Here is a 72,089-nt window from a genome sequence, read left to right on the forward strand (position 1 = left end):
ACCGCACATGCCGTTGGTCGTGCTATGTCCACCTTGGTGGTCCAGGAGCGCCACCTCTGGCTGTGCCTTGCGGACATGCGGGATGCAGATAAAACCCGGCTTTTAAATGCCCCGGTGTTCCAGGCCGGCCTGTTCGGCGAGGCGGTGGAAGACTTCGCACAACAGGTCTCTGCCACCCAGAAACAGACTGAGGCCCTTGCCAACATCATGCCACGTTGGAAGAAACCAACACCTGCCCCGTCGACGTCGGCACCTCAGTCTGCCCCTCGCCGAGGGCGTTCTGCAGCGACGGCCGCCTCCGTTCCTCATCGGGGCCGTCCTAGGAAGTGAGGAACCGGCCGTCAGCAGCCCGCCCCGCCCGCTCAGCCTGGTGGAAAGCATAAATCTAAGCGGCCCTGAGATGGGCGACCTGGAGGTGGAGGGGATCGCTCTTCGGGAGATGGTGAACGCACCACTCCCCCCCGGAGGAGGACCGGGTGGGGAATCCTTGGTTTTCTTTAATTTCCGTTCCGGCGGCTTTTCAGCCGGCACCCACAGAACCACAAAAAGAGCGAATTCCTCTTCCTCCTCCAGGTCTTCAGAGGCAGTCGGGTGTGACGGATGGGCTCATAACCCTACGTCCTCCCTCTCCTCTCTCGCCAGCGGATGTGGGCTCATAACCCTACGTCCTCCCTCTCCTCTCTCGCCAGCGGATGTGTCGAGCGCACCGAGACATCTTCATCAGAGTCTTCCCCGCGCAGCCATCCATCAGTGTACTCAGGTGAGTGCTCATTCACACAATACACATATCAACGCAGCCCAAGAGAGCGCGTCTTCGAGCACTGCTGTTCTGCTCGCCGCGGGTACTACGATTGTGCCGTTAATTCCCCTCGCCCGGTATCTGGAAGCTTGGCAGCAACTTCCCAGTCCGTCGCGCTGGCTTTTACGCACGATCTGTCTCGGCTATGCGATACAATTCGCCCGGCGACCTCCCAAATTTACGAGCATTCGTTTCACTGTAGTGAAACCCGCAGATGCGCACGTATTACGTGCAGAGATTGCTGTCTTATTGGCGAAAGACGCGATCAAGCCGGTTCCTCCAGCCGAGATAAGGGCAGGTTTTTACAGCCCTTACTTTATTGTACCCAAGAAAAGCGGCGGGTTGCGACCGATCCTGGATCTGCGCGTTCTGAATTAAGCACTTCACAAGATGCCGTTCAAAATGCTTACGCAGAAGAGCATATTTCAATGCATTCGCCCACAGGATTGGTTTGCAGCCATCGACCTGAAGGACGCGTACTCTTATGTCTCAATACTTCCCCGACACAGGCCGTTTCTCCGCTTTGCGTTCGAGGGTCGAGCATATCAGTACAAAGTCTTACCAGTTTGTATTTTGTAACCTTACTATAGGGGGAAAATAAACGACGCGGGTCGATAAACGTCACGTGACTCAAAAGTGAAGTGTGTATTACAACTTACCAGGTGGAGGGGTCTGAAGGTCCCAGGGGTCTGCGCTTCGGGGGCCCGTACGGCGGGGCCCCCAAGCACGCGGGTGCCGAATTTCGACCCGATCGGACACCGTCCGCGAACCCGCAGTTTTAGCGGGAAACTGTCAGTGCTCCCGCGAGGCCGGGAAAAGGACTAGGTGCCCAAAATTTGGCGTGCGGTCCAGCAGAGGGCCCGCGCACGACGTCTCCGAAGAAGGCGCGCATTCGGCGTACGCCCTGCCCACAGCGCCCTCGCTGTGCCTCCCGGTGCGATCGCAAAACGTCTAGGGCTCGAAACGGATCTCAGGGGGTCATCCCGCACAAATAACAGGCAAATGGACAAATAACGGGTCCGTGGACGAGGGGGGCGTGTCTGGGGGCGTGCTGGAGCGTCGAAAGGGGTGGTACATGACATCCGGACAAATAGTGGGCAAATGGACAAATAGTGGTCCCGTGGACGGGGAGGTCTCGGGGGGGTCGTGGGGGGCACCCCCGTGTCTCAAGGGCGCCCCTGGAGGTGTCCGTACGGCCACGTCCCCCTCTGACCCCCATTACGGCCGGAAAAACGGGATCGTACATTTGCCTGTTATCTAAATGGGCTGGGGCGTCCAATAGAGGCGTACGGTCCCTCGCCCATACTATGTGTACGTTGGCAAATTATTTGAATGGACTTTTGTCCACGAACCCTCTAATAGTGCTTACTCGGGCTGCGGAGGCGGTCGGGTTGGAGTGGAGAGCTCCTCCCCCTCCCGTATCGTCCCGCCTAGTTGCATGATGAGCTGACTCGGACGTGGAAAACCCCGTTTTCCTCCCGGAACCGTCCGCATCAGCCATCACCCCTCACCTCCCTCGATGGGGGGGCCGCTAAAGGGTATGCCGGTATCCCGACAGTGGAGCGTTCGGTAGCGATGCAGTTGTGTCCTGCCGGTGTCTCCTACTGGAAGGACTGTCCTACCCTTCCCTCACAAGCCTGCAGGCATTCGTCAGCTCTGACGGAGTCTGCATACCGGGCTTGGGGGGAGGCGTCCTCAGCCATACATGCCATGGCTTTGTTGCAGGTCCATCAGGCTAAGGCTCTGAAGGACCTGCACGAGGGAGGTCACGATTCGGCGGTCTTTAAAGACCTACGTGCGGCTACGGATCTGGCGCTAAGTGCGACCAAGACCACCGCACATGCCGTTGGTCGTGCTATGTCCACCTTGGTGGTCCAGGAGCGCCACCTCTGGCTGTGCCTTGCGGACATGCGGGATGCAGATAAAACCCGGCTTTTAAATGCCCCGGTGTTCAAGGCCGGCCTGTTCGGCGAGGCGGTGGAAGACTTCGCACAACAGGTCTCTGCCACCCAGAAACAGACTGAGGCCCTTGCCAACATCATGCCACGTTGGAAGAAACCAACACCTGCCCCGTCGACGTCGGCACCTCAGTCTGCCCCTCGCCGAGGGCGTCCTGCAGCGACGGCCGCCTCCGTTCCTCATCGGGGCCGTCCTAGGAAGTGAGGAACCGGCCGTCAGCAGCCCGCCCGCTCAGCCTGGTGGAAAGCATAAATCTAAGCGGCCCTGAGATGGGCGACCTGGAGGTGGAGGGGATCGCTCTTCGGGAGATGGTGAACGCACCACTCCCCCCCGGAGGAGGACCGGGTGGGGAATCCTTGGTTTTCTTTAATTTCCGTTCCGGCGGCTTTTCAGCCGGCACCCACAGAACCACAAAAAAAAAAATGTGTCGAGCGCACCGAGACATCTTCATCAGAGTCTTCCCCGCGCAGCCATCCATCAGTGTACTCAGGTGAGTGCTCATTCACACAATACACATATCAACGCAGCCCAAGAGAGCGCGTCTTCGAGCACTGCTGTTCTGCTCGCCGCGGGTACTACGATTGTGCCGTTAATTCCCCTCGCCCGGTATCTGGAAGCTTGGCAGCAACTTCCCAGTCCGTCACGCTAGCTTTTACGCACGATCCGTCTCGGCTATGCGATACAATTCGCCCGGCGACCTCCCAAATTTACGAGCATTCGTTTCACTGTAGTGAAACCCGCAGATGCGCACGTATTACGTGCAGAGATTGCTGTCTTATTGGCGAAAGACGCGATCGAGCCGGTTCCTCCAGCCGAGATAAGGGCAGGTTTTTACAGCCCTTACTTTATTGTACCCAAGAAAAGCGGCGGGTTGCGACCGATCCTGGATCTGCGCGTTCTGAATTGAGCACTTCACAAGATGCCGTTCAAAATGCTTACGCAGAAGAGCATATTTCAATGCATTCGCCCACAGGATTGGTTTGCAGCCATCGACCTGAAGGACGCGTACTCTTATGTCTCAATACTTCCCCGACACAGGCCGTTTCTCCGCTTTGCGTTCGAGGGTCGAGCATATCAGTACAAAGTCTTACCAGTTTGTATTTGGTAACCTTACTATAGGGGGAAAATAAACGACGCGGGTCGATAAACGTCACGTGACTCAAAAGTGAAGTGTGTATTACAACTTACCAGGTTGGCCAAGGTCCTTACTGACACTCTTCCAAGCGAGGTCCTTTTTATTCCTGTCTCCTCTATAGAAATAACAACTTGTGTCATATAGCTTCGAGTGACTGCTTGAGTGAGTGACTCCGGGCGGGGCTGCCACCACAGCAGTAGGCAGGCTCCTGATTGGTTAACGCGGCGCGAAATTCCGCCAAAGTTCAAATTTTTCAACTCGGGCGTCAGCCGCAAATTCGCGTGATCCGCAAAATGCACAAAAGCATCATTCGCGCGTACCGCGCACAACGCTCAATTTACGCCTTTCGCGCGAGCTTCACGCGCGAATGAGGCGGAAACGCGTCTTCCGCTCCGCGCCGAACGCCTCTTCCGCGCCGCGGGACCTCCTGACGCGCGTCAACGCATCTTCACATTGACTTAACATTGAAATCACTCGCGCTTCACGCCCTTACCGCGGTTGGTGTAAATGCAGCTTAACACCGCTCGGTTTGCTGCGTATGAGACCGTTTCAGCATTGGCTTCACGACCGAGTCCCGAGGAGAGTGTGGCTCACCGGCTTTCACCGTGTCACGATCAAACCGAAATGCCGTTTCACTTTCACCCCGTGGTCAGATGCCTCCAACACGGGGTGGGGAGCCACGTACGGCGAGCTTGCAGCTTCAGGAGTGTGGACATCACCCCAGCTGCATTGGCACATAAATTGCCGAGAACTGTGGGCTGTATATCTTGCGCTCGTCCGCTTCAGCAGCGAGTTGAGAGGCAAAGATGTGTTAGTTCGCACAGACAACATTGGACTGTTGCGTATATCAATCGCCAAGGCGGAGTGCGCTCTCGTCACATGTCGCATCTCGCCCGCCATCTCCTCTTTTGGAGTCAGAAGAATCTGAGGTCTCTTCGTGCCATTCACATCGCGGGGTCGCTCAACGCAGCGGCAGACGCGCTTTCTCGAGCAGCGCGCCCCGGCGAATGGCGACTCCACCCTTAGTCGGTCCAGCTCATTTGGAGACGTTTCGGCAGAGCGCAGATAGATCTGTTTGCATCTCCAGAAACAACCCACTGTCGCCTATTCTATTCACTGAACGAGGGAACACTCGGCGTGGATGCATTGGCACACAGCTGGCCGAGAGGTCTTCGCAATTACGCATTTCCCCCAGTGAGCCTCATTAAGCAGACATTGTGCAAAGTCAGGGAGGACGAGGAGGAAATTATTTTAGTTGCTCCATATTGGGCCACCAGGAGTTGGTTTCCAGAGCTCACTCTCCTCGCGACAGCCCCTCCCTGGAGGATTCCCCTGAGGAGGGACCTTCTGTCTCAAGAAGGGGGCACATTATGGCACTCCCGTCCCGATCTGTGGAACCTCCATGTGTGGTCTCTGGACGGGGCACGGAGGTTTTAGGTGATTTGCCCCAGGCAGTATCTAACACCATCGTTGCAGCGCGAGCACCGTCTACGAGACAGGCGTATACGCTGAAATGGAACCTGTTTGTTGTGTGGTGTACCTCGTTGAGAGGACCCCCGAGAATGCTCGATCAGTATTGTGCTTTCATATCTCCAGCACCGCTTGGAGAAGAGGCTGTCACCATCTACTATTAAAGTAGATATCGCGGCAATATCCGCGCATCACGCGCCCATAGACGGTAGATCTGTAGGTCAGCACGATCTGGTCATTAGGTTTTTAAGAGGTGCGCGGAGGCTGAATCCTTCGCGCCCTCCCTCTATTCCTCCGTGGGACTTGTCCATGGTGCTGAAAGCCCTTCAGCACTGCCCTTTCGAGCCTCTGCTGACGGTGAGCGTCAAGTTTCTCACTATGAAAACTTTGACGCTCCTCGCATTGGCTTCTATTAGGCGGGTAGGGGATCTTCATGCATTTTCGGTCAACGATTCGTGCCTTCAGTTCGGGCCGGCTGAATCCAGCGTTACACTGAGACCCCGGCCGGGCTACGTGCCTAAAATTCCCACCACTCCCTTTAGAGATCAGGTGGTGAATTTACAAGCGCTGCCTTCGGAGGAGGCAGACCCAGCCATGGCTTTGTTATGTCCTGTTCGTGCACTACGTGTGTATGTGGATCGTACTCTAAGCTTTCGGACCTCAGAACAGCTCTTTGTCTGCTATGGTGGTCAGCAGAAAGGGAAAGCTGTCACTAAACAGAGGATGTCTCATTGGATTGTAGACACAATCGCCCTGGCGTATGAGAAACAGGGCATTTCTTGCCCTTTTGGTTTGAGAGCCCATTCAACCAGAAGCGTGGCTTGATCTTGGGCTTTGGCTCGTGGTTCCTCACTTTCAGATATTTGTAGAGCTGCTGGCTGGGCGACACCTAATACGTTCACTAGATTTTACAGTGTTCGTGTTGAGCCGGTATCCTCTCGAGTTCTCTCGTCAGATCAGTGAGAACATCGAGGAACGGCTCCTGTGTCGGCTTGGTGCCTTTCTTTTTGGTGCTGCGCAAAAACCGCTCCATTATGGAAGGCCATTAAGGCAAAAACTTTACAAAAAATGTTATTTGTCTTCTCCACCGCTTGGTGGCCGATGTTGCGGAGCATCGGCTGCCAGCCTCTCACTAGATGTATCCTTGACTATCTGGGTGAGGCTAGCGCCCACATTGCGCCCCCTAGTGGTTTCTTTGTGAAGTATTTCCCTGGAAAGTTTCTGATTTACCATGTTTCCCTTAGCAGAATTCGTCCCGCGCTTCTCTAGTGTAGCTAAGAGAGTGTATTTTTTATAGACCTCGTGTCTTTTTATCCATCACCGTAGTGGTAGACCCCTAGAGGGTTTTCTTTCCGCAGCGATCTTAGTCCCGCCTGACGAGTTCGCTTCCCAGTTCGCCTAGTCACTATCGTGGGTTAAGGAACAAGTAGTGACCGGCCTCTGCTTCAACCCCATTTCCGTTCCCTTAAAGAGGAGTGGCGGAGGGTTTACGCAGGCACTGGAAGGGTCAGCTTCAGTGGCGCTTTGGTAGGGATTCCCAATTCGTCGGTCACGACGTGACGTCGTAGTGACCGACTGAAAGGGAACGTCTCGGTTACATATGTAACCCTCGTTCCCTGAAGGAAGGGAACGGAGACGTCACGTCCCGTCGCCACAGTTTGCTGTTCCACTGCTGATATCGGCCGGACATTTTTCTTACTGGCCAGCTTTCTCAGCAAAAAATAGCTGATTTGATAACTGCACCTGCCGCTCATTAAATACCTGTGCGGCGGGGCGGCGCCGGCAGATGCAATTATTTGCATGCCAAGTTCATTGGCGTTTTAAAGGTTTCTCGAAGCAGATAGGTCACCCGCGAAGCGGTTCCCAATTCGTCGGTCACGACGTGATGTCTCCGTTCCCTTCCTTCAGGGAACGAGGGTTACATATGTAACCGAGACGTTACTACGTCTACACAACCGAACGTGTGCTTAAACTAATTCTGATGTAAACCAGTTGTTTGGTTATTTTGGAAGTGTTATTCACTTTGTACTGCAAAGTTTTCTCACTGGTGAATGAGACATGAGACGTGACTTTGGATGGCGATTTGACTTGAGGGTGGGATCGGGATTTCATTGCTAGGCGGCTACCGTTAGCATTTTTCAAAATGTGTTACCCTACCTTTAAAGCATAAAGTCGAGCACACATTGTCGTCAGTATGCCCTACTTGAAACACGACTGCCCTCTACAGGTTTTTATTTCCTGCGTCCCCCACCGAATCCCCCTTCTGCCAGATCTCGCAGAATTTCGGAAGTGCTCGTGGCATTCTGCTCTCAGAGACGCGCATTTTTAAAGGCCACATCTGTATATATATATATATATATATATATATATATATATATATATATACACACACATATATATATATATTAGGCCTGTTGCGACACGTCGATGACGCTTCGCAAAACATTAAATTTAAGGCCCCCAAAAAAATGAATGATCACATTCATTTAATCTTTCGTAACGATCCGCTAGCTGCCTGTCCCATAAGCAGGCTGTCAAAAAACCGCGTCTCTGTAGGGAGCCTGGGCTCTGAGATCTGCACTTTCACCAACCACTCAAAACCAAAATAAAGTTTTCCAACCAATCTCCGACCGGGGATGGCTGTTGTTAGGCAGAAAAGCCAGTGCCAACCCTTATAATAGTCACCCCATGTTGGTGATTGGAATGTCTTTAAAATGATGTACAGATGTAGCCTTTTAAAATGCGCGTCTCTGAGAGCAGAATGCTGCGAGCACTTCCGAAATTCTGCGAGATCCTGCAGAAGGGGGGTTCGGTGGGGGACGCAGGAAATACAAAAACCTGTAGAGGGCAGTCGTGTTTCATGTAGGCCATACTGACGACAATGTGTGTGCTCGACTTCATGCTGAGAGTATACTGTATGATATTGAAGTAACATGACACGGATTATTGATGTTTAGGCGATAGACTTTGATGTCATACAAATGCATGCTTTTTGGGAAACATTTCGTTGGCGAAGTTTTCTTTTGCCAGTTACATAAACAGTCACATATTCTTCATAAAAATCCGACTCAAACGTGCATCATTTGTGTTATTTTTTTCCGTGTACTTACAGTAGAAGAGACGTGATGTATGATAATCGAGTCTTATAACAAAATAATTTGCGAAGACCTTTGAAGAGACCGAGCGCATTTACGCAATATCACTAGTTTATCTAATTTTACATTTAGTTCATTTTTGCATCTGAATGTTTTAATAGCTTTAACATGGTTGTATTGCGCTTTTCTGCATTACTGAACAGTAGGCTACTTTTTATATTATCATGTTTCCCTTTACATGGTATGAAACACAATTAAAAAGTATGCAATGGTGTTTAATACATTTCACTGAGAATTTGTATAATATGTTATACTTTTGTAGTAAGGAAATAAAATCATATTGTGAGTGTAAATATTCATAAATTCGAGGAGTTTCTGAGGTGTTTGTCATCGGCAAAATGCGCAGTTTCTTTGTTGCTGATTAAAAACCGTTGGCTATGTGATTGTTTAAAATTGACATTTGTTCTACTTATTACTAATTTATTTTTTGCCTACATTTACTCAAATAATATCAATGTGAAAATATAAGTAAATCATACTCCAAGTTAGGCGTAAAACTTACACATTTTTGATGTGAAATAGACATAATAATAATTTGAAATATGCAAATATTACAGTTTTAAAACTTAAATATATAACTCTGACCTTTTTAAATATATTGATTAAAATAATCTGTAAATGTAATACTTATATTATTAAGGCATATACATCAAATAATATATGTACATTTTATACAAAATATCTGTTCTATTTTTAGTAATTTATTTTCCAACTAAAAAAAATCGCATAACTGCATTAAAGGCGCTCTAAGCGAATTGACGCGTTTTAGACCATAAAACATTTTTTGTTACATACCAGAAACATATCCTCACTATCTGCTTGATGCCTGTCCGCTGATCAAACTGTAAAAAAACGCGATCTCTGTAGACAGCCCAGGCTTCACAAATGGCAATAACAACATAGTGGCCAAACCTACAAACAGAAACCATAACAAAGTATTCCAGCCAATAAACGACAAAAAGGATTTGGGGGTGGGGGTTGGGCGCGTTCATGAAAGCACGGAAGGGAGGGGGAGGAGTTAGCTACGCTCCGTCTGTTTGAAAACAATTCAAACGTCAACAAAAACTAACGTCTCGCAGATTCGCTGCCTTTCAGAGATTTTATTAAGTTACTTTAATCATTTATTTTAGAGATATTTACAAAGCCACTGAATCATTTTAACAGTGTGTACATTATGACCTTACGGTAGACTATTATTAAATGCATATTAATAAAAATATGTAAAACTAAATAATAAAGATATCATACACGGACTGTATGTAAGCATACGTTTTCTTGTTCGGTGCACGTGGGTTTAAATGCCGTTTTTCTAAAGAAGAATTTTAAAACTTTATTGGTGGTAGTTGAGAAGAATTCCTTTTTCCATTTCTAAATCATTTTGAGCGCAATATAAATGGATCATGTTATTCTTATTATATAAGAATACGTATTTTTTTACAACATTTTTAACATATAGGCTAGAAAATATACCTTAAGCGTGTTGTGTGTATTTCCTAATTACAAGCTTTTGGTGAAATTGCACCAAAACTAAACGTGCATAAAACATAAAAAAGTCATTTAAATAAGCGAAAAATCTTTTTTATGAGCTCAAAATTTTGAATATAATGTGCTATTGCTGATAATTGGCCATCTCTAAAGGAGAATATTTATCTTTAAAGTTGAAGAAACAAAAAAGTAATGTACTGATAAGCAGTCTCAAATATATATATTCTGCAAGCACTCATTTCTCCATAATGATGTAATTGATTTTTTAATAACATATTGTCGCTGTCGGGCAAAGATACTCTCTGGACACCAAGACCATGTCTATGGGTTCAAGAATAACAAAATATTGGCCATTTGAAACTCGAAAGTCATCACTTTATTTTGTCCCATTGTTTTCCATTTTGCGGGTGGTAAAACTCCTGTAAAATTCATTGAAATTTCGTTCACTTGTAGTTAAGCAAGTATGTATAATACAATTTCAATAATGTTTTACACTGCACATCATCTGAGGAAATTCGAAGTTGCGTCGCGGGGAACCAAGCTGACAGCCGCGACAGCAGAGATTGTCACACACCTACAAAAGGGTAATGGAAAAAGCTTGCATCTGACCTGCAGCGATATCATTCTGGCTTGGTGGGATGTCAGCCAGCGAGTCCTCTGATTCTGACCTTGTTCTTTTACTCATCAGAGTCTAAACTATTAAGTATTCATTGTATTTTCATTTTAACAGAGCAGCTATGGTTGCGCGTTTCACACACCTCTCCAAACCACACTTTGTTAACACTACGCTTGTTCGACTTCATGCGGCGCCGCAAGAACCGACAGCCGGATGACATCAGAGTACCGCGAGAATGATTCAAGAAATCATATTTCGCCTCGCTCTCGCGATACATCTTCCGGCTGTCGATTCTTGCGGCGCCGCATGAAGTCGAACAAGCCTATTGACAGCAGCAAAAGCTACGCATGCACTTTTAACTTGTAAAACTCAAAGGTGTATGGGTAATGTAGTCTCTGCTCTCGGTGGGACGCATTAGGTAGCATCAGAGGCGCGGGAAGATATTTTCGGTAGGGGGTGCTGGGGTGCGGATGCAGCCGGGGGAGGTATGGAGTTATAAGTTATAATCATTAGTTATAAGTTGTTCACAAGCTTTTCATTCTGCAGACCACTCTACCTATAAATGTCTTCTTTTAAAAACTCACTCGCACCTCCCATCCATAAAGTAAAGATGAGCTGACGGCGCATACAAACTACATAGCCTATTGCAACATAGTAGAGTTTGAATTCTCTGCCAGGGTCGTTATTTTCTGCTACTATCCTCTAGCCGGGCCATTGATTAAGCATATTTTTCATTATTACTTTATTAGCCTCATTGGGTGGGGAGAAAGCTATGCCATATAATCAGAAATATTATATATAGACTAGGCCAAGTAAAAAAGGTGTCCGAAAAGTTACACAAATTACAAAATGCTTTGTAAAAGTTAATAAATGCAACGCGAGTCATGTGCGGAGTCTCCTCTGGCACGCATCACGCACCGGGTCTGCTGTTGCAGCGTAGCTTAAGTGCAACATGGAGTTTAAAGATGTAAAGAAAAAAAGAAAAACAGGAGAATTCACTTTGAGCAAGTTTGCAGGAAAGTCGAAGGCATGGAAACAGTTTATGTATATATTCTCACTCGTGCCAGTAGCCTTTTTTGTTTTCCTTTGCTTAAGTTTTTACTATTTCTAAATTCTAACATGGAAACTTTATTGACATCACTCGAGTTAAGGCGATTAGTGGACCTTTTAATTCACGGGTTTCATATAATTCTATTTTTACACGTAAGTGTAATATTTGTGTGTTAAGTTTTAGTTTCAGTTTGCCATGCCTCCTTTACGGCGGTGTAAAAATAAGATATTTTTCGACTTTAAAATTCGAACATCATATCCTAAATTGTCGGAATATATTCCATATACATTCATTTGAATTTATAGATGTTTAACATTAAAATCGATGCATGGGAATAATTTATATTAATATTTGAAATGCCCACCACTCTTAAATGCGCATGTTCCTTGTTGTACATAGAGGCTTTACACTTTAGTTCCTTTCATGTCGTTTTAATCATTTAATTCAATCTTTTTTACTTTAAATGTTACTTTTAATGTTCTGTAACATTTACATGTGCGTTAAACACCGCGAAACAATTTGGCTATATTTTTAAATAGTTTTTGAAAAGATGACCTTTCTCTGATATGCAGGATGAGTCAGTTGGAGAAATAACGCTAGTCCTCGGGACTTTTAGGCTGTGTGATTGAAAAAATCCAAAATTCTCTTCTGAGACATTGCGAAGCTGATAGATACAGATAGCCTAAATGCATTCTTCATTGTGGCTGTGAGTGTGCATGCTTGTCTGTTATGCTTATACGTATAGACGGGTTGCAGGTTTACTGCAGGGTTCACAGCGCGCATCCAGGAGGCAGAAAGCCTGCTTGGTGAGCTGATCCGCTACTGCAACAACCTTAATTATTGAAGCGTTCTTTATTGTATTTTAGTTGGATCTGTTTTTCTGTCTTTATTTTTGCAGTGTTACTGTGATACATGTATGAATTATAATGTTAGACTAGTAACGTAATAGTCGCATCTATATGTTAACATCAGGCACCCAGCACTGACTTGTTGGTACTATTTTCCCACGCAACAACTCCTTGGCATTTTGACTTACAGACACAGCTACTAGCCTACAACACAATGGACATCTCTTCTTTCTGCCTCTCGGTTGCGCGCAACCAGTTATGTTGCCGTGCAACCCGTCTCTTCGCAGGGCTGAATCGCAATCACGTCGTCAAAACAAATCTGATTGGCTAATAAACACTGAATTAAATTAAATAATTTTAAAATTACTAAAACTATCCCTCTCTTCATCACACACCCCAAGCATGACATACAAAATGTTTTGGAACAGAAACAAACAATCAGAGATATTTATAAGCCATTATTTTATTGTCATCGCAGTTTTAAATCTTTGCCACCAGGGGGTGCTGCAGCCCCTGCAGCACCCCCACTTCCCGCGCCCATGGGTAGCATGCATTGTGAAGGGCACTTTGAAAAGCGGCAGCGCAGCCAAAGGATTAAATTAAGCCTCTGATTTAAACAGATGTGCAAATGAGCGTTCTGGTACGCTAAAAGTACATTCTGGGCGCAGGGAGAGGTGGTGGTACGCTCAAGAGCTATATTTGGAAGTGGCTGTACTGAATACTGGCGCCTACCGGCCCACATTAAAGCACTGGCGGTAGCAAAGGTAGACGGCCCTTTGAAAAGCAAAAGAAAGTATGGTAGAAAAATTTTGAGTGTTTTCTCTTACAGATTAGTATAAATATTTTATATGGTATGTTTTTAATGTCTACACGAATAAAGTTGTCTCTCAGTTGCTTGAACATGAATGTGTAGGTCCATAGCTGGGCCTGGAGGAGATAAGGGTGTCCTTGGTAAGGATAGCAAAATAGTTGTATGATGTGTTAGAGAACAAAGACACTGAGTTTTACCACCCATGGGAGGATTTATGTACCAGCTTGGAATGTTATAGAGATAAAGTCACAGCATCACCAAGTTGTCATGAGTTATGAGAAGGAGCTAAGGGGCCTAAAGGCAGGAGTCTGCTGAGCATTGGGATAGTACAGAGTGAAAGAAAGGCAGGGCTACTGGACCACTATATAATATACTGAAAAACTCAGAACGGGGTCATTGTCATTATCATTTTACCAGGTGTACACCCTATGACCAGTATTGTGTTTCCAGGACATTTTGGCGCTGCGAGCAGGGTTACAAGAGAGAACATTGGACAACCGAGTGGGATTGTTCAGAGACCGTTCACGGTCGGGGGGAGATGTTCTCCATCCTGAGTCGATTGTTTCTTCTTTGTGGGTGTTAAACTGCTAAGGCTGGCCAGCCGCTTGCTTCTTAAATTAATGTAAGCAAAGCGTTATAGCATTTTTTCACCTGCATTGATGGGATTTTTGACTCAGTTTGGAAAACACAGACAGCCCAGTGTTTTCATTTGAAGTCCTGAATTCTCTCTGTAACTCATAAACTAACTAGTATTGCGATTAATGAGAAGGGACTTGTGGATGATATTACAAGATAAATTATCTCTAATAGGGAAACCTGGTCTTCCAAGTACGTGTACTCTTATCTGAGGGTCAAGAGGACCCAGCTGTGAAACAGTTGATGGAAATGAATATTAACATAGCCAAGAGGGCGTTGACTGTTAATAGCCAAGAGGGCATTTAATTATACTAAATTTTGCAACCAGTGGGTTGCTTGAGTGAGTGTTTATGAGTGCCTCTATCGATGAACTGTGATACTATAGAGAGCTCACTGATATGGACACAGTGTTCAAGGGTAATTTATCGATGAACTATGAAACTATCAATTACTCTATCAAAAAAACTCGGGGGAGACAAGGGAAAATGCTTCTGTCCAACTTAAAGTTAAGAAAGTGTTTATTAATTGTTGCATGGTAAGGAATTACCATAAGTGAATAGTTTAAAAAAAAACAATTTGATTTTGAAAGTTAGGGGTAAGAGTTATCCTGTGTGAAAAATATTGTCCATGATTGAATGTCAGTTGTTACTGAAAACATTGAATTTTGGTGGAACCTGAAATCTTTATCTAATATTGAAAAGATAAGAAGTTGTTTCATTTGTAAAATTTATTCAAATTTAAACTTAGCACTTACAATGACCAAAAATTACTAGTTTAAGAGAAATGGAGGATGTGTTGTGGTTAGCAGGTATGGGACAGAGTGTGGTTTCATCTGATTTTGACGGCCAGGCTATTGACTGTTACAGAGGCAGACTTTGGGGTGCCTTGAGAACTGAGTTTCCTGTCAAGTTTGACAGCACCAAACTGACCCACCGCTGCACTGGGTCAGGAGGACTGTGCACTGTCGATTGCTAAAAACATGAAAACTTAGAGAGGTCAGGGGCTGAGAAAAGATCCCACCGACCCAAGAGACTTTGAAACCAGACTTTTCAGAAAGGAACTGCTGGACGCACTGCCAGTGTCTGTGCAAAACAAACTGAGTGACACCCCAGGGCTATATGCAATGCCACACAGCCAGTGGGTGGAGACCCTAAAACACCATGCTTCCAAACACCAGAAACACGAAAGAGACTTAAAGCAACAAGCTAAAGAGACTGAACGAAAGCTGGCTCAAGTTAGTCTGGAGGAAAAGAAAAGACACAAAGATATCAGTAAGGACCCCAGGGGAACCTATGTAGTGGGATGGGCAGGGTCATATGAGTCCGCGAGCCACTCTCAGGGCGAAATGGTTGCAACACACCCTCCTAGCAAGTCTGAACAGGTAGCAGATCTGCAAAAACAAGCTGCGGATCAAACCCAAAATCGGAACCTATGGCAGCATCCCCAGGGCGCAGCCCTGTCTCAACCAGTAGTTGTGAATGTAATTGCACCTAGTGGACAGAGTAGAGGAATTAATTTTTGAAGATGGCCAAGAGGCAGAGGAAGGGGATATTTTCAGAACAGGGCATCCGCTGATCTGGGTCCATATTTCGGGCAAAACAATGTTTGCTGGGGATGTGGGGAGAATACTCAGGCTAGGCGTGACTGTCCAACAAACCCTTAGGCAAAAGGGGTGTTCGGAGGGTCCCATTAACCAACAGGTAGCATTATCCGAAAATGATTGGGAAGAACCTAAATTAACATGCATTATTAATGGAGTAAAAATTGAATGTTTAATTGACACCGGAGCTACATGTAGCTCAATTGTTCCAAAATTGGTACCTGGGGTTGTTGCATCACAATCATCTGTTAAAACAATAGACCATTTACGCAAAAACCGGAAATACGTAAACAACGCGTAAACGCAATTCCGGTATAAGCTTTGTTGTTGGTGGAGAAATGGGAGAAATGGCAGCTAGAGTGTTTCCGACTTTCCTAACTTGTCTACCGAAGTTCACCAGCGCCGATGTGGTGAAGAGTGTGGGTATACACTCGTCCACTAAAGGGAACAAACTGGATAAGGGATATAAATTCTTCCGCGCGGAGTTTATCCACAATTATCAAGGTAAGCTTTAGCTACAAAACCGGCTATAACTCCGTTTACGTTAATTGTAAATCTAGGGGTTGTGAATTTGTAATATAAGATTTAACACATCGCAGTGAATATGTCGTGTGTAAGTTATGTTTAAGTGAGATGACATGAGGTTAACATAACAACCAGTAATTTGGTGTAGCTGCTGTACTAGGTAAATGTTACTAGCAGTCTGCTGCAAAGTTGTGTATTTCTACATGAGATAACATGCAATGTTTCCTTGCTACATGCGGTTTAAGTAACAAATATACTACAGGGACAGGTAGTAGTGAGAGGTAGATGCTTCAGGTCAATGAGAGAGAGTGAGGAGCCTCACAAACTGAGGTTTTAATATAGACAGAATGCCGGTTGGCAAAAGTTTCCCGTTCTTGCGTGTTCACTCTTCTTGCTGCGGAACTTTTTTTCACTTACTGTTACTATTATATACTATTATAAAGGTAGGGCTGTTTCTGGTTGGAAGACGAACAGCCTTGAACACTACAGAAACGGCGACTCGTTGACTCTGCTATTTTTCGTATCTGCCGCTACGATAACAGGAAGTTGCCATACACTTTGTTGACGTATTTCCAGTCGAAAAATGCGGAAGTGCGTAAAAGGTCTATAGGATTCTCTGGAAAACCTATGCAAATGTGTCTGTCAGAACCAATTATGGTTCAGATAGAAGAGAAAACTGTTGTAAATCAATTTCTGATGGCACCTCAGGTTCCGATCTCATTAATTGGAAGGGACATTTTGTGTAAATTAGATGCTACCATCAAAACCACACCACAGGGATTAACATTGCAGTGTCTAACCAAAATAACTAAACAGGAGCTAACCATTTTAGTTAGACCAGAAGTATATTGAATAGGGAAATTGGAAAAAAATAATGGCATGGTGCATTATTTTGGGGGAATATGTCATGAAAATGGGTTTAAGTGAAGTAACGGCCACCAAATTAAACATCTTACAGAGATCACAAAACTATTTGAGGGAATACAAAAACCAGCCAAAGTAAATGTAATTAAGTGTGCAGCATACACAAAAGGAGACTAATTTTATGAAAAAGGAAATTAAAAAAGCAGATGAGGAAGGCTCGGCAAAACCAGAGCGAGCTGAAACCATGAACATGGTAGTGACAAGGTCAGGTAAAAAGACTGACAGTAAACAGGTGAATATTTCCGAAGACGTAACTGTAGATGAAATCAGAGACATGCAAAGTACAGCGTCACAAATTGAGTGGCAAAGCAGAGGTGTTGTCAATTCAATTCAATTCAATTTTATTTATATAGCGCTTTTCACAATTGTTAATTGTTGCAAAGCAGCTTTACATGAGTAGATGTAGAGGAGAACATTGAAAATCAATACATAGTATAAGAAGTAGAATATAGCGGCTAAGGATAAAAAACCGTGTAAGCGAGCATATTAATAATGTAACGTGTACAGTAAAGTGCTAAGTTAAGCCAAAGTTGGCTGACTCTCCCTGGGACTAAAAAACCCCCTAGGAGAAAACCCAATGGGAAAAAATCCTAGAAGGACAAAAAACCCTAGGGAGAGATTAATATTTATATTTATATTATATAGACACGGTAGGGATAGGAAGCGTGTAAGCGGATTAAACTGGTTCAGCCGGTGGCCGTTGGTCGCGCATCGGTTGGGCGTCACGTTGAAGGACAGCCAGTTGATTAGTGGTGCGATGACCTTCACAGCAACAGGAACTGGGTCTGTTTGTCTCATTGTCCTCAGAGTCGAGGACGAGACAGGGAGACAAAAACAGAATTCTATTAGCGTAGGGGCCGTTCGCATGTAATGCAAGTGTCATACATTATAGTGGTTTAATTCAGCTCGGTTCCAGACAGGCTAACTATTGCGGCAAGAGTAAATTACCCGTATGAGGTATGTGAGTGCTTTGTTCTAGACAAAATAACTACTGCGTGAAAAGTACATTTACTGGACATTCTATGTGAATGCTTTGTTAAAGAAGAATGTCTTAAGTTTAGATTTAAATTGATCGACTGTGTCTGATACTCGAACATTATTTGGTAAATCATTCCAGAGCTTAGGGGCTAAGTAGGAAAAGGATCTACCACCTTTAGACACTTTTGATATTCTAGGGATAATTAAGTAACCCGAATTTTGTGATCGCAGTTTACGTGGTGGATTGTATTCTGATAGTAGTTCTTTTATATACGAGGGCGCTAGGCCATTTAAGGCTTTGTAGGTGATTAGTAATATTTTAAATTGTATGCGATATTTAACTGGTAGCCAGTGTAAAGATGCCAGAATTGGACTAATATGGTCATACTTTTTAGATCGAGTAAGCACTCTTGCGGCGGCGTTTTGAACCAGCTGTAGCTTGTTTACCTGATTTGCATGGCATCCCCCGAGTAACGAGTTACAATAGTCTAATCTAGAGGTCATAAAAGCATGGATAAGCTTTTCTGCATCTGATGCAGACAGCATATGGCGTATTTTTGAGATATTTCTAAGATGGAAAAATGCTGTGCGGCAGACGTTGGAGATATGACTATCGAAAGATAGATTGCTGTCAAACATTACGCCTAAATTCTTAACCGTGGAAGATGGCACCACCGTGCAGCCATCTATGGGCAACTTGTAATCTGACATATTATGTTTGGAGCGATTTGGTTCAATAATAAGTATCTCTGTCTTATTGGCGTTTAGCATAAGAAAGTTATGTGCCATCCAGTCCCTAATATCACTAATGCAGTCTGTTAGCTTAGCAAACTGGTGGGTTCGCTAGGATGTGACGAGATGTAAAGCTGGGTATCATCCGCATAGCAGTGAAAACTTATGTTATGTTTCCTGATAATGTCTCCTAGAGGTAACATATATAACGAGAATAGGATAGGGCCTAGAACTGATCCCTGAGGTACGCCGTATGTAACGGGGGAGTGATGTGACTCTTCCTCATTTACATAAACAAAGTGATATCGATTGGTTAGATACGATCTAAACCAGGCTAACGCCTGACCACTGATGCCAACATAGTTTTCTAGTCTATTGAGTAGGATTCTGTGATCTATTGTGTCAAAGGCTGCACTAAGGTCTAGTAATATAAGGATTGAGATTTCACCACGATCGGATGTTAATAGGAGGTCATTTGTAACTCTAAGCAGCGCTGTCTCTGTGCTATGGTGGGGCCTGAATCCTGATTGGAACTTTTCATATGTATTATTATTCGCTATGAATGTGCGTAGCTGGCTTGCCACTATTTTTTCTAATATTTTAGAAAGAAAAGGTAGATTTGAGATTGGTCTAAAGTTATTAAGATCTCCCTGGTCAAGGTTTGGTTTTTTAATGAGCGGTCTAATAACTGCTAGTTTGAAAGCTGTTGGAACGTATCCTAATTCTAGCGATGAGTTAAAGATATTTAGTACCGAGTCGGACACTACATGAAATACCTCTTTTAGTAATTTTGTGGGAATGGGGTCTAATATACAGGACGATGATTTAGATGACGTTACTAATTTAGAGAGCTCTTCTATTGTAGTAGGTTTAAATGACTCAAGATGTTCGTATGATAATCTAGTGGTAAATGTACTATTGGGTTGAGTGGTGGCTGCTTGCGTAGTTTCTATGTTTTCCCTAATAGAAATAATTTTGTTAGTAAAGAAGTTCATGAAGTCGTTACTATTGTGTTGGAATTTACTATTGGTTTCTGTTTGTTCTTTGTTTCTAGTCAGTTTCGCAACTGTGCTAAAGAGGAAACGAGGGTTGTTATGATTTTCTTTAATAAGCGTACTGAGATAGGTAGATCTGGCGGTTTTAATAGCCTGTCTGTAGTGTTGAACACTCTCTTTCCATGCTGAACGCCATACTTCTAACTTTGTGTTTCGGTAGTTTCTTTCCATTTTTCTAGCTACTTTTTTAAGGGCTGCAGTATGATGGTCATACCATGGAGCTGGCGTTTTTCCTTTGATTCTCTTTTTTCGTATGGGAGCAACGGCATCCATCGTGCTAGAGCAAACGTTGTTCAGGTTTTCTATTATAATATCCAGATCTTCACGGTTATCTGCTACATGTTTCATTTGAGACAGGTCTGGAAGAGTGCTAATAAAGCTATCTTTAGTGGTGGAAATTATTGTTCTGGCTAATCTGTAGCATGTTGTAGACTGAGCGGTCCTATCTAGAAGTATTGTGTATGACACAAGGCAATGGTCTGAAACGGCATCGCTCTGGGGTGATATTTCGATGTCATTAATATTGAGTCCGAGTGACAGAATTAAGTCTAATGTGTGCTTACGAGTATGCGTGGGTCCAGACACGTTTTGTTTAATACCGAGAGAATTTAGAACATCCATAAACGCACGTCCTAATGCATCTTTTGAGTTATCCACATGGATGTTAAAATCACCAACGATAAGAGCTTTGTCTACAGTGACTGTAAGCTCAGATAGGAAGTCTGCTATTTCTTTAAGAAAATCTGTGTGGTGGCCCGGAGGCCTATATATGGTAGCTAAAATGAACGAAAGCTGTTTGTTGTTACGATCAGTTATTTCCATGTTTAACAGTATTATTTCAAACGAATTAAATTTTAGTTCTGATTTATGGTTTACTTTGAACATTTTGTTGTATATTGTAGCTACACCACCCCCTCTCCCTTTTAGGCGAGGAACGTGTTTATAATAATAGTCTTGTGGGGTGGATTCGTTTAAACTGATGTAATCGTCTGCTTTAAGCCAGGTCTCTGTTAAACAGAGTGCATCTAAGTTTTGGTCAGTAATTATTTCATTGATAATAGGTTCTTTATTGGTAAGCGATCTAATGTTAAGAAGGCCGAATTTTAACATTTGAGTTTCATCTTTTAGTGTATTGTGTTCTAATTTTATGTTAATAAGATTTGTACGAGACGAGGTAGACGGTGCTCTGTATTTATTTGTTCGAGGAACAGACACAGTCGAGATGTGTTGGTACTCTGGTAAAAAAGGCTCTATGTGCTGGGATATATGTGATCTTGACATGTCAAGGCAGCTAACAGACTGATGGGTAGGCCGATCTGTCTGTTTCCTGACCTGGGCCCTGGATAGTCAGACTATATCAAAAGTAAGACTATTGGTCAGATTTCTAGAGAGTATAGCACTACCTTCCGGAGACGGATGGAGGCCATCTCTCTTTAGCAGGTCAGGTCTTCCCCGGAAATGCTTCCAATTGTCTATAAACCCTACGTTATGCTGAGGGCACCACTTTGACATCCAGCCATGAAGAGACACTAATCTACTGTAAGTTTCATCTCCCCGGTAGGCGGGGAGGGGACCAGAGCAAATTACATTGTCTGACATTGTTTTTGCAATTTCACACACCTCTTTAATAGTATCTTTGGTGATCTCCGACTGGCGGAGTCTGGTGTCATTCGTGCCGGCGTGAATAACAATCTTAGAAAACTTACGTTTAGCATTAGCCAGCACTTTTAATTTGGATCTAATGTCAGACGCTCTGGCTCCCGGTATACAATCGACTATGGTGGCTGGTGCCTCAATGTCAACGTTCCTGAGTATAGAATCTCCAATAACCAGGGCACTTTTAACAGACGTCTCAGCCGGTGTATTGCTGAGTGGAGAAAATCTGTTTGATATTAAAACAGGAGCGTGATTTGGGTGCCAAATGTGACTATGCCGCCTGACAGTCACCCAGTTAGTCAGCCGCCTTGACTCTGAAGTCGGAACCGAGCCATGTGTATTACGCTTAACACTAGGCGCACCCGAAACAGTGTTTGTAACAATAACATTAGCGGTCTTACTGTCCTCAACTAGCGTTCGGATGCGCGCTTCTAGTTTAGCAACCTTCTCCGTCAGCCTTACTACTTCAATACACTTAGCACATGTAAACCCCTCTATGCTGACGGAAGAAGCTAAACTGTACATGTGGCAAGTAGTGCAGGTTACAATGACAAGCGGAGTCTTACCGTGTTCATGCTGGGCGATGGCGTCTCCGTTCGCCTGAACGCGGTCCGTGAAGCTGCATCGAGACGGGTGCTGGCTCGCAGTACGCCTCGGCCGCCTACGAGTGTCTGTGGTCAGGGTGATGTGAGGTATGCTGACTCTGCGAAGGCCGGGCAGCACCTCCTTCACAGCTTCCCGATCTGGTGTGGACAGATCAGAAAAGCATACCTCGGATGAATCCGCCATTAGATCGCCAAAGAAGGCAGGTTTAAGTAAACAGACGGTAAGAAATGCTAGAGGGCTATATGCTAAAACTGGGTGTTACAAGTGATAAAATCGTTTCGCTTAGTAATACAATTCAGTAATCGTCAAGGTAAAGTATTCCTAAGATAAACTAATAAGTTATATTATATAGATAGGAATAAGATAGTGAAAAAATAGGATTTAGCTGATAAGCTCAACGGAGCTTCGGGCTTGCGACTCCTCTCTTTGTCTTTCTCTCAGCGTCTCAATGTAAAAGGTTTGTGGAAAACAGAGCAACAACAATTAGTAATACCATCTAGAATGGAGAAAATGGTGATGATGAACGCGCATGGTAGTGAACATTGCGCGAGGGGGGAGATGGTAGATAAGATTTTGAGACAACAGGGTTTCTGGTTTATCAATATGCATAACAAAATTAGCGAATTTTTGTCAGAATGTGACATTTATAGAAATGTCAAACCAGCAGTACACCAAATGCGTCTGTTTCCAAGTGTGGAAGGACCATTTGTGCATTTAGTGATGGATTTTGTAGATATGATCCACCCAATTAAGGAGAAAATGTTTTACATTTTTTGAGATGGACAGAAGCTTCAATCCAGTGTGAACGCAGAGTGCGCAAGCAGTGGCTGGAGCACTTAAGAGGGAAGTTGTCGCAAGATTTGGGCTTCCCAAGGTATTACAGTCAGATAATGGACCAGAATTTCAGGCCAACCTGTTGAGAAAAGCACTTGCTAGGGTAGGAATAACCCAAAAATTTGGATCAGTGTATCATCCACAGTCTCAAGGGGCGGTTGAGAGGTGTAACGATTTACTTAAATCAAAAATAGTCAAAATCTGTGCACAGACTAAACTAAATTGGGTTCAGGCCTTACCAATAGCGCTAATGGCCATAAGATCAAGTACTAGCAGGGAAACGCATTTATCCCCTCATGAAATGGTAACTGGGAGACCAATGTTCAAAGCTAACCAAAATGAAATGAATTTGGAGCATGAGGAGGATCTAAAAAATTATTTGAATGTTAATGAATATAATATATGAATTTATTAATGAATATTAATGAATATATTGCTGAACTAATGAGAAAACATAAAGCTATTTTACATATTAAAAGCAGGCACAAAGAGACACCTGGTGACGAGACTGCAACACCTTTTCCTGTAGAAACCGGGGTGTACATTAAAGTTTATAGGCGTAAGTGGGATGAACCCAGAAAAGAAGGCCCATATGAGGTAACAGAAACTAGCCCAACAGCTGTTAAGGTAAAAGTTTCCAAATTGTGGTATCATAATACTCATTGCTTCCAGGTACCAGAGAAGACAACCCAGGCGACCGTCTCCATGTCATTATGTTGAAATAACCATATGATAAATAAACACTGTAACCTTATTTTTTATATAGTGATGTGATGAACCATAGAAACTGGATTTGGAGATCACAATGAATTGGTAATGTCTGATCAAAGCATTTAATTATATGGAGGATGAAGATTGTATGACTGTTTTTTATTTGTTTCTAATAATGAAAATGTTTCTCCCACCAAATGTACAGATGGGTGGAGCCAAAGAGAAAGAGATGTAACAAATGACAAAGAGGAATACAAGGCAAACTGGTTTATAGGCCAGACCACAGAAAGGGCAGACATATGGTGGATGTGTGTTGACATGAATTTAAGGCCAAGTTTGAGAGTAAATTTGAAGGGAACCTGTACCCTTGTACAATTAATAATGCCATTCCAAATGTTTTCATTACCTGATTTTGGGAGCCTACATGATAAAATAAGTGGTAAGAGTATAAACAGGGAGAAAAGAAATTTGCCTGGTGGATCTTATTATAATATTATGTGCATATAGAGTGTACAGTATAGATGCCATAGGGGTTCCAAGGGGGGTGCCAGATGAATAGAAAGTGAGAAATCAGATTGTTGCAAGTTTTGAGTTAATTTTTTTCTGGTTGTCAACCCTAAATAAAAATGTGGATTGGATTAATTAATTGTATTACGTTAAGGTTGATAACTGCACAATTGGGACTAACATCACAGATGGTGTTTAAAAAATGATAGATGATAGATGCTGAAAATTTATTTCTTACAATAATGCCCCTGATGAGAGCATACAAATTAATGAGGACGACGAGGGAGATAAATTTAAGGACAACATCCATGTGTGATGGGGAACCAACGAGGCTCTAGTACCCTCCTCCCTCACACGGCCCTCTACGCGTGCAAAGCGCATGGGTTGAAGACCGCCGAAAGCTGGAAGATGCACCCTACACGTATACATATAGAATTTATGTTTCTTAGAAAGACTCTGTGTGGACTGCCCACCAGAGCAAAACACTCTCATGTGAGAATAATTTTGTTACTGGTCATGTTAAACTGGACATAGGGTGTCACCTATACTAATGCATTTATTATTTTTTATTAATGTTTATAATTTTTTGTATTTGTTATCATTTATTAACAAGGTATTATCTTCTGCATTTATTATTTTCATTACAAGTTATAATCTTTTATTAGTAATGCCAGTTGCAAACCTGAAGTGTGTGTAAAATAGGGAAAGGGATGGTTTTAAGCATCACTGTCCACGGTGTGATGACTGATGGTCCAGGAATCTCCTGGGGGTGGAGGTAAAACATCCACCTAGCACGGCTTACCAGAAAGTGAAAATCATTTTTTGAAAAGATGATATGCTTGCTTTTGATCTAAAATTGAATGTTATGTTATTTTTTACATGTTGTTAATCATTATTCCTTTTTTATAGGTTGTTAATTATCATTTTAAGGATAACCCGTGTGAAATGACTAGAAAAGTGACTGAGGGTCTGGCCCGAACTGTCAGGGGTATTTTATTCTTTTATATGTTTTCTTTCTTTAAAGTACCTAGCCCGGCTTCTCTGGTATCGGCAGTCATGTTTGCAGGGTGGTTATCGAAAACATTTAGTTTCCGAGGGGGGGAAATATGGTAGAGAAATTTTGAGTGTTTTCTCTTACAGATTAGTGTAAATGTTTTATATGGTATGTTTTTAATGTCTACACGAATTAAGTTGTCTCTCAGTTGCTTGAACATGAATGTGTAGGTCCATAGCTGGGCCTGGAGGAGATAAGGGTGTCCTTGGTAAGGATAGCAAAATAGTTGTATGATGTGTTAGAGAACAAAGACACTGAGTTTTACCACCCATGGGAGGATTTATGTACCAGCTTGGAATGTTATAGAGATAAAGTCACAGCATCACCAAGTTGTCATGAGTTATGAGAAGGAGCTAAGGGGCCTAAAGGCAGGAGTCTGCTGAGCATTGGGATAGTACAGAGTGAAAGAAAGGCAGGGCTACTGGACCACTATATAATATACTGAAAAACTCAGAACGGGGTCATTGTCATTATCATTTTACCAGGTGTACACCCTATGACCAGTATTGTGTTTCAAGCTGTCTGACACAATTCTTTAATAAAATACTTTGAAGAGAATTTTACATCTCAACCGTCTCTGATTCTCCTGAAAAAATCCACGACAAAAGCTGATAAAAGTGAGAAACCTACACTGAAATAAATTGGATTAGGATTTAGGCTACTTAACAAAATCTAAACATTTTTCACTCAGAAAATGCTAGTAAATGTAAACAAAATTATCAGCAGCTTTAACTTTATTACTTTTTTAATTTTAATTCACTCTTTGTTTTAGCGATGTTTATAAATATACTATATTTTTGCATTTTGATGACAAACTGTTCTACACTGAAAAGAAACTAATGTAATCTTCCTGATTTAATCACGTAAAACACAAGTCTAAACACAAGCACTACTTTTCTGAATGATGATAATCACAAACATCCCAGAGTTTGTAAACCAATTGTTTGTAAAACATATTTAATGCTAACTTTACTTACAAATGCAGAAAATATTTTTTAAAGTGTATAAATAAAACGACATGAAGGAAGTTTATTCCAAAATGTAATTAATTGTACATGGTTTAGCTGCTAGTTTTAGAAGCTACCAGTGACACACAGTCAAGAAATTAAAAACCACCCACCCCCAGGTCTGCCAATTCTTTGCCAACCCCCATTGCTAATCTATCAGCTCATCATCAGGGGATCAAAAGAAAACCGGTTTATCCACTTTTCATCAGCGTGTTGGGTTTTAATTCCAACCCTTGCAGTTCCTTTGTTAAAATGCAATTTAAGCAAATCTAGGCCTACTACATACGCTGTATGCTATTTAAATGAATGTTTATAACTTATAAAATTAAGTGGATATCGGGTAACTTATTTTGACATATGTTGATATAACCTGGGCTCTCAAGTCCCACGCATTCACCATGAGACACACGCATTTCTGTCAGTTCACACGCTCACACACTAAACCTGGTAAGCTTTTTTTCACGCTGAGAAGTAAAATAGAACTTTTCCTGCTATACAATTAATAAAGGAGGTGCTGGTATATACAGAGCATTTCTGTCAAGTTTAGCAGTACATTTTTTAGGTGTGGTCAACTTTATGCAGCACCGCAAGAGCCGACAAGCAGATGACATCAGAGTACCGCGAGAAATAAAGCGGAGGAGGTTGGTTTTAAATCGCTCTCGTGGTACTCTGATGTCATCCACTCATGTTTGAGTCTGTATCAGATGAAAATACAGATTTTAAGGAACAACTTATTATTTGGAGATTGTCAATGGACGTTTCTGAGTGGTAAGTTTGTTTTTTTCAGTATGGACCTGCAAAACGCCAAATGCATAAAATAAAAATTAATTAATATTGTAATGTCTTAGTTCAGAAACTACACAGAAATATTTTTTAATGAAACATTCAATGGTTTCAGTGCCTCATGGTGGGGTTGAACCCCTGGTTCAGTTTACCCCATCTGGTTCACTTTGCCCCACAGCCATCGTTTTGGGAAACTGCCTAGCTTAGTAATTCAGGCTAATCTTTAGCTAAATCATTCACATGGTTTTATACATTAGCCTATCACCAATATTTGGTATAAATGTTTAGACCTGGATAAATCTACTTTAATATAACAGCCTTTATACCTGGTATAATACAGTATATAGTGTGCCTATATCTATATATCTATATATATATATTAGACATCATCATATTATAGTGTCACGGTCGGCTCGCAAACCGTGACAAAGAAGGAGACAACGCGTGAGGTAAGGATGAAAGAATTAATTACATTTATTAAAGTAAACAATAAAACAGGATTAAGGTTAAAGCAAACAACTAAACAGGAACTAGGACGTCACAGGAAGCGGGGGGAGCGAGCGAGCGACGTCACTCAAAAGAGAACTGCTTATATGCCGGCGCCCGCATCCATAAAGGTGTAAGTCCTCAATCATCATGACGTTACACACTCGAACACCGTCCTGCAAAACAAGAAAAGACAAAACATACCAGCGCTTTGACCCGCACTGGGGTCATAACAATAGTAATACTATAATATGTTGTATATTTATAAATATAACAACTGTCTGGGGTGTCTTAAGAGACCAACCAACCCCACTGCATGTGCCAACAAACCTGGTTGGCACAAGTGCACAACATGATTTCAATGATGAATAAAACATTTTTAGGATCATTTGTGAACATTAAATGTACCTCTTGATTAGCTGAGATCTTAACCTTTCAGTTGTTACTGGTTAGACATTTTTTAAACATATTACATGATTGAGAAATATGACAGAGAGTGAAAAGTATGCCAACCAAATCTGAAAGAAGAAAATGCCCCTTTTAATCACTTTGAAAAAGAATAGTTATATCCAGTATCCAGTTCTTGAATATTATTAAATTATTATTATTAAACCTTTATTTTACCAGGAAAGAAAGCACATTGAGATTAAAAATCTCTTTTGCAAGAGCGTCCTGGCCAAGATTAACAGATACAAGTACATTTGAGTATGAACAAAAAACATCAACAATACATACACATATACACACATCAAAATTCCACTATCAATATAAAACTAGTTAAAACATCTACAACCCGATGTTTCTTTCTCCAATTAATTTAAAAGTTTTTTAAAATTATCTAATGAAACCAGTGTCCTCAGATTTAAAATACTTTGCAAGCAATTCCAGGCAGAAGGAGCAGCAAACTTAAATGCCTTTTTCCCACATTCAGTACGTACCACTGGAACGGACAATAAAAATATTTCTTGTGACCGGAGGCTATAGCTACAAGCATACTTTTAACAAATATATGTACATAGATAAGACGGAAGTAAACCCAGGATAGATTTATATGAAAACATGCCAGTGTTTTTGTCTTCTGTCGGACAACACAGACCAGCCATCCCAAGCATACAACACGCAGTGATGAGTGAGGGTTTTGAGATTTGTTATGAACCTCAATGCACCATGATAAACAGTATCAATAGCATGTAAACACTGTAAAGATGCATGCATATATATAACATCACCGTAATCCAGTACATACATAAAAGTCGCTTCAACAAGCCTCTTTTTTGCCTCAAAGGAAAGACAGGATTAAAATCTAAAATAAAAACCCAATTTTACTTTCAATCTTTTCACCAATTTTTCAACATGAGGGCCAAAAGAGAGAGCGTCATCGATTAAAATCCCCAGATACCTATACTGAGACACAAACTCAATTTCTGAACCTTGAGATGTAGTAATAGGCCGAAGATTATTCCTTGAGATTTGTTTGGATTTAGAAAACAACATAAACTTTGTTTTATCAACATTTAAAACTAATTTTAATTCAAATAAATTACGCTGAACGATATCAAATGCAAACTGTAACTCCGAAAGAGCCTGATTGGGTGTGGATGCTGAACTATAAATAACTGTATCATCTGCATAGTAATGACACTGTACATTATGAACATTCTGAGCAATATTGTTTATATATATGGTAAATAAAAGTGGTCCAAGGACTGACCCCTGTGGTACTCCTTTAGTAACATTGAGCGAACCAGAGATGAATCCTTCTGCCTGTACACATTGAGTTCTGTTTGAAAGATAGTTATTAAACCAGCCGATACGTACGTTTCTGTACGTTTAGATAGTCCAATATCCATAAGTCTTTGTAGCAGTAAAGTATGATCCACGGTATCGAATGCTTTTGATAGGTCGATAAATAAAGCTGCACAATGTTTCTTATTATCTACAGATTCAATAAAATCGTTTAAAACCTTTAAGGCTGCTGTAGTTGTACTATGTTGTTTTCTAAAACCAGATTGAACATCAGACAGGATGTTATTGAAGGACAAGAATTCTTTCAATTGATTATTGACAAATGTTTCAAGGACTTTGGCCAAGACTGACAGCTTAGAAATAGGTCGGTAATTATTTGGGTGTGTGGGATCTCCACCTTTGAACAGGGGAAGGACAAAAGCTGATTTCCATATAGGTGGAATTTCATTTAAGACAAGAGAAAGGTTAAAAATATAAGACAGAGGTGGGGCAATAAAATCAGCTGCTAGCTTTAAAAAGTAGGGTTCTAAATTATCAGGACCTGCCGATTTCGAAACATCCAAAGATTTAAGGGCTTTGCACACTTCAGAGATGGCAATTGGTGAAAAGTTGAAAGAATGACTAGACAGTAAGCTCTCTGACTGAACAGTCAAAGGGTTCACATGAGCACCATTAACTGAATCAAACAAAAAACCAGAGGCTATGAAGTGTTCATTAAAACAATTAAGCATATTTACTTTATCAATGATTATATCAGAGCCCTTATTAATACATGATGGAAGTTCGGTACCTGTACTATTTTTAGTTAATGATTTAAGACTTTTCCAAAATTTTGCTGAATTGTTTAAATTATTGGTTGTTTGTGTAAGGAAATGCTCAGCTTTAGCTTTCCTGACTGCAACTGTGCATGCATTACGCAGTCTCCTAAAATCAAGCCAGTCTGAATTTAGATCGGTTTTTCTGGCTTTTGCCCATGCTAGGTTACGCTCATGAAGCATATTTGATAAAGGATGAGAAAACCATGCATTATGCCGACCCTTGACCCTGTAGCTTTTGAGAGGAGCATGTTTGTTAACTAAAGCATAAAATTTTGCATAAAAGAAATCCCAAGCTATTTCAAGGTCAGGAATTAAATTAATTTGTTCCCACTCCAAGTTACTCAAATCATGTAAAAATCCTTGTTCTGAGAAATGTTTAATGTCACGCTTAGTTATGATGTTTGGTTTAGTTTTAGGAATTTTTGTGTTTCTTACTGTTGCGATGACACAGTGGTCACTGATGTCATTCGCAAATATAGATGCAGTTGAATACTTATGAGGAATGTTTGTTAAGATTAAATCTATTAGTGAAGATTTTTCTGGACATTTTAAATTCGGTCTAGTGGGCTTGTCAACAATCTGAAAAAGATTCAGTGCATCACAATAAGTTTTAAATTCATCAGTTGCTGAATGCAACCAATTCCAGTTTAAATCACCTAAGACTACCAATTCTTTAGCATTAAGAGCTGAAAAGAGCTGGAATAAAGAAGAAAGTGCACTACTATCAGCAGACGGTGTTCTATAACAACCGGCAATTGTTATATTGAGAGATTTAGAAACCTCAAGATTAAGGGCTAAAAATTCAAATTGTTTAGTCACTGATTTAGAAAGCAGTACTTTAACAGGAAACCTTTTTTTTTATAAATATTGCTACACCACCACCTCTTTTCGGTCGGTCAGACCTGTATACATTATAACCATTAATGTAAATCTCCTTATCTAAAACTGATTTACTAAGCCAAGTTTCAGTTAAAACAATTACATCCGCATCAGTGGACTGTGCCCAGATACGAACCATATCCATTTTAGAGATTAAACTCCGAACATTCAAATGAATAAAACCAAGTCCGCACCTTGATTTAAAATCTGCAGGTGTTTCTAGGTTTGATGCAGAGTCAAAAACTGGAGTCTAATATTGGAGACTTTCAGCACAAGATTTGCTCCATACTTCCCATAATGCATTTGGCAGGGGAAATTCCACCACATCTGACAACTACAATCTCTCTTCTTTCCAACGAGACCACCCATGTCAAATCCGATGGAGGAAAATGCCTCTTTTAATCACTTTGAATATAAATTGCATTTTTCACATTGTAGAAATTCAGAACTAGATTGGCTACACACTTCCCATAATGCATTTGGCAGGGCAATTCCCACCACATCTCACAACTACTCTCTCTCTTCTTTCCAACGAAATGACCCATGTGAAATCTGATAGAAGAAATTGCCCCTTTTAATCACTTTGAATATGAAAGGCCAGTTTTCAGAAATTGGAGGCTTTCAGCCCAAAATTGGCTACACACTTCCCATAATGCATTTGGCAGGGGAAATTCCACCACATCTGACAACTACACTCCCTCTTCTTTCCAACGAGACAACACATGTCAAATCTTTAATCACTTTGAAAAAGAAAGGCCAGTTTCTGGATATTGGGGGCTTTCAGCCCAAGATTTGCTACACACTTCCCATTATGCATTTGCAGTGGTTTCAAAAGTATTCATATTCATTACTCAAGTAGAGGTATAGATACTAGGGTTTAAAAAGACTTTTGTAGAAGTTGAAGTATCAACTCAAGCTTTTTACTCAAGTAAAAGTGAAAAAGTACTGGTTTCAAAACTACTTAAAGTATAAAAGTAAAAGTAATGTAAGGAAAAAAAATTCATTACGGTAAAAAGCCTACCCTATGTCCTCTAAAAAGTGTTTCTAAAGGCCATAATAACTATAGTGTTATATTAAAAATGTTAATGTTAAAAAATTTGGGATGGACTAGGGCCAGGGGTAGGCAACGTCAGTCCTGGAGTGCCGATGTCCTGCAGATTTTAGCTCCAACCCTTATAAAACCTTGGCTACCTGTAGTTTCAGGTGAATTTATAGACCTTTGCTAGTTTGTTCAGGTCTGCTTGATTAGACCTGGAGCTAAACACTGCAGGACATCGGCACTCCATGTTGCCTACCCCTGCACTAGGCTATCTGTTTCAACCACATACGGTACTGTATATGCCCATTAAAAATTAACGCTTTCAATACAATGCAAACAAATACACTAGCAGTGGTTCTCAAACTGGGGACCGCGAGATGGTGCCAGGGGCCCCAGTTTTATAATATTTTATGAAATACATTACTTTATTATAAATTCTGTGTAATTAAACCTCAGAAAAATAAGGCTACTAAACAAAAGCAATCCATTGTATAATTTAATATGTTTTGTTTAACTCAAATTGTAAGTTTTATAATGTTTATGTCATACATTTTCTTTGGGGGGGTCGTGAAGGAATCCACTTTACACAAGGGAGGCCGCAAACATTTTTTTGATAACTACTGCATTAAAGAACCATATATGTGTACTACTGAGCATTAACATGTGTTCCAAATAGAAATATGCTATTGTTATCATTTATAATTGTATTTTGACAGCAACACAAACTACAATTATACAAATGCTATTATATATTATAGCCTATATTTCTGCATCTGTACTTGTGTAGCTAATGGACTTTAGTATACTTTACTTTAGTCAGTATAAATCCAAGCAATTTTGGAGAATTACTAAATAGCCGTTTCTCAAAACCAAGTACGCAGAACTCGGACTTGTGTCCTTCGTAGTTCGAACTTGCAAGTTCAGACTCGGAAGAACGAACTCCTGACGCGAAATGCATTCTGGGAAACTTCGCTGTCATAAGTCCACACAAGTCTCCTCTGATGCATCCTCGATAAAATGGGCGGATCAAGAACACATCCGGGGATTTTATGTGAACTTGGGCTTGATGCGAACTTTGAATTGGAACAGTACTTGGGCCGCGACTGATGACGTTTCACAAGTCCGCAAGAACACAAGTACAGACAAGAACGCATATTGAGAAACGGCTAATGTCTTTCTTGTAAGTAAATTAAAAGTCAGGTTTAAGGAAACAGCTGATGTCCATTAACAAAAGCAAAAGTTTGTATGTATGGTTGATTTAACACTCAAGCATTCAGCTAAATAGGTTTTGTTAATGCAAATAAAATTTAGGGCAGTTATTAGCATATACAAAACAACAATGTCTTTAGCATTGATATCTTTGTCATGCTTCAAAACGCAACGCAGCACAATGTCATTTAAGCTGAACAACTAAAGTAACATTATATAAATTGGTATTGTTATTGTGAGGTTAACTCAATTATCATAGGACAAAAAGCTATCTGGGTAGAAATCAGATTAATTTGCATTCAGACAAGCATATAATGACTTGAGTTGGTAACTTTTGGTAGTTCATGCAGACAGGATGAAGTAGATCACCCAGATAGGACGAAGGAAAGAGAACTCCAGAAAATATGCTGAGGGCAGGAATAGGTTGAATCTTGGTGAACTTTTGTGAACCTTTGTACCATTTTGCACTAGAATAAAACACTTTGCTGTATCAATCTGAAGAAGAGAAAACCTTATTTTTTTCTTACAAGGGCTACAGTTTGTTTAAAGCTTCACTTTGTAGGATCTACTCCCATCTAGTGGTGAAAGTCTATATGACAAGCAACTGAATATTACTTTCTAGCCCCCCCATTCGGAACGCGTTTTAAATCGTACGGTGGCCCGGCCGTGTCATGCCAAGGTTAACATGGTTTCCAGTAGCTACAAAGCAAAAGCAATGAGAAAAAAATGAACAATTTGCAATGTCCTTTGCCTGTGATTCATCAAAGCACACAGATTTATGTTTAACATGAAAAAAGTCTGATTGTCATGATATGTCCGCTTAAAATCACATACAAAAAGCAACCATGACGGGTTTAAATGGACGCGAACTAATATTATGTCAAAGTACAATGCTTATGTTTTAAGTAAACGTTACATGTCCGTGTATATGTAAGAGCTTTCTCTCATATTGGTGAAAAAAGATCGCGCAACTTTCACACGCTTGTAAAATGAAACGAAAGACGCGGAGATCAGACGCTTTTATCAATGAAAGGCTAAAAATAGGGCTGTCACCGTGTGTTTGTGCTAGAGGTCAGAAAAGATGAAAAACATTTATCTCAGTACCTCAGATTACATAAATGGGCGGAGAGACGGCGTGTGGCTGTTCGAACACATTATAACACATGTAAAGATGTAAACGAATATGCTGCATTACCTGTGGAGAAGATATAAAGTGCAACTTCAGTGTCCCTTGAGCCCCATCTTGGAAAACTAACTCCAATAGTGACTTTGGTCTTGATGTTTTTCCTGTCATGTTTTCGTTTAAAATCCCCGTTTCGCTTCCTTGGCGATTTGTTTTAATGTCCTCGAGAATATGTCTTCAACAGGCTTTCAAATCAAAGCATTAGATCGCAGGTTCATCACGGTGTGCGGCTGTTGTAAAATCCGAAGGATTCAGCTACGCAGGTCACAGGCTGGATACGTCATCAAGCCTGGTTTATTTAAATCAACTGAGCATTACATTCGCAAGTCATACGCATATTACATCAATTTACAATTAACTAAGAATAATTGTCAGCTTTATAATTGTTAATATTCTGAAATAAGACTGTCTTGATGACGTATAGCCTCCGGAGGCTTCAGCTATCGGCCAGCGTGAGTGTAGAGTGAAAGCGCGAAAGGCGGAGCTTGAATTTCAGGAATGTCCCTCGTCGGCGAATGTGTTTCAAAGATGGAGGCACAACATGGATTCAGCCAGGGGGCGCTTCGACGGTATGCATTTTAAATAGCAGATTCTACACTTACGAGAATACTTTGATTAGTGGGGTGGAAGTTATTACACATGGATGAGCACATACTTTTGAAAGAAAACATGGGTTTTTGTTAAGAATTAACTCAATAAAGTACACAGTAGAGCTTTAAATTGTAATTTCAAAAGTTATTGTTTAGTACTTTTTTTGTAATGATTTACTTTAATGTTGTTTTGAACAGATTGTAAGCTTTCATTTTTATATTAAATTAAAAAAAGACTATTTTTCAATCTATTTTCATATACTTTTGTAAACGACATTGACAAATGCTGTAATAATTAAAAAATTTCGTAATTTGCAGTTACTTTACAATCCCTACTTTGTGAACTGGTGCACAGTAATTTTGGAACAGGAAGGGGCCATTTCCAAGCTGTTCCTACAAAATTGGGAGCTTGGAATTGCGCAAAATGTATTGGTTGATACTGAAGCAATCAGTGTTCCTGTAACAGGAAGGGACTAATCCCAGCTCAGAGATTGGCCAAAGGGAGGTCCATAAACACATGGATGACAGAGTTTGGTGTGGATGGACTGGCCTGCACAGACTCCTAACCTCAACCCCATTGAACACCTGTGGGATTAATTAGCAGAGTATGACAGAATGACAACTTCGGTGTGTGACATCACAAATGCGGTTGTGGAAGAAAAATGTCCATAATAACTAAACCTTGTGGACATACTTCACAGAGGTTTTGAAGCTGTCAGAGGTGCGAAAGGTAGATCGATGTCATAATAAAAACCCTTTGAATTAAGAATGGGATGTCACTTAAGTTCATATGCAAGTGATGGCAGGTGACCTAATACTTTTGGCAATATAGTGTATATCCACCATCTGCTTTATACCATTCAGTGAATAACCCACCTATCAAAATGCTAAGTAGTGCAGTCCTTTGGCTTATGTCTTTCTTTTGGCATCATGTGCATAATAAAGTCTGTTTTCTGATTTTAGACTATCTTAAATTTACCACCTAACTTTAGTGTTACAAACCTAACAACATTTTTTAACCACTCACTTTATCCTCTGCATGCTATCAGGAATATCATATTTTATTTCAAGTTATATCCTCTGTGAAATGATGGATTTACATCTTGTTAATTTATCTAATTTGTAAAACATACAGTTAAAAGACCACCTTTCTTCCTTCACATCCATTTATTCCAAAACATCACACTAGATAGTTTGATTCAATCAATGCATATTTAAATTATACACTATGAGTAGTTGTAACGGGCCACCATTCGTCAAACTTTTATGACCCCCTCCCCCACCCGTTGACAGGTCGTGTTTTATGACCCCTTTGACAGGGGGACGGGACCATCAAACAAAATCTGTACAAGTTGTCAACTTTAGACAGAAAGTATTTAATGGTTTTATGGCCGGTCATTTAGAGTGATTGTTTTTCCTGAGTGTGTTTTATGTCACGCGTATGCTGTCATTAAACATGACAGGTTGTGTTTGTGACATTTGCTGTTTATTGACATTTGATGTCAGCTCTCAACCATCCTCCCTCCTTTGCTCGCCCGTGCGCTTCTCAATACTGCGTGTCACACCGCGGGTGTGTTGTTGAATCTAAAGTTTTGCAACAGCATAAGTTTATTTAAAGGCAATCACGAATCATATATATATATATTAGATGTACCTGGCTACACTTAAAGCCGATGTTTTCTATCGAGCTATAGTTTCTGATCAGACACAAAGTCTGAACTAAATAAAATTTTAAACGGTTCATGAAGTCCGGGGATCTTTTCATGACCTGGTCTATAGTTTCACGCGTATTAAAGATCCGGCGGTGTCTGACAAAGCGTCGGGTGATCGTTCATATCTGTCATTTTAAAATAAAGTTAATAAATGTAATTCTGTCCACTATGGCAAAATAGGAGTTTATTTTAGATTTAGGGGAATCTTTAACCATGTCTCTGATTAAAACTTTTGATTGTAACATCACAAGTTATTTAATTAAATATTCCGTATACGGGTATAGTTTAGGCAATGACCTGAGCCATTACCTTCGGAGCCGTCAATACTACAATCTTTAGACGATAGTCTAAACTAAATAAATTTTTAAACGGTTCAGGAATTCCGTGAATCTTTTCATAACCTGCACTATAGTTTCACGCGTATTAAAGATCCGGCGGTGCCTGACAAAGTACCGGGTGAGCGTTCATATCTGCCATTTTAAAATAATGTTAATAAATGTAATTCTGTCCACTATGGCAAAATAGGATTTTATTTTAGATTTAGGGGAATCTTTAACCAAGTCTCTGATTAAGACATGTGTATACGTGCACAGATGGTGACAGAGAAACTTATATATGACGTTAATAAACTTTTAAATGTTTTTAAGACGTATTCACCCCATTTTGGGGTTTTATTTTTAATTAAAGGCTTCTTAAAACATGTGTGAATATGTGTATATTATACAAAGAGTCTTATATTGTCTGCTCTGACAAAAATAAAGTATTATTTTAGACTTAGGGGAATTGACTGCGTGTGTCTTATAAATACAACTTGATAATACGTTTGTTTTGTAAAGAGACTTCTTTAAAGTCACGCAAGAATAAAATATTTTAGTTGTAACTGGTTAAACTTAAATCTGTTATTATCTATTTAACTATAAGCTGTATTTTTCTGATAAGACACAAAGCTTCTGATGATGGTCTTATAACAGTGTCGGAGATGATGATGGCTGTTCACAGCAGGTGGCGGGTTGTAAACAAGTGTCTTTTAAAAACTGTGGTGGAAAAAATGTAATAGGGGCACACTGACAAATTAAAAGGTATATTTTAGATTTAGGGACTTCTTTAACCAAGGCTCTGATTAAAAAATGTGATTATGTACAACAAAGTTGTCAGAAAACTTAGGCTGATGCGTACTTAAATCTGTGGGGTTTTTTAAAAACAAAACTTTTTTGAAGCTTAAAACATTCCACCCTATCTTGTGGTTTGTATACAATGTGAATACTAAAATCGTACGTGTGTATGTGTATTTATGTTTATATATGATTACATATGTTGTGGTGAAAACAAGGTGTTTATCTGGCTGGTCCCTAATGGTACAAATAATTCATGATATTCGTCTCACTGATACAATGGCAGGTGGTTTCATTACATTGAAACTAGTTAGAACACAGCAGAGACATGCATTGAGGTTAATTACCCACATGTTTTTATATGAGGCTCTAAAGCAATATATTCAACCATGCGTATTTATGCGGTCTTTTAAGGTTCGTTTGTAACATCATAAGTTCCTCTACAGACAATCAAGAATCAATTATGCTTACAAGCTGTTATCAGTTGACACAAACCAGATCTCTCGTCTTTAACAGTTTCGTATAAAGTAAGGCACCACTCAGAATGTATTTTAACACCCCTGAAAACTAGTGATTGAAACTTACAGCGAGAAAGTCTGCGTTAAAGAGTCTAGAAAAGAAATGGAGACATACCTTACTGGTGAGTGTGTTTAAAAGTTTGTATTGTTTTTCAAATATGTTGTGTGTTACAAAAAAAAAAAAAAAAAAACCCTACAAAGGACCGGATAACATATCGGGGTTATTGTTATAGAAGCCCTGAACGACACCGACTACGCTAATGTTGCGGCTGAAATTTGTGCTTTAAATACAGGTATGTTTTAACGTTTTCTACATATAATTTTAAACGATCCACTTACATAAAATAAATAAATGATTAAATCTATAACACTCTATTTCCTACAGGATTGGGGAACCCCACGGTTAATGATGAAAACTGTAAGTTGTTTATCTGTGTGTGTGTGTGTGTGTGTGTGTGTGTGTGTGTGTGTGTGTGTGTGTGTGTGTGTGTGTGTGTGTGTGTGGTGGGTGTGTGTGTGTGTGTGTGGGTGGGTGTGTGTGTGCGTGTGTGTGTGCACTTGTGTGTAAATGATGCCACAGCGCTTACGATCCAAAGGTCTATCGTTCACAGGGATCTGTGCTACGGCTACTCGACACAACGATGGTAGATCTGGGATACGCAAACCACTCTGTACGTAAAGGTGATTTTACTGACGAGTTACATTAAAGTTAATTATTTATAAGATAAACAACTGTGCTATGGTATTGCAGCGGATTTGTCTATCCTGGTGGATAATATACCCCACACAACACTGGGTGGCCATGGATCACACAAAAGACAGAGATCCATTCAGGCCGAGATTCACACACCAAGGGGCCCGCATACAACTTTACGAAATACTGATGCAAAGAGACAACGAACGGTTCGGAGTGTGTCCCCCGGTACGTATCTAGAAATGGTCTTTAAACATATTGTTTTATTTTAAAGTGATATTTAATAACATAGTCATCTGTTTACAGTTTTGAATGACAGAGTCATCGCGAGCGATAATGTAGGACCATTGGAGTCTGACGCTAGAACATCTGGTCAAGGTGTTTATACAGCATTAGAGATGTTTTAAACAAAAAGTTTTTTATTTTGTTATTTTTAATAACAGAGTTTATCTAATTGCAGGGTCGAGCACACATGACATAGTAGAGAGCTTTGTAGATTGGGATGAGGATCTGATTATCGCATGGGACGCTTGTGATTTTGAACTACCTACACCGGTGCAATCACCATCAGCGTCCATGAATGTACAAGAAACACCTGTGGCTTCCGAACAGACCCCAGAGTTAGGGGTGAATCACATAAACCAAGAAGACAACAATTCTGAGGATACAGAATTGTTCCCATATGTTTTGACCCAGAACCTCGATGTTCAAAGAACCGTGGATTCCGAACAGACCATCGCTGTGGTACAACTAAATCGAGAAGAGGTTGGTTCTGAGGATACAGAATTGTCCCCATATGTTTTGACCCAGAACCTCGATGTTCAAAGAATCGTGGATTCCGAACAGGACCCGGAGCCACTGCCTGGTAATCAACAGGCCTATAGAAACGAACTTGTGGCTGATGAACAGGTCACGGACAGCACAGGAAATGAAGTGACTCCAGAAGAGCTCAAAGACTTTTTGCATTATGTATGGCACGATTATGTACAGTTTAAGCAGTTTGTAGTCGATGGTTTTGCAATCCAGGATACAGAGCGAAGAAAACTGTTGGGGTTAATCGCCGAAATTATCACTCTGGTAAAAAACCCGACTTTGTAAGTGACAAAGCCGTTTTCTGCCGTTTTAAACTTATACCGTTGAGTGTTCTCAATACCAGATACAACGGGAAAATTTTCAATGTTTATATAATCCGGTTTAAACATGTTTTTTGATACCTTGTTGGTGTTTCTTATACTCAATATTATTATTATTATTGTTTTTTACTGATTTTTTTATTATCTGAACTATTGCTTGTTATTTGTGATATAATGTTTGAAAACATTAATAAAAACCCCCGCAAATATCTTCTTAAGATGATTACGCATTGTTTAATTATTGTGGCTTGCTGTACCAAACCATTCTCTGATATATCAAGAATATTTCCAAAGTAACGAATGTTAAGATATTCATGACCAGGGGTCTATCCACAGAATGCACCACAATGTTTTAAGTGTTGGTTGCGTGCATGCTATACATTCACAAAACATACATTTACATTCAAAACCTATGGATTCAAAGACTTAAAGTCATCAATTTATGTCGTTCACATCCACCGTACCAACATTTTTAGAATGTGCAAACTGTTTTACTAAACATGTTTGGGCGGTTTCGGTCTAGATTTTTATAGAAAACTTCAGAACATGACACCGTTTTAACATTTACAAAATGATGAAGCATTTTACTTTTAAGTGTCTCCCATGATCATGTGGGGGTGTGACAATTACTTTTTGTTTGTTTGGAAATTATATGAATGCAGAGAAACAACGCAAAAGTTTTGAACTTTAACATAATTTTATAAGGGTCCTGATTTTTAAAAACAGTAAGCTGTAATGTTTCTTACACACAAATCTAAACACATCACAAGTCTGAATGTTTAATAGTATGCAAAGGTTTGTTGGCGTATTTTAAACACAAGCTGTTTATCTTAATCTTTAAACAAATGTGTATGACAAAAGTTGTTCTGCCTGAACTGACACTAAGGATCGATGCCGAAATGTTAAATCTAAGTATTTGCAAAACAACCTTGACCACCATATAGATGTTTTCAATCTAATGGTACCGGTTTTAAATGTGACCAAACTATTTCAAACATTACAAAGTTGTAGTTGGTTGCGTTTTACTTTACAAGGTTTTAACACACATTACTGTTTAGTCACGGTGTGTTTCATTGCATTGCTGCTGCATACAACAGACTCTCTAGTTTATGGTAAAAGGCTTACTAAATAAAAACCTAAGCACTCTGTATTATGTTGCCACTGATGATTTTACAAGTTTACAGTTTCAAACATTTTTGCTATCTTAGCTGTGAAAGATTTAGTAAATAACTCTAAAACATAAACAGTGTTGAAGCATTCCCTTAATCTTCTAGCAACGATTTTCAAGAGATTACCAACATGTATGATGTACTAACTGTCAAGGGGTCTGTGATATTATTTTTTGAAGTAATTAGCTATCTAATGGCTACTGCACAATAACTTAAGCGATAAAGAGGTTGCCAAATGTTACATAACCTATAGAAACGAAACAAGATCAATTACAAAGCCACTGGCATAAGGTTTACACTTAAACAAATCACGCAGATGTTTAAAGTGGTACATGTTTTTTTATTTCTCATCAAGTAAAAGAAATACATCATATGTTATCATTGTAGAAATATCACAACGTTTTTCACAAGAATGTGATCATCCATCGGTTCAATAATTTCACAAACAGCAATTTGATCATTATTTGATATTGTAAACAACACAAACACACAGTAATAGTCTCTAAAGATTCTACAGAATACCATTAGCTTTTTGTCATCAAGTTTGTAACAGATGTATCACGAAGCCTGTTTCATGATCTTGAAACCAAACAGTCTGTGGAATCGATAGTGTATTGATTCATCAGGCATTGTCGTATCCTTCTTGGGGACACAGGTCCATTGGAACATCATCAGACATTACTTGAGCCGTACAAAGGGTGGTGTTGTTGTAGGGTGATGGTCCGCCATCAGATACTGTGGAGGACTTATTGAGTGCACAGGTCCAACTGTAGGTTCTCGCATCTTCATATTGCTCTGGGGTGGGTAGCGCAAACGTGTTGGTGTAGCAGTAGGAGTCCATAGTTTCAATCAGGACCCTTATAAAATTATGTTAAAGTTCAAAACTTTTGCGTTGTTTCTCTGCATTCATATAATTTCCAAACAAACAAAAAGTAATTGTCACACCCCCACATGATCATGGGAGACACTTAAAAGTAAAATGCTTCATCATTTTGTAAATGTTAAAACGGTGTCATGTTCTGAAGTTTTCTATAAAAATCTAGACCGAAACCGCCCAAACATGTTTAGTAAAACAGTTTGCACATTCTAAAAATGTTGGTACGGTGGATGTGAACGACATAAATTGATGACTTTAAGTCTTTGAATCCATAGGTTTTGAATGTAAATGTATGTTTTGTGAATGTATAGCATGCACGCAACCAACACTTAAAACATTGTGGTGCATTCTGTGGATAGACCCCTGGTCATGAATATCTTAACATTCGTTACTTTGGAAATATTCTTGATATATCAGAGAATGGTTTGGTACAGCAAGCCACAATAATTAAACAATGCGTAATCATCTTAAGAAGATATTTGCGGGGGTTTTTATTAATGTTTTCAAACATTATATCACAAATAACAAGCAATAGTTCAGATAATAAAAAAATCAGTAAAAAACAATAATAATAATAATATTGAGTATAAGAAACACCAACAAGGTATCAAAAAACATGTTTAAACCGGATTATATAAACATTGAAAATTTTCCCGTTGTATCTGGTATTGAGAACACTCAACGGTATAAGTTTAAAACGGCAGAAAACGGCTTTGTCACTTACAAAGTCGGGTTTTTTAACAGAGTGATAATTTCGGCGATTAACCCCAACAGTTTTCTTCGCTCTGTATCCTGGATTGCAAAACCATCGACTACAAACTGCTTAAACTGTACATAATCGTGCCATACATAATGCAAAAAGTCTTTGAGCTCTTCTGGAGTCACTTCATTTCCTGTGCTGTCCGTGACCTGTTCATCAGCCACAAGTTCGTTTCTATAGGCCTGTTGATTACCAGGCAGTGGCTCCGGGTCCTGTTCGGAATCCACGATTCTTTGAACATCGAGGTTCTGGGTCAAAACATATGGGGACAATTCTGTATCCTCAGAACCAACCTCTTCTCGATTTAGTTGTACCACAGCGATGGTCTGTTCGGAATCCACGGTTCTTTGAACATCGAGGTTCTGGGTCAAAACATATGGGAACAATTCTGTATCCTCAGAATTGTTGTCGTCTTGGTTTATGTGATTCACCCCTAACTCTGGGGTCTGTTCGGAAGCCACAGGTGTTTCTTGTACATTCATGGACGCTGATGGTGATTGCACCGGTGTAGGTAGTTCAAAATCACAAGCGTCCCATGCGATAATCAGATCCTCATCCCAATCTACAAAGCTCTCTACTATGTCATGTGTGCTCGACCCTGCAATTAGATAAACTCTGTTATTAAAAATAACAAAATAAAAAACTTTTTGTTTAAAACATCTCAAATGCTGTATAAACACCTTGACCAGATGTTCTAGCGTCAGACTCCAATGGTCCTACATTATCGCTCGCGATGACTCTGTCATTCAAAACTGTAAACAGATGACTATGTTATTAAATATCACTTTAAAATAAAACAATATGTTTAAAGACCATTTCTAGATACGTACCGGGGGACACACTCCGAACCGTTCGTTGTCTCTTTGCATCAGTATTTCGTAAAGTTGTATGCGGGCCCCTTGGTGTGTGAATCTCGGCCTGAATGGATCTCTGTCTTTTGTGTGATCCATGGCCACCCAGTGTTGTGTGGGGTATATTATCCACCAGGATAGACAAATCCGCTGCAATACCATAGCACAGTTGTTTATCTTATAAATAATTAACTTTAATGTAACTCGTCAGTAAAATCACCTTTACGTACAGAGTGGTTTGCGTATCCCAGATCTACCATCGTTGTGTCGAGTAGCCGTAGCACAGATCCCTGTGAACGATAGACCTTTGGATCGTAAGCGCTGTGGCATCATTTACACACACGTGCACACACACACACGCACACACACACACCCACCCACACACACACACACACACACACCCACACCCACCCACACACACACACACACACACACACACACACACACACACACTAGAGCTGTAATCGGGCCATAAAAGTTAGGCCCGAAATGTCCGGAGCCCGACAGAATGCAGCCCGAACCCGAACGTACATTTAGATTGACAGATATTTAAAAGCCCGAACCCGTTTACAGCCCGACATTATTTAAATGTGCGCACACACACAGCTTTTGTCAAGAATGAGAAATTTACACAGGTTTTAACATTATTTATTCATGACTAATAATCTACACGCCACTTGGAAGTTGAAACAAAGAAATAAAATAAGTCATCTGTAACATCTCATTCTAAATAGGCTTATGCAATACAATACAGTATAAATATGCCAATAAAATTATTATTTCTTAACGAATTAAATTAAGATAATACATTCTGAATTAAGATGGGTATTTGGCAATAACGAAATTAAGAGAAAGGCTCCGCGGGATTTGCGTCGGCACTTCTCTCCATTACTGCCAACATTAGTCTATATCCTCTGTCTAAATTATGTATTTAAGACTCGATTCATATTTAGTTATACATTGAAAAACCTACTCACCAAGATTAGGCTACATGTTTTTGATGAGGAAAATCATTAAATCCTATCCACTGTAAATGAATTCAGCACGATCCTGCGCTACTGATTGAACTTGACCGCTCATTTACCTCACAAAGCCGGAGCGCAAGCCCGAGCCCGCCCCGAGCCCGTGTAAAATGTTAGAAAGGAAGCCCGAACCCGCCCGAGCCCGTCGGGTCCCGTTGGGTTCGGGCAAAGATCTTCAGCTCTAACACACACACACACACACACACACACACACACACACACACACACACACGTCTTACCGTTCTCGTTATTTCTTAGAAACCCTGATGTATTGGGTATGCTATCCAGGAGGTTAGACAAATTCGCTACAATGACGACAGATTTGTTTTTTAGTAATTTTGAAAACAGACCAAAATGTTGTAACAAACAAAACAAAAACAAAAAAAGTAAAACACAAATACGTACCGAGTGTGTGGAGACCTGCAACTCCCCACACCACATCTCGATCAGATGATCTAATGTTGTTATGCACTGTGAAAATAGTTGGGGGTGATCGTAAAATACTTTGTAACCAACATCCACACACACACACACACACACACACACACACACAGATAAACAACTTACAGTTTTCATCATTAACCGTGGGGTTCCCCAATCCTGTAGGAAATAGAGTGTTATAGATTTAATCATTTATTTATTTTATGTAAGTGGATCGTTTAAAATTATATGTAGAAAACGTTAAAACATACCTGTATTTAAAGCACAAATTTCAGCCGCAACATTAGCGTAGTCGGTGTCGTTCAGGGCTTCTATAACAATAACCCCGATATGTTATCCGGTCCTTTGTAGGGTTTTTTTTTTTTTTTTGTAACACACAACATATTTGAAAAACAATACAAACTTTTAAACACACTCACCAGTAAGGTATGTCTCCATTTCTTTTCTAGACTCTTTAACGCAGACTTTCTCGCTGTAAGTTTCAATCACTAGTTTTCAGGGGTGGTAAAATACATTCTGAGTGGTGCCTTACTTTATACGAAACTGTTAAAGACGAGAGATCTGGTTTGTGTCAACTGATAACAGCTTGTAAGCATAATTGATTCTTGATTGTCTGTAGAGGAACTTATGATGTTACAAACGAACCTTAAAAGACCGCATAAATACGCATGGTTGAATATATTGCTTTAGAGCCTCATATAAAAACATGTGGGTAATTAACCTCAATGCATGTCTCTGCTGTGTTCTAACTAGTTTCAATGTAATGAAACCACCTGCCATTGTATCAGTGAGACGAATATCATGAATTATTTGTACCATTAGGGACCAGCCAGATAAACACCTTGTTTTCACCACAACATATGTAATCATATATAAACATAAATACACATACACAAGTACGATTTTAGTATTCACATTGTATACAAACCACAAGATAGGGTGGAATGTTTTAAGCTTCAAAAAAGTTTTGTTTTTAAAAAACCCCACAGATTTAAGTACGCATCAGCCTAAGTTTTCTGACAACTTTGTTGTACATAATCACATTTTTTAATCAGAGCCTTGGTTAAAGAAGTCCCTAAATCTAAAATATACCTTTTACTTTGTCAGTGTGCCCCTATTACATTTTTTCCACCACAGTTTTTAAAAGACACTTGTTTACAACCCGCCACCTGCTGTGAACAGCCATCATCATCTCCGACACTGTTATAAGACCATCATCAGAAGCTTTGTGTCTTATCAGAAAAATACAGCTTATAGTTAAATAGATAATAACAGATTTAAGTTTAACCAGTTACAACTAAAATATTTTATTCTTGCGTGACTTTAAAGAAGTCTCTTTACAAAACAAACGTATTATCAAGTTGTATTTATAAGACACAGTCAATTCCCCTAAGTCTAAAATAATACTTTATTTTTGTCAGAGCAGACAATATAAGACTCTTTGTATAATATACACATATTCACACATGTTTTAAGAAGCCTTTAATTAAAAATAAAACCCCAAAATGGGGTGAATACGTCTTAAAAACATTTAAAAGTTTATTAACGTCATATATAAGTTTCTCTGTCACCATCTGTGCACGTATACACATGTCTTAATCAGAGACTTGGTTAAAGATTCCCCTAAATCTAAAATAAAATCCTATTTTGCCATAGTGGACAGAATTACATTTATTAACATTATTTTAAAATGGCAGATATGAACGCTCACCCGGTACTTTGTCAGGCACCGCCGGATCTTTAATACGCGTGAAACTATAGTGCAGGTTATGAAAAGATTCACGGAATTCCTGAACCGTTTAAAAATTTATTTAGTTTAGACTATCGTCTAAAGATTGTAGTATTGACGGCTCCGAAGGTAATGGCTCAGGTCATTGCCTAAACTATACCCGTATACGGAATATTTAATTAAATAACTTGTGATGTTACAATCAAAAGTTTTAATCAGAGACATGGTTAAAGATTCCCCTAAATCTAAAATAAACTCCTATTTTGCCATAGTGGACAGAATTACATTTATTAACTTTATTTTAAAATGACAGATATGAACGATCACCCGACGCTTTGTCAGACACCGCCGGATCTTTAATACGCGTGAAACTATAGACCAGGTCATGAAAAGATCCCCGGACTTCATGAACCGTTTAAAATTTTATTTAGTTCAGACTTTGTGTCTGATCAGAAACTATAGCTCGATAGAAAACATCGGCTTTAAGTGTAGCCAGGTACATCTTATATATATATATATATGATTCGTGATTGCCTTTAAATAAACTTATGCTGTTGCAAAACTTTAGATTCAACAACACACCCGCGGTGTGACATGCAGTATTGAGAAGCGCACGGGCGAGCAAAGGAGGGAGGATGGTTGAGAGCTGACATCAAATGTCAATAAACAGCAAATGTCACAAACACAACCTGTCATGTTTAATGACAGCATACGCGTGACATAAAACACACTCAGGAAAAACAATCACTCTAAATGACCGGCCATAAAACCATTAAATACTTTCTGTCTAAAGTTGACAACTTGTACAGATTTTGATTGATGGTCCCGCCCCCCTGTCAAAGGGGTCATAAAACACGACCTGTCAACGGGTGGGGGAGGGGGTCATAAAAGTTTGACGAATGGTGGCCCGTTACAACTACTACTATGCAATGGACCTCTTACATATATGTCATTTGAATAAAGGGCATGACTGCAAAAACATACATTCAATTCCTTCATCATTAATTCCTACATACATGTATTTATTCAGTGGCCCCACATAAACATACACAACCCATTTACACATCAATCATCTGAAAGACAGTCCCTTCGATCTAAAAAACTTACAGACATAACACCCAACATGTGTTGTGGTGAACTTTAAACTTGGATATTAACTATTGAAGTTAAATTACATCGACAGGACAATATTGTTTATACTTTGTACTATTTGTCACTGGACGAATCTTCATATGTAGGATGAACAGGGTTATTAAACTTTGCATTTACACGAAGTTGCATCTTGTCCCGCGCATTGTAACCATGAAAATTTCGTAGTCTTCACATTGATCAAATATGAAATTTTACATTTCCATCATTTCCTTTTTGTGTAATTTTTTTCAGATAACCTAATATCATTTACTTCATCATGCGTCATAGAAACAACTCTAGGAAACCAGTATTTGTTCTTTAAAAGATGCTGATTGGATGTAATCCAGGCAATCCCGTCATTGGCATATTTCTGCATCTGTTATGTAGTGAATAAAAATGCAAAGGTTACCTGTTGTTATATGTGTGTGTGTGTGTGTGTGTGTGTGTGTGTGTGTGTGTGTGTGTGTGTGTGTGTGTGTGTGTGTGTGTGTGTCACGAACACTCTGCCCAGAGTTTTTAACAATTCTTGTAATTAATTATTTTTCATTTGTTCTCCTTAGTTCCTTATTGGCTGGCCTGGGATACGAGGCTATAAAGGTTAAGGAGGCGATTCTATTTGCCTCTGCAAGCCGCGGGCCGTTGGCACAGCCACATGCGTTCATTGTTCTGTTTCTGTTTGTTACGTGAGTGGGAGTCCTAGTTTGCTTGTTTAGGTTTTGTTCTGTTTTGGTCTTATGTTTTAGGACTCCCCGTCTCGTTCTTGTTTGACTTTATTATGAGTATAATTTAATAATTTTTTTTTTATTATTCACATTACTTTACAAATACAATTTACAAAATCTCTCGCTGGGAGACTTAGGTGTAGAACAAAGTTGAACACAGTTATAGTACAGAATAAAGTAAATAAAATAAACAGAAAAAAAAAAAACATTAAGGCATTTCAGCATTACAGTCCATAAGGCATGTCAAAGTTATTCACATAAGTATACTGTTCTCAGTCTACAATTTTTCTTAAGTTAAAGTTACATGGAAGCTTATTAAATTATAATGACAAAAATTTTGAGGCATCTTCACATAAAGAGTACATCCATACATCTTATCACTGGAATTTATCAGAAGTTTCAAAGAAGCAAAGAAATGTTTTATCACTACACAAGAGAAAAACAAATGTTCAATAGTTTCGTCTTCCTGGGAACAGAAGACACCTAGCTCCACTTCAAAACCAAATCTCTTTTTAAGCATTTCTGCTGCTGGGTAATAGCCGTTTATAATTTTAAATTGCATTTCTTTAATTTTAGGAGGTATAGGCCATTTCATGAACTTGATGTATTTTTTTGATATTTTGTCATAATGCATTATTTTTATATTTTGATCAAAACCATAAAATAGTTTACCTTTGAATATTTTGCTAATATAATTATTGTTACATTTTTTATCATTTAAGGGAATTTGATTTAATTGTAATTTAGGCAAATTTATTTGACTTTTTGAATAATGTAGATAGTTTTGTATCATATTTAATAGAGCTATTGGTATTGCTTTACATACCTTATTATAATCTCTTTTTGAATTTTGTATATTAAATTTCATTTCAAAATCCGTAAACCTAAGAATGTTACCTTGTTCATCTAATATGTCTGTAATAAAAATTATTCCCTTTTCAAACCAATTTCTCAGAAAAAGTGTTTTCCTATTTACTGTTATCACTCTATTATTCCACAAGGTGGAGCCATGTGGTGTAAAATTATGTGTAAATACCATCTTCCAATAATGAAGAACTTGTTTATGAAACTCAGACAATTTAACAGGCAATTTGGAAACCTCGAAATCACACTTTAAAAGAAATTCTAAACCTCCCAGTTTATCAAAGATATTTTTGGGAATATGATACCATATAGAATCAGGTTTATCTAAAAAAGCTTTTATCCAATTAACTCTAAAAACTCTGACCAAAGATTCAAAGTCAATTGTTTTCAAACCCCCTTTACTATAATCCTTTACAAGTTGTGATTTTTTGATGTAATGAGTTTTATTACGCCAGATGAATTGATAAATTATAGTATTTGCTTTTCTTATATTATTTGAACTAATATAAAGAGAATAGCATGGGTAAATTAATTTAGAGATCCCTTCAGATTTTGACAACAGGTTACGTCCTAAAATAGTTAAATCTCTTGTTAACCAATGATTTAAATTCCTTTTTATTTCTTCAAATTTCCCAATGATATTTTTGGATTCTCTTATTGCCAAATTTTTAGATAAATGAATGCCCAAGTATTTTACCTCATTCTTAACTGGAATCATCTCCAAGTTTGTTTCAATACAAATATACAAAGGTAATATTTCACATTTTTTTAAATTAAGGCAAAGGCCTGAAGCCTTGGAAAAAGCAGAAATCACATTTAAAGCCTTCTGTAAAATTGATTTGTCCTTTAGAAATATCACTGTATCGTCAGCAAATTGGCTTATTTTCAATTCTGTGTCACCAATTTTGATCCCTTCAAGGTCTTTATTATTTACTACAAAATATGCCAAAAGCTGCGTACAAATAATGAATAATTTTGGGCATCCTTGCCTTATTCCACAAGAGACATTTGTTCTAGGAGTGATTTCTGATTGTAATGAAATATAACTATATATTTGGTCATAAAACATTCTGATTACCTTACAAAAAAGTTGAAGCGATTTCAGTAAAAAATCGTGTTCTAAGGAATCAAATGCCTTGAAAAAATCAATAAACAATATTAGGCTTTCTGTTTTAATAAGGCTCTGGTAATCTATCATGTCCATAATTAGTCTCACATTGTTATGAATTTGTCTACCTTTGATAAACGCTGACTAAAAATCATCTATTAATTTATTCAAGACATTTTTTACTCTATTAGCATAACCAAAGCTAGTAGTTTATCATTACAAAGTAAATTTATAGGTCTCCAATTATCTAGTAATAATAAGTCTTTGTTAGGTTTTGGCAACAAAGTTACAACACCAGTTTTCATCGTTGGGGATAACTGACCACTTTTTATGCAGTCGAGATACGCATTAAATAATAAATGTTTAATATCAGTCCAAAAGGTCTTAAAAAATTCTATAGATAGACCATTGATGCCCGGTGATTTACCGTTTCTCATTTGTTTCAAAGCTGTTTCAATTTCTGTTAAAGTTATATCTTTTTCTAGTAACAATTTATCTTCATCTGTTAGTTTTATTACACTTTCGTTAACATTTTTCATAAAGGCATCACAATCGTTGCTCCGCAATTTTTTCTTGTATAAACTACTATAAAATTTACATACTTCTTCTGTTATTTTTTCTTTGTCTTGAATGATATTTCCATTAATATTTAATGTTGTTATACATTTTTTAGTCTGTCTCCGTTTTTCAAGGCTATAAAAATATGCTGAATTTTTTTTCCCCTGCTCAATCCATTTGGCTTTTGATCTTACAAAGGCGCCTTTTCCTTATATATAACATCCAGTTGGTTTTGTAGTTTGTGTAACTCTTGTGTCTCATCAACAGTTAAGTTAGGTTTTCCACAAAATAAACGTATCTTCTCAACTATTTCCTTTTGTTTACGTTTACGATTGTCTACTATTTTCTTTCCAGCTTCAATAGCTTGTTGCTTTGCTCGAAATTTAAACCACTCCCATTTACTTACATCTGACAAATCCATTTCATTAATTTCAAGACATAATATTTTAATTTGGCTACAGAATTCATCATTTAGCAACAAGGAATTGTAAAATTTCCAAATATTATTTGATTTATGTTTTACTTTGATGATTGAGAATGACAAACCAATTAGACAATGGTCCGTGAGAGGAGATGAATGAATATCACATTTTGGTGTAAGAATAGTAATATTTGGTGAGACAAGCCAATAATCTAATCTTGAGCATAAATTAATATCTGCTGGGCTAATCCATGTAAATTGTTTTGTGTTAGGGTGTGTTACTCTCCAATTATCTACCAAGTTATTGGATAAACAAAAATTGTTTAACATCATACTCTGGTTGTAATCCTTTAGGAGGTTTTCTGTCAAGCCAGGAATTAGGTGCTATATTAAAATCACCTCCTACTATTATGTTTTCTGTGCCATAAGTTGCACTCCATTCCCCAATAGCTTGAGTTAGTTTTAACATCATATTTCTATTCAAAGACCTATTATTGTATCCATAAACATTAATCACAATCATTTTAAAATCAAATACTTCCACCACAACCATTAACCAGTGACCTGCTTCATCGTTTTTATAATCGATAATTTTCCCTATGAACCTAAAAAACTAAATCATTACACCTGCAGAATGAGAGGTTCCATGTGAATACAAAATGGTCTCCCCATTGTTGCTTCCAGAATTTTTCATCGTCCTTATTGGAATGAGTCTCTTGTAACAAAATAAGGTTGGCTTTGACTTCCTTACAAAATAAGAAAATAGCCTTACGCTTAATGTTATTCTTTAAACCTCGAACATTTAAAGAACTAAAACCAATAGACATATTGATGAAACAAAGTGCACGCTCTTAAATGAGCTTACGAAATAGTATTTAAGGCAGGAATGAACAATCTATCATAGATTTCAACTTTGACATTCTCAGTAACAGTCCCCTAAATCAAACTTTCAAATCAGGAATGATCAAATCAAGGTATGACGCTTTATTTAACCTGTAACAGATACTGTCACGATACGTTTGCAGGAGTGAAGAAGTGAGGACGCAAGTGCAGAGCTTGATGACTGAATAAATAACATTTAATAAATAAACGGGAAGCAAAACACAGGAATCAAAATAAGAGCAGGTAAGCAAAACACAGGAACAGATGAACATGGAACGGGAAACAAACATGGTAGTACTGACAATGATCCGGCGATGAGTGTGACACAAACACTGGTATAAATACACAAAGACTAATGACACACAGGTGGAATGAATGAGGTGATAATTAACAAGTGTCCAGGTGATGACAATATGGAACAGACACAAAACATGACACGGATCACCGTGACATTACCCCCCCTTAAAAAGTGGCTTCCAGACACCACAAACAAAACAAAGTCTGGTAGGGCGACTCAGGGGGATGGACGGAGGGTTAGGAGACGACGGCGGGTTGGACAGAACTGGAGACAGGACGTAACCTGACGTCACCAGCCCGGCCAATACTGGAACAGTCTCTGGTGCATAGACAATTACGGGAACCGACTTGAAAGTTCAACCATGGCGGGAACTGACTCCGAAAGTTCAACCATTGCGGGAACCGACACAGAAAATTCCACCGACACAGGAAACGACCCAGAAGATTCGACCATCCTAGGAGTCGACTCAGAAGATTCGACCCATAGGGAACCGACTTAGGCGACTCATCCCTCACGGGAACCGACGAGGATTCAACAGGCCCAGGAATGAACTCCACCCGTCTCAGGGAAACAGCCTCGTAGATTGCCGCGACCATCCCGGGGAATAAATCGGGCATGGCCGCAGCCGATCCCAGAACCGCATTGAGCATGGCGGCGCTCCTCCCAAGAGTCGACCCTGAAGATTCGACCGTCTGAGGAACCATGACCACAGACTCGAGCCTCCGAGGACCCGGCTCACGTGTTGCGACAACCACCCCGGGGAATGAATCGAGCGTGGCTGCCGCTAACTTGAGCCGAGCCTGGAGACCTGAACGTTCGCTCTCTGCTGACTCCAGTAGACATTGGGACGCAGCGGACAGCGCATCCCGACGTCCATTACTCCCCCTCGAAAAAAATCTTGGGGAAGCTCCCCTCCACAAACTCGCTGCATCCTTTACTGGCCGGATCATTCTGTCACGATACGTTTGCCGGAGTGAAGAAGTGAGGACGCAAGTGCAAAGCTTGATGACTGAATAAATAACATTTAATAAATAAACGGGAAGCAAAACACAGGAATCAAAATAAGAGCAGGTAAGCAAAACACAGGAACAGATGAACATGGAAGGGGAAACAAACATGGTAGTACTGACAATGATCCGGCGATGAGTGTGACACAAACACTGGTATAAATACCAAACACAAACACTGGTGTGCGGGTTTGGAGCAGCGTGGGGATGGGTGGATGGTGGCAGGGTTTTTCATTTTGAAGTGAATTATCTTAACTCAAGTCACTTTTACTCCTGTTTTATTCTTTTTAACATTTTAAACTGTTTTTATTAAAATCACATTTATCTTCTTTAATTGTAATTTTAAATTCTCATATATCTTTGTTTTTATTGTGATTTTATCGTGTATCTCTTATTTTTACATATTTCATTTTTATATATTGTTTTCTCATTTCTGTGTAAAGCACTTTGAATGACCTCTGTGTATGAAATGTGCTATACAAATAAACTTGCCTTGCCTTGCCTTGCCTTGCCTAAATACACAAAGACTAATGACACACAGGTGGAATGAATGAGGTGATAATTAACAAGTGTCCAGGTGATGACAATATGGAACAGACACAAAACATGACACGGATCACCGTGACAGATACCTCCACTCTTTTTCCATCTATAATAGCATACCCTTCCTTCAAGTAAGCTTTCTTCCCATTATGTCTGGCCTCCAGTATTTTTGGATACAGCTTTGCACGTGCTTCACGATCTTCTTTTGACCAGTCTTGTCTGAAATGAACATGCAGCTCCTTGCAGACTCTGGCCTCCCTCGACCTCCTCCATATCTCATCCCTTGTTGTCCGCATGCCAAACTGTATGATGATCGGTCGTGGTCTCATATTGTAGGCGGGATCATCTTTCTTTCCCAGTCGATGAACAGTATCAACCTTGTCTCATAGTTTTTCCACTGACGTCGGAATCACTCTTGTGAGAATACCAATCACTATTTCTCTAGTATCTTCGTTGTCTTTCTCCGGTAACCCGATCAATTTAAGATTCCATCGTCTTCCGTATCGCTCAATTTCCCGACATCTTTCCTTCAACTCCTTGTTTTCTTTTGTAACGCTATCCACTCGCTCTTTGAGTTGAATTATTTCATTTTTATTTTCTGACACCACTTTTTTGTTATTTTGGATGCGCTGTTCAAAATTTTCGAACTTTTTTTCGAACGCGTCCAGTCTTTCCTCAAATCTTTGTGACAGAGTGTGAATAGCATCGTAAATGCCTTGCATGCTTACTTCTCTTACTTTGTCTCTCCTCTTCATTTTTTTTGGATGTGGACTCTATAACGGAGTGTGGTCGCTCAAAGATTTATCCATATTCGTCTGCATCTCTTCATCCACACATTCTTCAAAACATGCCTCACGTAATCCATCCTCGCTGTAGTCATGTTCGACACGTCCCTTACAAAAATGTACTGTGGTAATCCTGTGGTCATGGGATAAAACATGACAGATACCACACAAAACTTGTGTGGTAATTGTGTGGTATTGTGTTGTTTTTTGGGACACTTTACCACAGGATTGTGTTGTAACGTCTGTAATATTCCTGCAGTATTCTTGTGGGATTGTGTGGTATTCATTTCATATTTCTGTAGTATTTACCACAGAATTTTGTTGTCAAGTATGTAATATTCTTGTGGGATTGTGTGGTATTAATTTCATATTTATGCGGTATTTACCACAGGAGTTTGTTGTCAAGTATGTAGGATTACTGCAGTATTCCTGTAATATTCTTGTGTTATTACTTTCATATTTCTGTATTATTTACCACAGGTATTATGTTGTTTTTTGGGACACTTTACACAGGATTGTGTTGTACCGTCTGTAATATTCTTATGGTATTACTTTCATATTTCTATAGTATTTACCACAGGATTCTGTAATATAATATTCTTGCAGTATTCCTGTAATACTCTTGTGGTATTACTTTCATATTTCTGTATTATTTACCACAGGTATTATGTTGTTTTTTGGGACACTTTACCACAGGATTGTGTTGTACCGTCTGTAATATTCTTATGGTATTACTTTCATATTTCTATAGTATTTACCACAGGATTTTGTTATATAATATTCTTGCGGTATTCCTGTAATATTCTTGTGTTATTACTTTCATATTTCTGTAGTATTTACCACAGGTATTGTGTTGTTTTTTTGGGACACTTTACCACAGGATTTTGTTGTAGCGTCTGTAATATTCTTATGGCATTACTTTCATATTTCTATAGTATTTACCATAGCATTTTGTTTTAGTGTAATATTCCTGCAGTATTCTTGTGGGATTGTGTGGTATTACTTTCATATTTCTGCGGTAATTACCACAGGATTTTGTTATATAATATTCTTGCAGTATTTCTGTAATATTCTTGTGGTATTACTTTCATATTTCTGTAGTATTTACCACAGGATTTTGTTGAAAAGTGTATAATATTCCTGCAGTATTCCTGTAATATTCTTGTGGTATTACTTTCATATTTCTGTTGTATTTCATTACCCTGGCTGTGAACTAATGTAAGAAAAATGCAAGAATTAGTGCAAAACGTCTGTGGATTTTATTAAACCAACCCCATAAAATCACTTATTAGAAAATAGAGGCAACGGTTTCTTTAGTGAATATCTGGTCCTTCTGCTTTCCCCCTTCATGCCCTCGGTCATTGCAGATGCTGTGTCCTGGTTGCTTTTGTCACAGCATCTGTGAAAAAGTACATAATCAAAATGCTAACAGTAAAAAATGATGGTTGTCTTAACAAAACTTAAAATCACAATTAATCAAAGTATCTAAACTAATATTAAAAGGAATGTTCTTATTTTAACTTTGATTTATCTTTAGTTCCAATTACTTGATGCCCAACTAAAATAAAGTCTTAAATGTAGTGATATCTTTCATTGCAGGATAACAATTTTTAAAGTATTTAAGTAAAACTTTGGTACTTAGTTGCATACACTTTTATCCAAAGGGACTTAATGAAGTGAGAAAAACAATGAAGCATTTCATCCTATAAAGACAATTGTGGAGTTGACGTCACGCCGTGTGGCATTATGAGTAATCCGCCATATTTGCAGGATCACCTCCTATCCCGCTGTATTAGAGTTAGTGTGTTGGAGGTTGTTTTTGTATTTTCTGTCGAGATTTTAATAAACTTCGATATGTTTGGTCAGTACTGCTCGATCAAGAACTGCCACAGCCTCTCACACGATCGTTCAGGGAGGAAACTGAACAACGGAATAAGTTTTTTCAGCTTTTATTTGGGGGAAGCCGGTGGAGGAGCTGACGAAAAGACGCCGGATCGCGTGGTTTGCCTGCCGCAATCAGGAGAAAAACTTTTACTTTTCAAAAAAAATCCCTGCATCAGCGAGTGTGTTTGCTGCATTTTCAGTCATTCAGTAATTTGTGATTAATAAAAGCAGAACCACTTAAATTGTCTTGTTTTTATGCTAACACTGTCAAACTAACTTGTAAATGTAAATTATGTAACGTTATTTATTCATTTCTGATCAACCTCACCACATGAGTTATAAAAATAAATCTTTAGACAATTTTTACGATTATAACAAATATCTTTTATTAAATGCAACTGCTCAAACCCACTGCTTGTGACTCTTTAAAATGACATAAAGTTTGCTAAATATTTAGCATTTTGTTTGTTTTAATAACTTGGCCAAGAACAGAAGTGCCATCTTATGAACATGTGTTGATTCATTGCACAGAATACAACGGATATATTTTTTAATAGAATCATTAAGATACTTAGGTATTAATACATTGTAAGTAAATGGCATATTTCTTTTAGCTGGTTTGTCAACCGTCATAAAACTCCGAAAGAAGAATGTCATCTTACTATGAGCTTGTAGGGATTTATAGCTCTTAAACTCCTGCAAAGTGCATGCACTCAATCCAAAAACAAGGTAATAATAACAGATATATGAGCAGAGGTAGTGCGTCTGGATCCGTAATCCAGTCATGGGCTGCTAAATCATATGGATCTGTTGTTTATTTGTCCAAATGAAGTTTTTTGGCAGTAGCACTTAGTTTCTCCTGATAGGGTCCCTTCTCTTTTTCTTTCAAACTCCTCAATTTCGTCGGTTCTTCTTCAAGTTTACCTAGTTTTAGCTTAACACACCCACAATTAAATGGCATAGCGGTCGGCGGTGCCTCTAAACATGGCGCCCACGTCCCATAATACAACACTGCGGTGACGTACATTAACATTCCCTATATGAGAAGTGCTGAGATGTCCTCTTTAAATGTAAAATTACTACACTGTAGCTGTATTTTTCTTATCATATAATAATTATATATCTTTTTAAATGTTCAAGGTGAAGACAAGTAAATTAAGATCACTACTCATAGTGAAATACAGGCTCGTGAAACGAGCTCGTGAAACCGTCAAACTGCCAGCGCTCGAGCTACACCAAATCAACGGATAACATTAAAGTTTACCATATATTAGTCATATCAAATTATACTAACAACTGAATTAACATCACTGTAAATTAATTTCAATAAATTAACCAAGAATTTAGGGAATCTTACCTCAGAATCTACCACAACCTCTCGCCTGAAGAGATTCCGTTATCCAGAATGCGCGTCTCAGTGTTTGAAATGAATCACGTGATGACGCAACAGTCGCGAAACGGACGTGCGCGCTCTCGAGAAAGCGCTGCTCCACGGGGCAGACATTTATAAAGATGAAACTCAAATGTTAAAATTCGGCCTTCTTAACATTAGATCGCTTACCAATAAAGAACCTATTATCAATGAAATAATTACTGACCAAAACTTAGATGCACTCTGTTTAACAGAGACCTGGCTTAAAGCAGACGATTACATCAGTTTAAACGAATCCACCCCACAAGACTATTATTATAAACACGTTCCTCCTCTAAAAGGGAGAGGGGGTGGTGTAGCTACAATATACAACAAAATGTTCAAAGTAAACCATAAATCAGAACTAAAATTTAATTCGTTTGAAATAATACTGTTAAACATGGAAATAACTGATCGTAACAACAAACAGCTTTCGTTCATTTTAGCTACCATATATAGGCCTCCGGGCCACCACACAGATTTTCTTAAAGAAATAGCAGACTTCCTATCTGAGCTTACAGTCACTGTAGACAAAGCTCTTATCGTTGGTGATTTTAACATCCATGTGGATAACTCAAAAGATGCATTAGGACGTGCGTTTATGGATGTTCTAAATTCTCTCGGTATTAAACAAAACGTGTCTGGACCCACGCATACTCATAAGCACACATTAGACTTAATTCTGTCACTCGGACTCAATATTAATGACATCGAAATATCACCCCAGAGCGATGCCGTTTGAGACCATTGCCTTGTGTCATACACAATACTTCTAGATAGGACCGTTCAGTCTACAACATGCTACAGATTAGCCAGAACAATAATTTCCACCACTAAAGATAGCTTTATTAGCACTCTTCCAGACCTGTCTCAAATGAAACATGCTGCAGATAACCATGAAGATCTGGATATTATAATAGAAAACCTGAACAACGTTTGCTCTAGCACGATGGATGCCGTTGCTCCCATACGAAAAAAGAGAATCAAAGAAAAAACGCCAGCTCCATGGTATGACCATCATACTGCAGCCCTTAAAAAAGTAGCTAGAAAAATGGAAATAAACTACCGAAACACAAAGTTAGAGGTATGGCGTTCAGCATGGAAAGAGAGTGTTCAACACTACAGACAGGCTATTAAAACCGCCAGATCTACCTATCTCAGTACGCTTATTAAAGAAAATCATAACAACCCTCGTTTCCTCTTTAGCACAGTTGCGAAACTGACTAGAAACAAAGAACAAACAGAAACCAATAGTAAATTCCAACACAATAGTAACGACTTCATGAACTTCTTTACTAACAAAATTATTTCTATTAGGGAAAACATAGAAACTACGCAAGCAGCCACCACTCTACCCAATAGTACATTGACCACTAGATTATCATACGAACATCTTGAGTCATTTAAACCTACTACAATAGAAGAGCTCTCTAAATTAGTAACGTCATCTAAATCATCGTCCTGTATATTAGACCCCATTCCCACAAAATTAGTAAAAGAGGTATTTCATGTAGTGTCCGACACGGTACTAAATATCTTTAACTCATCGCTAGAATTAGGATACGTTCCAACAGCTTTCAAACTAGCAGTTATTAGACCGCTCATTAAAAAACCAAACCTTGACCAGGGAGATCTTAATAACTTTAGACCAATCTCAAATCTACCTTTTCTTTCTAAAATATTAGAAAAAGTAGTGGCAAGCCAGCTACGCACATTCATAGCGAATAATAATACATATGAAAAGTTCCAATCAGGATTCAGGCCCCACCATAGCACAGAGACAGCGCTGCTTAGAGTTACAAATGACCTCCTATTAACATCCGATCGTGGTGAAATCTCAATCCTTATATTACTAGACCTTAGTGCAGCCTTTGACACAATAGATCACAGAATCCTACTCAATAGACTAGAAAACTATGTTGGCATCAGTGGTCAGGCGTTAGCCTGGTTTAGATCGTATCTAACCAATCGATATCACTTTGTTTATGTAAATGAGGAAGAGTCCCATCACTCCCTCGTTAAATACGGCGTACCTCAGGGATCAGTTCTAGGCCCTATCCTATTCTCGTTATATATGTTACCTCTAGGAGACATTATCAGGAAACATAACATAAGTTTTCACTGCTATGCGGATGATACCCAGCTTTACATCTCGTCACATCCTAGCGAAACCCACCAGTTTGCTAAGCTAACAGACTGCATTAGTGATATTAGGGACTGGATGGCACATAACTTTCTTATGCTAAACTCCAATAAGACAGAGATACTTATTATTGAACCAAATCGCTCCAAACATAATATGTCAGATTACAAGTTGCCCATAGATGGCTGCACGGTGGTGCCATCTTCCACGGTTAAGAATTTAGGCGTAATGTTTGACAGCAATCTATCTTTCGATAGTCATATCTCCAACGTCTGCCGCACAGCATTTTTCCATCTTAGAAATATCTCAAAAATACGCCATATGCTGTCTGCATCAGATGCAGAAAAGCTTATCCATGCTTTTATGACCTCTAGAATAGACTATTGTAACTCGTTACTCGGGGGATGCCATGCAAATCAGGTAAACAAGCTACAGCTGGTTCAAAACGCCGCCGCAAGAGTGCTTACTCGATCTAAAAAGTATGACCACATTAGTCCAATTCTGGCATCTTTACACTGGCTACCAGTTAAATATCGCATACAATTTAAAATATTACTAATCACCTACAAAGCCTTAAATGGCCTAGCGCCCTCGTATATAAAAGAACTACTATCAGAATACAATCCACCACGTAAACTGCGATCACAAAATTCGGGTTACTTAATTATCCCTAGAATATCAAAAGTGTCTAAAGGTGGTAGATCCTTTTCCTACTTAGCCCCTAAGCTCTGGAATGATTTACCAAATAATGTTCGAGTATCAGACACAGTCGAACAATTTAAATCTAAACTTAAGACATTCTTCTTTAACAAAGCATTCACATAGAATGTCCAGTAAATGTACTTTTCCCGCAGTAGTTATTTTGTCTAGAACAAAGCACTCACATACCTCATACGGGTAATTTACTCTTGCCGCAATAGTTAGCCTGTCTGGAACCGAGCTGAATTAAACCACTATAATGTATGACACTTGCATTACATGCGAACGGCCCCTACGCTAATAGAATTCTGTTTTTGTCTCCCTGTCTCGTCCTCGACTCTGAGGACAATGAGACAAACAGACCCAGTTCCTGTTGCTGTGAAGGTCATCGCACCACTAATCAACTGGCTGTCCTTCAACGTGACGCCCAACCGATGCGCGACCAACGGCCACCGGCTGAACCAGTTTAATCCGCTTACACGCTTCCTATCCCTACCGTGTCTATATATTATAAATATAAATATTAATTTCTCCCTAGGGTTTTTTGTCCTTCTAGGATTTTTTCCCATTGGGTTTTCTCCTAGGGGGTTTTTTAGTCCCAGGGAGAGTCAGCCAACTTTGGCTTAACTTAGCACTTTACTGTATACGTTACATTATTAATATGCTCGCTTACACGGTTTTTTATCCTTAGCCGCTATATTCTACTTCTTATACTATGTATTGATTTTCAATGTTCTCCTCTACATCTACTCATGTAAAGCTGCTTTGCAACAATTAACAATTGTGAAAAGCGCTATATAAATAAAATTGAATTGAATTGAATTATTGCTATCAGGTGTTCGTATTTAACTGAATGGACAAAACCTTCGGATAATTTATTATAGTTGTATTACTTTTAATTTAATTGATCACTGAATAACTGAACAGACGGACCATAATGTAAAATTATATATATTTTTTCATAATTTTTTTCAATATTTGTATAACCATGATTTGAGTTATAAATGTTTCTGACAGGTAATTAAATAATACTACCACACGAAAACAATAGAAAAACCACATATGACATTTAATGTGTAAATTTGTGTGATACAGTAGGCTAAAACAAATAGTGCTGTGGAAATCCTGTCATATTTAGCTCTGTCCAAACGCTATGGTTTTACCACACAAAAACAACAGGAAAAACTACATATGGTATCTAATGGTAAATTCGTGTGATACAGTACAACAAAAAGTGCTGTGGTATTCCTGTCATATTTAGCTCTGTCCAAACGCTATGGTATTACCACACAAAAACAACAGAAAATCCACATATAGGATCTAATGGTAAATTCGTGTTATACAGTACAACAAAAAGTGCTGTGGTATTCCTGTCATATTTAGCTCTGTCCAAACGCTATGGTATTACCACACAAAAACAACAGAAAAACCACATATAGCATCTAATGGTAAATTTGTGTGATACAGTACAACAAAAAGTGCTGTGGTATTCCTGTCATATTTAGCTCTGTCCAAACGCTATGGTATTACCACACAAAAACAACAGAAAAACCACATATAGCATCTAATGGTAAATTCGTGTGATACAGTACAACAAAAAGTGCTGTGGTATTCCTGTCATATTAAGCTCCACTCATTTGTTGTGTGGTAGTTTCCTGTTGTACCGAAGCAGTACCACAGGATTACCACTGGACTTTTTTGTAAGGGGTGTAGCTTGATCCTGAGCGGTCGCCATATTTTCCAAGTGTAATATTTTATGCATCTTTTCAAAAAAGTGACTCACAATCGTCTCATAAGAGTGTTAACTAACTTACATCAGCTTGAGGGGTGACTGTTATTCAAAATTAACTGATTTATCTGTCACTTTTTCTGTCAGACCCTGCGGATTTTACATCTGCTCACTCCGCCATCTTGCCAGTATAATTTAATAAATTATTTATTTGGATTATCCTTGTTGTCCTTTTATGTTGCGTGTCCCATAACTCCTATACAATTAGGGTGACGGACCGTAACACCTGTTTATGGGGAAGGTATATTGCTACATTGTTCGACAATTCTGTTTAGTTTCAAACTATATTACATTACCTATTTACATTTAACTTCTTAACCATAGCTATATTTGTGAAATAAAAAATATTTAATGTCTTGCAGTTTCTAAGACAAACACTATGTTTTTAATGTCTTCATTGTGTGTCTTCAACTCTTAGTTGTAAATTTCTATTAACAGTGCTGCAGTAGTCCCTGATGTTGTTGCAAATATACTGTATTTATTGTGTTCATGTTGTATTCAACTTTGGACTTTATAATTGACTCCCCATAGAGTATACCTTTCAGTCGGTCACTAAGATGTCACATTGTGACTGATGAATTGGGAGCGCATCTAGCGGGACCAATCTACTTCGAGAAAGTTTTAACACGCCAATGATCTTGGCATGCAGGTGTTTGCATCTGCCGGCGCCCCCTCCCCGTATGAGTATACACTCACCTAAAGGATTATTAGGAACACCTGTTCAATTTCTCATTAATGCAATTATCTAATCAACCACATGGCAGTTTCTTCAATGCATTTAGGTGTGTGGTCCTGGTCAAGACAATCTCCTGAATTCCAAACTGAATTTCAGAATGGGAAAAAAGTGATTTAATCAATTTGGTGCCAGACAGGTTGGTCTGAGTATTTCACAGTCTGCTCAGTTAATGGGATTTTCACGCACAACCATTTCTATTGTTTACAAGTCCACAACTGTTTCTTTTAATCTTCACATAACAAAAACATGGATACAAGTTATTAGTTTTTAGAGTAATGTGATGTAAATTAATAATTATATATATTTATAAATATTCGCTATAATCTAAAATATTCAAAAATTACATCTTACCTTCAAAAAGAATGTGACTAAAGAAAGCTTTTTCAGCCTGATAGCGGTTGAATCCTTCTAATTTTCTCAGGATGCACACGGTTACCTTCACAATATAAAGAAAGTGTTGTCCAACACTGACAGTTTTTTCACAAAAATGCAAAAACAAACTTAATAATTACCTCAGGTGTCATCACTTCTAAAATAAATGAAAGATCTTCTTAGTTTTTCTTGTCATTGCTCAGTACAGTGGACACTCTATCTATTATGGCGGTTGTCTGAATACACAGAAATATACGGTTACATTATAAAAAGATTATAATATCATATAATTGTAATAGCTATTATACACCTCTTTTTCACTGAAAATACTGATTATGGCTTCTCTGTTCTGTTTGAATTAAAATTAAAATTGGGATGATGTCGCAACAGTCCAGTTCTAAGGTCATCTGCAATTGTCTGTGAATTAAAAAAACCCACAAATTGTACATTTACAGACCACATTTACAACAACTGTTTAGTTAATAAATTCTTTAGTGTTCATTCTTTTATAGTACTACTCTCTGCTTAAATTAGCAATCTATAACTTTTCCTAGTTAAAAATGAACAAAAACAGCTATTGGGTAAGTGTTCTCTACCTTACCCAGATTCAAAATGATACACATGTAATAATGATATGGCAATTTATTATATTTTTACATCTTTGAAATCGTTTGTTGTTAAAACAGACCAGTCACAGCTTTAATTTTTAAATATACAACATTTACCTGAATCTCCTCATCTGTCACGACAGATTCCAACAAGCCCTCTATAGCAGCAGCCCTCGTTCTAAAATAAAACTGCAGTTAAACCACAAATAACTTTTGTTGCATTTTACCATCACAAAAAACACTAGCCACATTAGATATGAATTAACAAACAAAAAAATAGGGCACTTTTACTTGGCATTCACAGTTAAACGAAGTGCCTACGTCACTTGGATCTATTGCTGCACATTCTGTATATATATATATTAGAGCTGGGGTAAACGACTATTTATTAAACTATTAATCTGTCGACTACTTTTCCAATTAGTCGACTAATCTAACGACTAATTGAACAATTAATCTAATGATTCGTTTCTGTTGCTTGATTAATAAAAAACATAATGTATCTCAAATAAATGCCAAAAATATTCTTAATTATATACTTTAAAGCAGGGGTTTTCAAACTTTTTGTGTGTGTGGACCACTATTTGTAATCAAGAATTTTCGCGGACCACCTCATAATACTTATTATAAAATATGTCTACACAAAGTCCTGAATTAATCTGCACATCTAAATAGTCTTACTAGCACTAAAACTATAACTGGTCATCACATCAGTACAACAGGTTTCTTAACCTTATATCAGTATTATTTATATACATATTCTTAGCGTTGGGAAAGTTCACTTTCTACATGAACTAGTTTAGTTCACAGTTCACAAATTTTAAAATGAACTAGTTCAGTTCATAGTTCATATTTGAAAATGTTAAACTAGGTCACAGTTCCAAAAATGAACTAATTTATAGTTATTTTTTCCCATATTATTTTTTTAAATGATTGCCATTATAGCCCATATAGAACCACCACAGACAGCAATTATTTGATCAGTTTTAACACTGAAGCTAAATGCGTCAGATTTCATCTTCATGTCCAACTTTAAATCCTTATCCAACCAGGGTTTACATTAGCATTGACTGTCTTTTAATTTTTGTATTTGCTTACACACCCCCTGAAAGGCTAGCTGGGTGGGGGTTGCACCCCGGGCGAGAAGCGCTGCGAGGCATTGCGTGTATGACAACTCGCAGGTATTGCACACCACACGTGCACGTTAAATAGCGTGAGCTTAGTCAAAGTCTATTTCAAGATCCGGAATATGCGTTAGCAGCCTATGTTAATTGTTAACAATTTAGGACAAATATGATGTTATTTAATGTTAAACTATTTGAATTGCGCGGCGGGAATTTCAGCAGCGTCTGTGTTGTTTTGATGACGCATGCAGCGTGACTGGTGAACACCGAGTGGTGGCGGTGTTGCCAGATTGGGTGTTTTTTCCGCTACACATTAAAGCCTGTTTACAGTGTGTTTTAGTCGGGTTTTTGCCTGGAAGAATATACAAATCTGGCACCCTATTGAACGACGTTAAACTGAGAGAGCGTGCCGTTCACAGGCACCAGAATAAATGAGTTCACAGTAACGTTTATTAGGCATCAGTACACATTCGCCCAAAATATGAACGAGTTTGTATATTAAAATATACATATTCTTATTTTGCCTTTTCACGGACCACCTGCAGTACCCTCACGGACCACTAGTGGTCTGCGGACCACAGTTTGGGAATGGCCGCTTTAAAGGATGTATCAGTGATTTCAGGTCAGGGGGTGGCCAAAGCAATTTCAGGGGGTCCATAGTCCATGAAAGAAAATGATGTGTAACTATGTATCAAGAAAGCATGAATGAATACATTTTAAGATGTAAATATAATAAGGGTGAATTTTAAACATTTCTGCTGTATTTCTGTTAAAGGGATTCACCCAAAAATGAATATTCTGTCATCATTTACTCACCCTTATGTTTTAAACCTGTATAAGTTTATTTTATTTTGATAAACACAAAATAAGATATTTTGATAAATTATGGTAAGCACACAATTAATGGTAAATCCATTAAAATCCCTTATGTTGTTTTTATTCCTACTATTGAAGTCAATGGTTACAATCAGCTGTGTGCTTACCATCATTTATCAAAATATCCTACTTTGTGTTCATCAGAAAAAGGAAATTCGTACAGGTTTAGAACAACATTTTTCAGAATTTTAATTTTGTGTGAACTATCCCTTTGAATGAAATGATCAGGAAATCTACATTCCATGATAAACCTTAAACTTATTTCAAATAGCAGAGCTCAACACAAAAGATGTTTGGCAAAACATTTTTAAGTAAATGTGAATTATTCTTTATTTATGAAGATACAAACGTTTTCTTTTTTTATATTTAATTGACAGAGACAGTTTATGCTTGTTATTAGACCGAATGCAATACAATGTTAATTCGTTTAAGACGTACAGTAACCACATGTTTACTATGAAAATCACAAAGACAGCTATTTTGAAATATGAGCATTTGTCCGTTTAAGCCAAAAAAACGCAAACATAAAGTAGTTTAAGCTCTGCGTGTGCACGTGCGTTATCGGATATGCTCGCCGCGCTTTCAAGTTCAATGTGCAATCCAGTCCAGTTAACAATCATACAGAAGCCTATAAAGGTCACGTCAAGAATTAAAACACGGTGCTGGGTTTTGTCGTAAAAAGAAATGCCAATCGTAGACTTTATTCAGTCCACAAGAAAATTACTATACACACTTTAACGATACTATATTACTACTATGAAATCATGTAGTATTAGCAATGGACAACTTCACTTACAGATGTGGCCTTTAAAAACGCCAAATCGTCTCGCAGAATATTAAAACAGCAAAGTGACGTCAACCCCTTCTTGCCAGCATAACAGCGCATACATCTATTAAGATGACTGTACGTGCAATGGGCGTTTATACTAAGTGCAACAGAGAATTTAGTGTGAGCCTAATACACTTAACTCTATTTACAATGAATATCTTAATTATTTGTGTTGTCGAATTTTGACACCGTTTCATTGTTTGTTCATAATATTAATAATTATGTCCGTTTTTCTACAAGTATTAATATTTTAAAGAGATTAATGTGGTATAAAAATAAATGTTTTAAATTTAAAAATGTTGTAAAAATATATTAGTATTATTGTTCTTAATATATTAAGAACAATAATATGACACATGTATATTGCGCTAAAATGCTTTACATATGGAAAGAGGAATTCTTCTCAACCACCACCAATAAAGTTTAAAAATTATTCTTTAGAAAAACGGTGTTTAAACCCACGCAGAGCGAACAAGAAAACATGGGCCTATGCTTACATACTGTACAGTGGGCATATATCTTTATTTAGTTTTACATATTTATATTTATTATACCTTTAATAATACCTTTCTTGCGCATACAGGGAGTCAGTGTTATGATTTTTTTTATCCTTTAAGCCGTAATTCATAACTGTAAAAATATTCAGTGGCTTTGTAAATATCACTAAAATAATGGATTAAAGTAACTTTATAAAATCTCTTAATGTCACTTATGTATTTTTTAGTTGGTCAAACCAAAATAAATGGCTAGAAATGGAACAGACATTTTAATTTTAAATGTACATATATTATAGGCGTATACTACATCTAAAAATAATAGCGAACAGAGAAACTGCGCCTATACAGACAAACACACCGCGTCTCCTTCCAGATATCTTATCTCAGACGTTCGCAGTCAACACTTTTTAAAACTTATTTATATAAAATCTATTTTATAAATTAAGACAATAATAAATATGTTTATCTTTATTGAAAGAAAAATGTTATTATGGGTATAGTTGATGCAAATAAAGTGTGCAGTATACAAAAAATGCAAACAAATTATTTCTAAAAGTAGCAAGATTTTAAAAAGATAAAGGTGGTATAAAGAAAGACATATGAAAAGTAGAGGTATGCAAAAGAACACAGTTTAATTATTGCTAATTTAAGCGGTTTTATACACCTTTCGCTTTGTTTGAATTGACAAGCATTTTATTCGCCACTGTCAACACATTTTGTGATTGATTTACTGATTTATTACAGAAAATTGTTGTCAGAAGCAAAGCTATTGTACTAAGCATCTTTATATATATGTTTTAAAGTTAAAAATGTTGTAAAAAATATATTAGTATTCTTTTATTTAAGAATAACAATATGATACATTTATATTGCGCTAAAATGCAATATACATTATTCTGCAATATAAATTATTCTCAACCACCACCAATAAAGTTTAAACATTATTCTTTAGAAAAAAAAACGTAGTTTAAACCCGTGGAGCGAACAAGAAAACATATGCTGCTCATTCGGCATATGATATCTTTTTTATTTAGTTTTACAGTTTTAAAAGTGGCAAAAAAAGTTCTTAAAATCTAATGAATACTGGTTTTGTAAAATGTATATAACTGCAGATAACAGCAGATTTTATTCAGTTCACCTACTAAGAAATAGGAGAAGTGATGATTTGTCATTGATTGGGGCTAATAGAATGACTGCCACACTCAAAATACACCAAACCAAATGAGAACTTTATATTAAACTAAAGCAATATACAAGCAATGTGCAAGTCATGAACATACAACTTTATATTGTATATAAATATATTATTGTTAATAGACGTCAAATATCAATTGATTTTTTATAATTTTATTAAAAACTGTCACAGCAAACATCACGAGGCTTCTTCTACTTACAAACATGCACACGCGGGTGAGGGTTGATAAATCTGCCATTTTCTGAGGGTATCTGCGTGCGTGGGATCCGGGCAGGCATCGTTTTCCTCCAGACCTTGACGCATGAAGGCGAGAGAGATGCACAAGTTATATTACTTATGAATATTTTAGGAAATTATTTTTGACACACGTAGGTTATTACGTGTATTTTGGATTTAAATTTCATTACTGTCTGTGCCTACCCATCCGTGGCCTCATCCGAGCGCACTTTCTTTGCCTTGCGTCTTTTGAAGACATGGGTACGCAGCACCATGACCCAGAAAAGACTCACACACCTTTCGCTGATGCATGCCCACACAGAAATACTGAACTCCCTGGACATTCGTCCCCTAGCTCATGAGAGACTTTGGACTCTCTATTATACAACCGGCGTAATGCGCGACAGAGTTTTTTCAGCTAGAGTAAAGAGCGCGTTGATAATATGCGTATTAACGGAATGACAACGCGGGTTTGTTTATCACATACATGGATACGCAGCAGCACAAAAAATATAAAAAATTAAAGGATTCAAATGTAACAGATTATTATTGAGTCTCTTCCCAGCTAACACACGACGTACTAGTTACGTAATATATTGGTCATTTTTGGTAATTTCATGACTTACCAGCTGGCAACGTAACTGTTACGTCCTAGGGAGGTAATTTCATTACCATTACAGAACCAAATCACCACGTCGCCAGTACGGACTCCTTACGTCGCAAGATAACCAAGTACGTCCCAGTTACGTAATAAATTCGTACTATTTTGGTAATTTCATAACTTACTGGCAACGTAACTGTTACGTCCCAGGGAGGTAATTTCATTACCTTTACAATTATATAAACATTCATTTCCTTTTCCATTTAGGTTAGCTTATTAAAACTTTTCAGTCTCAAAGTTTCCCTTAAATAAGTCAAAATAGATTAAATACACACGAACTGCCATTTACATGGGAAACATGTAACAGCACGCGCCTCCCGCCCAGCTGAACTTGACCAGAACGCGGGACTGCGCGTGCACAGCAGAACGGCGTGAAAGGAGTCAGGACCGGTCGTTTCTCTGAACTGAGACCCGTTTAAATTTCACAAGAACTTATTTTAGTTGCTTAAAAGTTGTAAACAACATTTTAACATACTTATTAAGGCTCACAGAATCTCGCCCGACAGTATAAACTGCGTTTTATGCTGCACTGACAGGATGTTCATCTGACAGGAAATTTCGTTTTTTCAGGTAAGACACTACTTCACAAATTCAACAAATAAAACAATATTTATGAAAACGTGTAGATGTTATTTAACCTTTATTTATTTTATTGTCTTTATTTTAAAGTTTTGTGGGACATGTTTGGTGTTTTGGACTGGTGAAGGTTAGAGCAGCGTTACCCTGGCAACCGGAACATGAAGAGGACACTCTCTCACTTTCTCCGTCTGACAAAACTACGGCTGCACAATTCAGAAATGACATTTTAAATTATATGGAGAATCAATTTAAATGTTTATTTTAACATATGTTTATTTAAATGTTTGTAATGTAATGTTCATGTTCAATAAAATGAAGTATTCCATCTCGGAGTCTGTCATTCCAACCCGTAAGTCTTTTAGTTATGGGCAAATAAGGACAAGTTAAATTAGTTGTAGCCTACTGCAGATGTCCGCCCAAAGAATAACTAAGTAAAAGATTTAAATTACTAAATGGTTACCAACATAAAACTTTCAATCCATTACGTTGTCACGACGTGCCCACGACAGGCAGATTACGTTGCAAAGTTACGTGCAGGCGACGAATTTCACTTTTCCGGTCGGCACGACGTAACTCGGTTCGTCGCCACGACGTAAGTTTGGTCATCATATTACGTCGACGTTACGTAACAGTTACGTATTTGTGTAAGCTGGGTTGGACATAAATGATGACCAATTATGAAACATTTCGCTGTCCAAGTGCTGAAATGGCTCTCCGCACGTTTGTAAATTCTTTATCTTTTGTTTGTAACAAATAGTTTTTTTAATAGTACAAAAAGTATTGTAATAGTACAAAAGTATTTTTACAGTACAAACCTTATATAAAGCCTAATATATTCTAAAATGTAATTATACACCATGTATTTCTTTATAAAAGTATACAATATCAGAACTAAACCCATCATTATTTTTAAGTTTAAAAAAAGACAGTAATAGTACTATTTAGTAAAAAAAGATCTATATAAAAAAATACTAGGTATGTTAATGTGAGAATATTTTACCACTGTTAATCGACGTGTGATCCTAACTTAAAAACGAAAGTAAAATATGTTCGTCCGCATGGACATTGAAAATTGTGAAGTTTAGTTAATATTATATTTTGTTATAATATTATATGTTGTATGTAAATATGTTGTATGTATGTATATCTGAAGTTGTAACGAAAGTAATTCCCCCTGGGATAAGTATATTTGCTTCTGATTAATCACGCATATTCATCTGAGAACTGATGATGTCTGTGTGTTTCA

The 72,089-nt window shown here is 38.7% G+C and overlaps 2 protein-coding genes across 2 annotated transcripts; one reads left to right on the forward strand and one right to left on the reverse strand.

Annotated features, from left to right (window-relative positions):
- Positions 1–14,748: 14,748 nt before the first annotated feature.
- On the forward strand, positions 14,749–40,021 carry LOC135718093 (uncharacterized). The gene is made up of 9 exons (XM_073816133.1): positions 14,749–14,909; positions 15,100–15,346; positions 15,958–16,069; positions 38,463–38,522; positions 38,615–38,647; positions 38,841–38,900; positions 38,981–39,151; positions 39,230–39,301; positions 39,384–40,021. The coding sequence occupies exons 1-9, from the start codon at positions 14,749–14,751 to the stop codon at positions 40,019–40,021; spliced, it is 1,554 nt and encodes a 517-aa protein (XP_073672234.1).
- Positions 40,022–42,609: 2,588 nt separating this feature from the next.
- On the reverse strand, positions 42,610–45,614 carry LOC135718519 (uncharacterized). The gene is made up of 9 exons (XM_073816134.1): positions 45,596–45,614; positions 45,428–45,487; positions 45,303–45,335; positions 45,141–45,206; positions 44,975–45,040; positions 43,944–44,003; positions 43,693–43,863; positions 43,543–43,614; positions 42,610–43,460 (listed from the first exon to the last, which is right to left on the reverse strand). Exons 1-9 carry the CDS (start codon positions 45,612–45,614, stop codon positions 42,823–42,825), a joined length of 1,185 nt encoding a protein of 394 aa, XP_073672235.1. The 3' UTR covers positions 42,610–42,822.
- Between the last annotated feature and the right edge of the window lie 26,475 nt (positions 45,615–72,089).

The sequence above is a fragment of the Paramisgurnus dabryanus genome, chromosome 10 (assembly GCF_030506205.2).
Source record: "Paramisgurnus dabryanus chromosome 10, PD_genome_1.1, whole genome shotgun sequence".
In the NCBI taxonomy this organism is placed as follows: Eukaryota; Metazoa; Chordata; class Actinopteri; order Cypriniformes; family Cobitidae; genus Paramisgurnus; species Paramisgurnus dabryanus.

Coding starts and splice junctions, on each gene's coding strand:
- LOC135718519 (XM_073816134.1), bottom strand. Junction 45,041..45,140: donor TGCAGGTCTCCACACACTCG/GTACGTATTTGT, acceptor TCGTCATTGTAG/CGAATTTGTCTAACCTCCTG. Junction 44,004..44,974: donor TCTAAGAAATAACGAGAACG/GTAAGACGTGTG, acceptor TATCGTTCACAG/GGATCTGTGCTACGGCTACT.
- LOC135718093 (XM_073816133.1), top strand. CDS start 14,749: ATGGAGGATGTGTTGTGGTTAGCAGGTATGGGACAGAGTGTGGTTTCA. Junction 14,910..15,099: donor CTGACCCACCGCTGCACTGG/GTCAGGAGGACT, acceptor AATGCCACACAG/CCAGTGGGTGGAGACCCTAA. Junction 39,302..39,383: donor CGCTAGAACATCTGGTCAAG/GTGTTTATACAG, acceptor ATCTAATTGCAG/GGTCGAGCACACATGACATA.